Genomic DNA, 72089 nt, shown 5'->3' with positions numbered 1-72089 from the left:
TACATGTGTTGTTTCCTGAAACAACAGAGAGTAGGAGTTTAAAAAGTTAATATACATGTGTTTTTTCTTGAAACAACAGGAAGTAGAAGTCTAAAAAAGTCAATATACATATGTTGTTTCCTGAAACAACAGGATGTAGGGTTCTAAAAAAAAGTCCCAGTGGTTGGTGTGAAAAGTGCAAGATTTCTATTTTTCATTTTTGTATGGTTCTATCTCAGGCAGCATGGTGGAAGGGTACAGATTTTACACAATGTATGGCCCTGGGCAAAATTAAAAGTACTAACACATTACAATCACACAGAAACATTTATGGTGCATTTCCATAAACTGAGTTCACACCATTAAATGAGCGCCTACAGACTGTATTCAAGTAATTTGGCGCTTGTTTTTTAAGCTTCTGTACACAGTCTGATAAAAAATGCTGAGTGTTTTGCTCATTCATTGGGTGTTTACCCCTACAATATTATCCACATACTGTATGTCATAAATGGAGTTATGAATTATACAGATCAAAGGCTTGTGGCCTGGGATCACTGCCTGCAACCCCACTGTGCACATGTGATTGAAGCGGATTATCTGCTGGAGAGCAGACATGGAGGCTATATATAGTGGGGAAAAAAATATTTAGTCACTCACCAATTGTGCAAGTTCTCCCACTTAGGAGATTATGGGCGGGTACTTGGATGACGCTGGTGATGACATTCCTGCACCGCCCATAATCTCGCGCCTGCGCAATAACCTCACCAGCACTCGCTTGCACAATGCTCAGTCCCGCGATAGTGCCACTGGGCATGCGTGAGACCTCGGGAGCACTGCGTTACATGAGAGCGGCGGCATCATGTATGTAAATGAGAAATGGGGGATGGCGAACAGCGGCAGGAGGGGGAATAATGGACGCAATACAGCCCTCCCCCGTGACCATAAAACCACATTAGCCTACCAAAAGGTAAGACTTTATAAAGTGTTTATTTAGGTCTGAAAGGGGGGCTAATAGCAAGAGGAACCTTTCTAGAATGCAGCCCAGGAGCTGCAGAAGGGGAATCTTTTAGTTTAATTACGAAAATTCTGCTGACAGGTTCCCTTTAACAGGTAGCTGTCAATATTGCATATTGATTGTTGAAATTTGTCCAGTATGCAAGCCTCCACTGGCACATAAGTGTTAAACGCAGAGGCATCATTGCTTTCACCTTTTGGCAGCTATTCCATATGTACTGCATAGCTAGGACAAGGTCAAATATATTGTTTATTTGTATTAGAATTCTAGTGCGCAAAATCTATAGATGGCGTTGTTTGGAGATCTCCTTGGTCTTCATGGTGTTGTTTGGAGATCTCCTTAGTCTTCATGGTGTTGTTTGGAGATCTCCTTGGTCTTCATGGTGTTGTTTGGAGATCTCCTTAGTCTTCATGGTGTTGTTTGGAGATCTCCTTGGTCTTCATGGTGTTTGGAGATCTCCTTAGTCTTCATGGTGTTGTTTGGAGATCTCCTTGGTCTTCATGGTGTTGTTTGGAGATTTCCTTGGTCTTCATGGTGTTGTTTGGAGATCTCATTGGTCTTCATGGTGTTTGGAGATCTCCTTGGTCTTCATGGTGTTGTTTGGAGATCTCCTTGATCTTCATGGTTTTTGGAGATCTCCTTGATCTTGATGGTGTTGTTTGGAGATCTCCTTTTTTCTTCATGGTGTTTGGAGATCTCCTTGGTCTTCATGGTGTAGTTTGGAGATCTCTTTGGTCTTCATGGTGTTGTTTGGAGATCTCCTTGGTCTTCATGGTGTTGTTCGGAGATCTCCTTGATATTCATAGTGTTGATTGGAGATCTCCTTCATCTTGATGGTGTTGTTTGGAGATCTCCTTGGTCTTAATGGTGTTTGGAGATATCCTTGGTCTTCATAGTGTTGTTTGGAGATCTCCTTGATATTCATGGTGTTGATTGGAGATCTCCTTGATCTTGATGGTGTTGTTTGGAGATCTCCTTGGTCTTCATAGTGTTGTTTGGAGATCTCCTTGGTCTTCGTGGTGTTGTTTGGAGATCTCCTTGGTTTTCATAGTGTTGTTTGGAGATCTCCTTGGTCTTCATGGTGTTGTTTGGAGATCTCCTTTGTCTTCATTGTGTTGTTTGGATATCCCCTTGGTCTTCATGATGTTGTTTGGAGATCTCCTTGGTCTTAATGGTGTTGTTTGGAGATCTCCTTGGTCTTCATGGTGTTGTTTGGAGATCTCCTTGGTCTTCATGGTGTTGTTTGGAGATCTCCTTGGTCTTCATAGTGTTGTTTGGAGATCTCCTTGGTATTCATGGTGTTGTTTGGAGATCTCCTTGGTCTTAATGGTGTTGTTTGGAGATCTCCTTGGTCTTCATGGTGGTGTTTGGTTAGTGGTGCCTCTTGCAGAATCTGTAGAGTTTCAGAAAGGGTGTTTATATACTCACAGAACCCAGGACATTTAGATTGCACGCAGGCGGACTTTCTGTCACTAAGCATGGAATTTATGAAGGTAACTGCTTGCACCTGAAATTTTTGAGGACTTCATAGCAAAAGGAGTGAATATACTGTATATTCACATGGCAATTTTTATTTATTTTATCCCATAATATTTTGCCTATATTTTTAAGTTAGACTATTTAGTGCTGATGCATCACACACAAATCAGATTACAAAAATATTTAAACACAGGTTGTAATGTAACAAAATAGGTAAAATGCCAAGGGGGTGTGAATATTTTCACAAGGCATCTGTAACAATTATAAATACATATTAAATATACGAAAAATGTAATAAAAATAGAAAAAAAAAATCGCCCTCTGTCACTTATCCCCAGAGCAGGGGTCAGAGCCGAATCTCTCTATTCATTGATATGGGAGCTGCTTGTTTGTCTTCAGGACACCTACAAAGACGTGGAATCTGCATCTATCAGCTATTTATGTCGAATAGATAAGTTTCTCTCGTGAGACAACCGATTTAATTGTGATGTCAAAAAGATCCTTGGACTTTAGCACGTCTTATATTTCAGCTAAATCTCAAAAGTGAATTTTGCTTGATTTTTGGGGTCATTTCAGGAAAAGTCAAAACATTCAATTGTTTGCCCATCTCATGCAGGTTAATAATGGAAAACGTTGTTGCCTGACTTCTCTATCACTTCTTTCATTTTCCAGAACTGCTCTTTCTGAAGTTCCTGCTTGTGAGGCTGCAAGTTCAGAGCTCAGTGGATTTTCCCATTGAATTTTCTGAACCCAGTGATCTCAAACTATTTACTGTTCACTGTCTACACAATTTGGAAGATCACACGAGACAAAGAAGGTTCCTATAATATTGGGCAAACTTCCCCATAATGCCTTATATTCATCGTATCTCATGATGAAGTACAATCAACCTGGAAGGACTATCATAGCCAGTAAGCCAGTATAAAAGCCGAGGCAGGGAATGCAGCAGCCACTTTGTAGTGAGTCTGGATATTGTTTGGATGTCACAACTAAGGGCGGCTTTGCACGTTGCGACATTGCACGTGCGATGTCGATGGGGGTCAAATCGAAAGTGACGCACATCCGGCGTCGCAGTCGATATCGCAACGTGTAAATCCTTTTTGATACGATGAACGAGCGCAAAAGCGTCGTTATCGTATCATTGCTGCAGCCTCCGACATTTCCATAATGCCGCTGGAGCGACAGGTGCAATGTTGTTCCTCGCTCCTGCGGCAGCACACATCGCTGTGTGTGAAGCCGCAGGAGCGAGGAATATCACCTTACCTGCCTCCCGGCTGCAATGAGAAGGACGGAGGTGGGCGGGATGTTTACATCCTGCTCATCTCCGCCCCTCCACTTCAATTAGCCGCCTGCCGTGTGACGTCGCTGTGACGCCGCACGACCCGCCCCCTTAGGAAGGAGGTGGGTCGCCGGCCAGAGGGACGTCGCACGGCAGGTATGTGCGTGTGAAACTGCCATAGCGATAATAATCGCTACAGCAGCTTTCACTAGATATTGCATGTGCGACGGGGGCGGGACTATCGCTGCAGCATTGGTAATACATTGTTACCGATGTCGCAGCGTGCAAAGCCCGCCTAAAGCTTGCTTTACACGAGATGATGGATTGTGCGATAGCACAATCGATCGTACCCGCCCTCGTCGTTTTTGCGTCACGGGCAATTAGTTGCCCATGGCGCACAAACTCGATTACCCCCAGTCACACATACTTACCTTCCGGACGACCTCGCTGTGGGCGACAAACGTCCACTTCCTGGAGTGGGCGGGACGTTCGGCGTCACAGCGACGTCACACGGCAGGCGGCCAATAGAAGCGGAGCGGCGGAGATGAGCAAGATGTAAACATCCTGCCCACCTCCTTCCTTCCATTAAGCCGTCGGGTGCCGCGGGAGGCAGGTAAAGCTGCTGTTCATCGTTCCCGTGGTGTCACATGGAGCAACGTGTGATGCCACGTGAACGATGAACAACCTCCGCCATTTTAATTAAACAATTTAATGAAACCTAGCGACAAGTACACGACTCACAATTTGTGAGCGTTACTGCGTCGCTAGGAGGTGTCACACGAGACGACGTCGTGCGGTATGCCAGATGTGCGTCACGAAAACCGTGACCCCGACGACATATCGCATAATCTATCGCCTCGTGTAAAGCCCGCTTTAGCAATAGAGATAGGGTGAGAGAGACAGAAAACAAGTCAAAAACTATACAGATAGTGAGTGACAGCAGAGCACTGAAAAATGGAAAGAAGGTAGGATACACAAGGGATTGCAGTGTAACTGGTTTCTTTACTCAAAGCGTTGTTATGGTTGGCAACCCGTTGACGGCTGGTCTTGACCTCTGGTTCCCTTAGTCCCAGTGCCCGTGTAGTGACCTGGTGGCTGTCTTCGCCTGCACTTGTCTCTGGTTGGTGGCCCCGTGGCTTGGAGCGTCTGGAGGTCCCCTCCTGGTAGTCTCTCAGTCACAGTCCGTATGACAGGTAGCTTGAACCCTGTGTGGTCAGTTCCTCTGGTCCTGTTCCCCAGTTTTCCCGTTGCTACTGTGTCCCGAACTTCAAGGTCAGTGAGGTCCTGGATGGTCCCCTCACTGTGCAGATTTTATCAGGTCTGCCTGGAGCATTTGCCTGACCTACGATTCTGTACCCCGTTGGTGCAATGGTTCCGGGAGCACTCCACTGTACTCCACCGGCAACCACACGCCTGGGCCCTAAGGTCACCGTTACTCACTCCTGTCAGTGCGGACGTCCAACTCCTCTTACTTACAATCACTCTCACTGTCACTGACTGTGTGCCTGTCTGACCCTGCCCACCTGGTTGTCGTCTATTGAACTGGATTGGCTCCACCCCTGGGTGGCCATCCATTGGGTCCAACCCTAGTCTGTCACCAGTCGTTGGGAATGGGGAAAAACAGGGATTAAATCTTGTTTTGCTGCTAATGGCACTGGTCTTCTGGGTCCCTGGGGATAGGTCCTGCATCATTGACAGGATGCAGTACCTTGTAGCTCCCTGATGGCTTCAGGGGCACTACACTTCCTTTCCTGCGGCCCTGCAGCTGCTCACATGTGGTCCTGCTTCCTTCCCCTCCCAGGGCCTGTGCATGCTTAGGTCTCACGAGTGTGTGCTTAGGACATGAGCGTGCACACACCTGCCCTCCCCTTAAAGGGCCGGTGTGCCATTTCCTGGAAATGCCTATGGCTGAGAGGCACTAAGTAGTTAAGGCACCCTCCCATTAGTGGAGTTGCCTGCACAACACTGCTAGTTAGTTAGTTTTCCAGTCTGCTAGCTGGTTGTCAGGTCCCGTAGTTCCTGTATCCGTTACTATTACCTGCCTTCGCATACCTATCTATCTTGCCGTGCCCACCACACCTGTCCACGCCTGCCTGTCTGAGTGCTGTAGCTATCCTGCCTGTATCCTGCCTATACCTGAGTCCGTCTCCTGTCATGGGGCTCAGCTGCCACAGTCCTGGTCACTGCCCTGGGAGTGGTACCTGGCGTCCGTCTTTGTTAAGTCCCTCCCACTAAAGGGTAAGCATGGGCTCCCCCCATTTTCCAGTGGGTCTACTACTCCTGCTCACTGCCTCTTCACCGACCATTACAAAAAATAAGCACTGTGAATAAGCAGTGTGAATACTGGTAAAATGCACTAACCTCAGATGACTCTACAAGATTTAGGGGGAGATAACTAAGATGCAAAAAAAAGTCTTGTAGATCTGAAGAATCAGAATATACCTATTTCTAGATATATAATTGCAGCCGCAGCCTACTGGATAAATGTCTGCATAGGAGGTAATAAATTCATCTTGACCTCAGAGACAGATTTCATCCCAATTCATATTGAAATATGTTAATATCTGTAAAAAAAAAAAACCCCAGAGAATTCTAATAAACTAATCACAATGTAGGGAATACATTAGTAGATGCAATAGTAGTAAATGCAATAAATGGGGGATATATGATTAATCCCTTCACGACATATGATGTATAGTTACATCACATGTCATGTCCCGTCCTTTGATACAGGCTCGCACGCCGAGCCCGCATTTTTCTCTGCACATGATGGCTGATAGAGGCAGTTGATGGCTGATTCAAACAGCCGCGAGTGCATCAGAGATCTGTCCGGTAATATGTTAATAGAAATGTATGAAAAAAACAAAGGCTGTGCATTTAAGCATTGGACAGACATCTTTCTCAGCCAAGGGATAAAAGTGACAGTGAGATTTAACAAGCCCCGGCGGCTGTGGGGCATGTCATTTTCCGCTCCCATCAGCGTGACCGAAATGTGATCGTGGGGCACCGATAGGTTGTGTTGACAGCCGGGGGTCAACTGATAGACCTCTGTTTCTTTCATGGCGATTCTCATATTAAGTTGAGAAAGGGGTCTTCATTAAAACTAGGACCCCCTGGTGTTGACATGTAACTACCGCTATAAGGGAGATAGTCAGTCTGAATATTGTGTAGAAAAAGGCAGAGATCTGCATTTCCTGCTATATTAGTGTGCAGTCATCAAAGACTCTTGTCAGACAGTTACGCACCAGTGGAAAATTATAAAAATTGGGGTGTGCATGGGTCCTACAGTTATGGGAGATACATCTTTGGCACTGCGATCACGAGCCGAAGAACATGAATTAACTGTGAGACATGCCTATCAGCCCCAAATTAACAATGGCCAGATAGCTAACAATAGCCAAGCCTGTTTCCTATCTATGAACAGATAAAGTCATGATAGGAAAGATGACAGTGATATTTCTCGCCTGTGATCCCCTGGGGCGGAGATTTCCTGCAAGTTGAGGTTTCATAATTTCCTAGAAACTGAATTTGCATCACTTGTCCAACCCCAGAAAAGAAGTGACTGGTGTTAATAAAAGGTACGCACCACATTTTTTCCAATGCCAGGAGGAATACACTGCTGTATAGGGGATTGGTCCACGTTTTCTTAAGGATCACTTCCCTTTATATATCTGAGCCATTTCAGTGACACAGGTGTAGTTATTTTCTTTTATTAATACCTTTTATTTTATGTAAAATATCTATACTGTATGGTATACTTTTGTAAAAAATCTAATATGTAAAGCTCAGTGTATGTATGTGTGTATATATGTGTGTAAGTATGTCCGCTAAAGGAACCCGCACCGTCGCATTTACAATCACAAAATTTTGCACAAACGCCCCATGTGACCCAGGGAACGTCATAGACTATGTTTTGACAGGAAAATTTAACCCCGCGCTTTACAGTTATTTACCAAAATCCTGCCTCCATTTAACTGAATGGAGGTGGGAGCTACTGGCTATTAATAGCAACTGTCAGTGGTTGCTATAGGAACAAAATAAACTGTTACTATAAGAAGCTTATGTGTGAGATAATATGATGTCGGTGGTGAGACAGAGAGAGAGAGACAGAGACAGACAGAAAAAGACAAGACAGAGACACAGACAGAGACAGACGTGGAAAGAGACAGACAGAGACAGATGGGCAAAAAGACAGATGGGCAAAGAGACAGACGGCCAAAGAGACAGACCTGGAGAGAGACAGACCTGGAAAGAGACAGCCATGTATAGAGACAGCCGGGCAAAGAGACAGCCGGTCAAAAAGACAGACGGGCAAAGAGACAGATGGGCAAAGAGTCAGACGGGCAAAGAGTCAGACGGGCAAAGAGATAGATGGGCAAAGAGACAGTCCTGGAAAGGAGACAGTCCTGGAAAGAGACAGCCCTGAAAAGAGACAGCCCTGAAAAGAGACAGACAGGCAAAGAGACAGCCCTGGAAAGAGACAGCCCCGGAAAGAGACAGCCCTGAAAAGAGACAGATGGGCAAAGAGACAGCCCTGGAAAGAGACAGCCCTGGAAAGAGACAGCCGGGCAAAGAGACAGATGGGCAAGGAGACAGATGGGCAAAGAGACAGATGGGCAAGGAGACAGACGGGCAAAGAGATAGACGGGCAAAGAGACAGCCCTGGAAAGAGACAACCCTGGAAAGAGACAGACAGGCAAAAAGACAGACAGGCAAAGAGACAGACGAGCAAAGAGACAGACGGGCAAAGAGACAGATGGGCAAAGAGACAGATGGGCAAAGAGACAACCCTGGAAAAAGACAACCCTGGAAGGAGACAGACGGGCGAAGAGACAGCCAGGCAAAGAGACAGACGGGCAAAGAGACAGACGGGGCAAAGAGACAGACGGGCAAAGAGATAGACGGGAAAAGAGACAACCCTGGAAAGAGACAGACGGGCAAAGAGACAACCCTGGAGAGAGACAGACGGGCAAAGAGACAGCCCTGGAAAGAGATAAACGGGCAAAGAGACAGACGGGCAAAGAGACAGATGGGCAAAGAGATAGACGGGCAAAGAGACAGTCCTGGAAAGGAGACAGCCCTGAAAAGAGACAGCCCTGAAAAGAGACAGACGGGCAAAGAGACAGACCTGGAAAGAGACAGACCTGGAAAGAGACAGACCTGGAAAGAGACAGACAAAGACAGACGGGGAAAGAGACAGAAGGGGAAAGAGACAGAAGGGGAAAGAGACAGAAGGGGAAAGAGAGAGACAGACAGACACACACACAGAGATAGACACAGAGATAGAGAGAGACAGACACAGAGATGGAGACAGATAGACTGATACAAATACAGACAGAGAGCTAGAAACAGACAGAGACATAGACACAGACAGACAAAGAAAGACACAGACAGAGACAGACAGACAGCAACATACAGAGACTGGGAGAGAGACAGAGAGACAGTTACTATCCCGGGCAACGCCCAGGTACTACAGCTAGTATTATATAAAGCTGAGTGTAGGTATGTATGTATGTATGTGTGTGCATGTGTGTATGTATGTATATGTGTATATATGTATGTGTATGTATGTGCGTGTGTGTGTATGTGTATGTATGAGTGTATATATGTGTGTGTGTGTATGTCCGCTAAAGGAATCTGCAACGTCACATTTCCAATCACAAAATTTTGCACAGACACCTCATTTTACTCAGGGAACATCATAGACTATGTTTTGAGGAGAAAATGTAACCCCACGCTTTACAGTTTTCACCAAAAAACCTGCTTACATTAAAGTCAATGGAGCTGGGAGCAACAGGTTATTAATAGGAGCAGTGATTGGTTGCTATAGGCAACGAAGGACATTCTTAGTATAAGAAGCTTATGTGTGAGGTAATATGATATCGGAGGGGACACACAGAGACAGACATACACAGACTTAAGGTGGTGTCACAAATAGCGACGACGACAACGACGTCGCTGCTAAGTCACCATTTCTGTGACGTAGCAGCGATGTCCCGTCACTGTCGCTGTGTGTGACATCCAGCAACGACCTGGCCCCTGATGTGAGGTCGCCGCTCGTTGCTGAATGTCTTGCTTCATTTTTTGGACGTTGCTCTCCCGCTGTGTAGCACACATCGCTGTGTGTGACAGTGAGAGAGTGACGAACTGAAGCGAGCAGGAGCTGGCGTCTGGCAGCCTGCGGTAAGCTGTAACCACGGTAAACATCGGGTAACCAAGAAGCCCTGTCCTTGGTTACCCGATATTTACCTTAGTTACTAGCGTCCGCCGCTCTCACGCTGCCAGTGCCGGCTCCGTGCTCCCTGCCCACATAGCTTGAGTACACATCGGGTAATTAACCTGATGTGTACTCTGGCTAGGAGTGCAGGGAACAGGGAGCCGGCACTGGCAGTGTGAGAGCGGCGGACGCTAGTAACTAAGGTAAATATCGGGTAACCAAGAGAAGTGCTTTCCTTGGTTACCCGATATTTACCTTAGTTACACTTCCACGCGTCGCTGCTAGCTGGGGGCTGGTCACTGGTCACTGGTGAGATCTGCCTGTTTGACAGCTCACCAGCGACCATGTAACGACGCAGCAGCAATCCTGATAAGGTCAGATCACTGGTTGTGATCGCTGCTGCGTCGCTATGTGTGACACCACCTTTATACAGACACTGATACAGAGTCACACAGAGACAGAGATGCAAAGAGACAGACACACACAAAGAAAGAGACACAGACAGAGACACACAGAGACACACAGAGACTCACAGGGACAGACACACAGAGACACACACAGACACACACACAGACAGACACAGAGATAGACACATAGACACTGATACAAAGACAGACACACACAGAGACACACACAGACACACACACACAGAGATAGACACATAGACACTGATACAAAGACAGACACACACAGAGACAGACACACACAGACACACACACACAGACACACACACACACAGAGATAGACACTGATACAAAGACAGACACACACAGAGACAGACACACACAGACACACACACACAGACACACACACACACAGAGATAGACACATAGACACTGATACAAAGACAGACACACACAGAGACAGACACACACAGACACACACACACAGACACACACACACACAGAGATAGACACATAGACACTGATACAAAGACAGACACACACAGAGACAGACACACACAGACAGAGACAGACACACAGAGACATAGATGGAGACACACAGAGATAAAGACACAAAGAGACAGAGACACAAAGACAGAGAAACACAGACACACAAAGACATAGACACACAGAGACACACACAAAAAGACATAGACACACAGAGACAGAAACACACAGACAGACACACAGAGAGAGAGAGGGAGATGGACAGGGAGGGAGAGTGGGAGAGAGACAGAAAGACGCTTAGTTACTATCTTGGGCAATGCCGGGTACTACAGCTAGTATTTTATATTTTTATAAACAATGCCTACTTTTTTGGATTAGATATATAACATTTAATACCTTTCTTCCTGTCATGGAGTGTGTATGGATTTAACAGGGGATTCTAGGCTGACCCTAAAGGACACTTTACACACAGAGATAAATCTTTGGCAGATCTGTGGTTGCAGTGAAATTGTGGACAATCAGTGCCAGGTTTGTGGCCGTCTACAAATGGAACAATATGTCCATGATTTCACTGCAACCACAGATCTGCCAAAGATTTATCTCTGTGTGTAAAGTGGCCTTAAGACTGGTGCCCCTGTGCTGTCCCTTATCTCGAAGGTAGGCTCGAAGGTAGCCAGGTTCGAGCCTCCAGTGTGACCCTGTGCTGTCCCTTATCTCGAAGGTAAGCTCGATGGTAGCCAGGTTCGAGCCTCCAGTGTGACCCTGTCTGCTGTCTGAGCCCTGATGCTACTTTCCCCGACCCTGGGAGCGGGCTGGAAATCCAGTAACCAAAACCCCACAAATAGGCACAAAGGGTAAACGAAAACTTGCACACACTACACTTAAACACAAAGAGGGGACCATATGTGAACTGGGAATTAAGGCAAAAGGGGTGGGGAATTAACGCACAATTGGAAAATTCACACATCACACAGAACCACAACTTGTAGATTACCATATAACAGGACTGAAAATGAAATTGAAAACGCCAGAATTACATTTCTTTTTTGGCCACGCAATATTCCAATAAAATATAATAAGAGCCAATCAAAACATTATATCTACCCCAAAGTGTATCAGTAAAAACATCAGCTCAGGAGATGAAATATAAGTCATCACTTAGCCCCAGATCCTGAAAAATAAAAACGTTATGGTTTTCGGAAAAATGGCATCAAAAGCAAAAAAATAACAAAAAACAAAAGATTCAGATTTATTTTCACCAATTAAATTAAAAATAAACCTTTACATGTTTGGTATCTTTGTGCTCGTAATGATCTGGAAAATCATATTGCCAGGCCAGTTTTACCATGTGGTGAACATGCTAAATATAGACTCTGAAAGAGGGGAGCCAGCACGATCTGAAAATGGCATGCATCATATAAAAAGTGCAAATTCACAGATTTATTCCAACTGTACTGTAATATAAATGAGATTTTTAGCACATAATTGATCAATTCTTTGAGCCACCCCTGCCAACGTCACGGCAAATCTCAATAGGGGGGTCCTACTCTATATTCTGTATTTCATGTGCCATGCGGCCTCCTAGATAAAGTTAAAAGCAGAACCATAATGGAGCACACATACCTGTAACCTGTATATATAACCGCTTCTATGTTGCAAAAGAGGCAATTGTGGATAGAGACCAGCCCAGGTCCCAGCATGTGGAGCAAGCTCTACACATACCAGGACTATATCAGAACTGACCCTCCCAGTGCCAGACAGCAACCATTGATAAAGGCGGACCAGATCTAAGTATGGTGCTTAATTAGCATTGCCCGTGGAAAGGGGTGAGGCAACTGAATGTGTACAGCTACCAACAGGAGGAATATATTGCAAACCAAGATCAGGCGTGCATAGCATGGTGGTGACCAGCCACCAGACATTTGTAGCATAACTACAACCAAACAGAGAGAGAGGGGAGCCAGCACGATCTGAAAATGGCATGCATCATATAAAATTTTCTTTTTCTTTGTTTTGACCGTAGTTATGCTACAATTCTGGTGGCCGGTCACCACCATGCCATGCACGCCTGAATTTGGTTTGCAATGTATTCCTCCTGTTGGTAGCTGTTCAGATTCAGTTGCCTCACCCTTTCCACAGGCAATGCTAATTAAGCACCATTCTTGGATCTGGTCCGCCATTATCAATGGTTGCTGTCTGGCACTGGGAGGATCAGTTCTGATATAGTCCTGGTATGTGTAGGGCTTGCTCCACATGCTGGGACCTGGGCTGGTCTCTATCCACAATTGCCTTTTTTGCAACATAGAAGCGGTTATATACAGGTTACAGGTATGTGTGCTCTATTATGGTTCTGCTTTTAACTTTATCTAGGAGGCCGCATGGCACATGAAATACGTAATATAGGTTAGGACCCCCCTATTGAGATTTGCCGTGACGTTGGCAGGGGTGGCTCAAAAAATTGATCAATTATTTGCTAAAAATCTCATTTTTTTATTATAGTACAGTTGGAATAAATCTGTGAATTTTCACTTTTTATATGATGCATGCCAATTTCAGATCGTGCTGGCTCCTTTTTTTCTTTTTTTTTCTTTTTTCTTTTTTCTTTTTTTCTTTTTTTTTTCTTTTTTTTCTTTTTTTCTTCTTTTTTCTTTCTTTTTTTTCTTTTTTCTTCTTTTTTTCTTAAATATAGACTCTGAAAGACAGTTGTGGAATTGCACTTTTTTTGACATTTCCCCGCACTTGCATTTTTTTTCTTATTTTCCACTATAGTATTTGGTAAAATGAATGGTGACATACAAAAGTACAACTAAAAAGTTATGGCACTTGGAAGAAGGGGAAGAAAAGACTGAAGCGCACGAATGAAAAATGGCCATGGCAGAAAATCAAAACTGGACCTGGAGAGGGGGAGTAAAGCACAGTTTGTTTAAGATATAACAGTCAGGGAAGAGGCGGTTTCATGACACCAGAAAACCCCTTTAGTAAAGATCTATAAAATCAGTTATTCATTTGGAAATAATGAACATGCAGATTGGATATTGCTGGTTCTGCCTAGATGAAGTGAGAATGTATGGCATAGCATCATTGGTAGTAGTACCAGGCCATTATGACATCACATACACGTGTCATGGGTGTGTCACGGCTGACAGAAAGTCATGTGGTTTCTGGCCATAAAAGGTCACAGCATTTGGCTGCGCAGAATGCTCCCTGACTTTCTACTGTTCCTGCTGTTGGTATTCAGTGGCATACGTAACTTTCCTGATGGATTTTCATCTCTTTCCCTTTAGGACCCAGCGGAGCTCACCTTCCATCCAGATGCTGATTATCAGTATTCCCCTTGTGCTTAAATACTCCCTTCTTCTCTGGACTGGTGCTGGTGATATTATTCAGTTCATTCAAGCCTTGGTTGCAAGCAGGTAGCTTGTATTTATCTGTGGCATCGTTGCTGAACTTCTACCTGAGTCATCTGTTTATAAGTAATTCATGCTTGTCCCTCTGTGTGTCCTCCTTGTGTCTTCTTTAGAGTTTAGTGGGGTTGACGAAGAGCACATCCCATCTGTTCCCTATTTAGGGCCCAGCATTAGGGATACCTAAGGTCAGGTATATGGCTCGGCGCATAGGTGAGGAGCCTATCTAGAGTGGTGAGGGACCCCAGAGACCAGAAGTAGATTTGTTCAGGGGTCCCCATCTCTTTCTTACCTAGTCGCAGGGTTCTACTTCACGTCCCTTTCACCATTTGCTTGGTACTTGTTAGGGCCAGATGGACGGGCAGACCCAGGAGGTAGATCCACTGGGCCGAACACCTTACTGAAGGCAAGGAGTCCGGTAGCCGGAGCACTACAGGTAGCAGGACAGTCCGTGCAACAGAGTAGAATGGAGAAGTCCCTGGGACCACGGAGTCACTGATGGTAGTCCGGGTGACGGAGCTCAGGTTCGGAGGCCGAGGTGTTGTCAGGCAGAGTCCGGAACCGATGGAGCGAGAGGACGGGTCACCACAGGGATCAGAGATGGAACGGACTGATGGGATGGCAGATAGTCAGAGTTCGGGGTTCGGGAGTCGGCAGGACCGGATGGCGAGGCAGGAGCAGCTCTAGAAGAGAGATAGGTGAGTATATCACAGAGACACAAGGAGACCTGACTCCTAGCTTAGGAAACACGAAGAACAGGCCCCGCCCACTTGGACACTAAACCCCTTTATACCCTGTACCTGTGTGTTCAATTTCCTGTCAGTGGACGCTGGCCCTTTAAGAGAGGGTCAATGACCGCGCGCGCTCCCTAATGCGCATGCGCGAGGCCCGGGTGCCAGAAGCCAGGGCAGGGAGCGGTGAGCAGGACGCAGGAGAGCCGGGCTGGGGCTGAGTAGCCGACGGGCGCCGGGAGCGGGGACCAGGACGCCTGGGGACCGCAGGCAATGGAGGCTGGAGACCGGGGAGCGGCAGACGCCGGACAGAGGAGCCGGGGAGCGACGCAGGGAAGCCGGGGAGCGTGGCAGGTGAGCTGGGGAGCAGAGCAGGGGACCCGGGGAGCGTGACAGTACCCCCCCCCACGCCCCCCTCCCCACAACCGGGACAGGAAGGCACGGATCAGAGGAGTACCCACATTCTCCCGGGGTTCCCAGGACCTATCCTCAGGACCATACCCCGCCCAGTCCACCAGGAAGAACTGTCGGCCCCGTACGGTTTTCATGGCCACGATATCCCTTACCGCATAGATGTCATCATCGGCAATAGGAGGAGGAGCCGGACTGGCAGCAGAGGAGAAGGGACCAAGGACAACCGGCTTGAGCAGGGAGACGTGGAAGGAGTTGGGTATCCTCATCGTGGCCGGGAGCTGCAGCTTGTAGGAGACCTCATTGATCTTGCTGAGGACTTTAAACGGCCTGATGTAGCGAGGACCCAGCTTGTAGGATGGTAGTTTCAATCGGACGTACTTGGAAGCAAGCCAGACGAGATCTCCTGGAGAGAAACACGAAGGATCCAGACGCCTCTTGTCTGCGTGTCTCTTCATCCGCAGGGAAGCACGTCCAAGGGACGCCTTGACAGAGTCCCCAATTGTTGCAAAGTCACGGGCTACAGCATCAGCAGCAGGAACATTCGAGGAAGAGGATACAGGTAATGGGACGTAAGGCTGAAGTCCGTAAACGACATGGAAGGGAGAGCTGGAGGAGGACTCACTGACATGGTGGTTATGGGAGAATTGAGCCCAAGGAAGAAGCGTGGACCAGTCGTCATGATGGGCGTTGACGTAGTGACGTAAGAAGGAGGTCAAGATCTGATTGACCCATTCCACTTGGCCATACGACTGAGGATGGTAGGCTGAAGAAAAGTCCAGAGTCACTCCCAGATGTTTGCAGAGAGCCCTCCAGAAGCGGGAGGTGAACTGAGTTCCTCTGTCGGACACAATGTGTGATGGAAAGCCATGCAACCGGAAGATGTGTTGTATATAGGCGTCAGCGAGTTCCTGGGCAGAGGGCAGTCCAGCCATAGGGACGAAATGAGCCATTTTGGAGAACCGATCCACCACGACCCATATGACTGTGTGTCCGGAGGACAGTGGCAAGTCCGTAATAAAGTCCATCGCAATGTGTTGCCACGGAACTGAGGGTATAGGCAGAGGCAGAAGACGGCCATATGGCAGATGTTTGGGCGTCTTGTTCCTGGCACAAGAGGAGCAGGCTGAGACAAAAGAAGCGACATCCGTGCGAAGGGATGGCCACCAGTAATGACGTACAATCGTACTCCATGTTCTCTTCTGACCAGCATGACCGGCTGTTTTCGAGGCATGGCCCCAGTGCAACACTTTTTGCCTGTCAGTCTCAGAGACATAGGTCTTCCCGGGCGGTATCTGGGCCAGGGTGACAGGAGCCACCGGAATGATTTTACTAGGGCAGATGATGGGCTGGGAAGTCTCCTCCTCCTGCTCCATGGGCATGAATGACCTGGACAAGGCATCTGCGTGTACATTCTTGTCCGCGGGTCGGAAAAGGAGCTGGAAATCGAACCTGGCAAAGAACAAGGACCACCTGGCTTGCCGTGGGTTCAGTTGCTGAGCAGACCGCAGGTATTCCAGGTTCTTGTGGTCCGTGTAAATGATAACGGGGTACACTGCTCCCTCCAGAAGGTAGCGCCATTCCTCCAGAGCCAGTTTGACTGCCAATAGCTCGCGGTCACCGATGGTGTAGTTGCGTTCAGGCGCTGAGAAGCTCTTGGAGTAGAAACCGCAAGTAACCATCTTCCCGGAGGAGGACTTCTGCATGAGCACTGCTCCGGCTCCCGAGGAGGAGGCATCCACCTCCAAGGTGAACTGTCGGTTTAACTCCGGACGGTGGAGCACAGGGGAGGAAGCAAACGCCCGCTTCAGGGAGCCAAACGCGGCGTCGGCCGCAGGTGACCAGTCCTTTGGATTAGCCCCCTTCTTGGTCAAGGCGGAGAGAGGTGCAGTCAGAGCAGAGAAGTGAGGGATGAACTGACGGTAATAGTTTGCGAATCCCAGAAAGCGTTGGATTGCCTTCAGTCCAGAAGGAGGGGGCCAGTTGAGAATGGCAGAGACCTTCTCCGGATCCATCTGCAGGCCGGTATCGGAGATTACGTAACCCAGGAAGGGAAGAGAAGACTGCTCGAAGACACACTTCTCGTACTTGGCGTACAGACGATTCTCCCTCAGTCGTTGTAGTACCAGCTGCACGTTCTCTCTGTGGGTCTGGAGGTCCGGAGAAAAGACCAGGATGTCATCAAGATACACCACCACACAGACGTAGAGAAGGTCTCGGAACACGTCGTTCACCAATTCTTGAAAGACTGCTGGTGCGTTACACAGGCCGAAGGGCATCACACAGTATTCATAGTGCCCATCGCGAGTATTGAACGCGGTCTTCCATTCGTCCCCTGAGCGGATGCGGACCAGGTTGTAGGCACCCCGAAGATCCAACTTGGTGAACACACGAGCTCCTCTAAGCCGATCAAACAATTCGGGGATGAGCGGCAGGGGGTATTTATTTTTCACGGTGATTTGGTTCAATCCCCGGTAGTCTATGCATGGGCGTAGGTCGCCCTCTTTCTTCTTGACGAAGAAGAAGCCTGCTCCAGCAGGAGAGGAGGATCTCCGAATGAATCCCCTTGCCAGGTTCTCTGTGATGTAGGTAGACATGGCCCTTGTTTCGGCAGGAGACAGCGGATATATCCGTCCTCGAGGTGGTGTAGTTCCCGGGAGCAGGTCGATGGCACAATCGTAAGGACGATGTGGCGGAAGTACCTCTGATTCCTTTTTGTCAAAGACGTCCGCGAAGGACCAATAGGCCGAGGGCAGTCCCGGTAGGGACTCTGGAACCGGAGGTCGTCGGATGGGTTGTATGGTCTTCAGACAGTTCTCGTGGCAAGAGGAGCCCCATCGGGTGATTTCACCAGTGCCCCAGCTGACTGACGGTTCGTGTGTCCGTAGCCAGGGGAGTCCCAGCAGGATTTGATGGGACATGTGTGGGAGGACGTAGAGAGCGATGTTCTCGGTGTGCAGGGCACCGATACGCAGTTCCACCGGCTTGGTGATCCACGAGATGGTGTCAGAGAGGGGTCTCCCATCCACAGAGACAATCACGAGGGGTTTGTCGAGTGGAGTAACAGGCACTGGTACATGTCCACCGTGGCCTGCTGGATGAAATTGCTGCTGCCCCGGAATCGAGGTACGCCTCAGCCGTGAACCGCGTCTCTCCCGTTGTCACTTGAACAGTCCACGTAACCGGGTCTGAGAGAGTCCCAGCACCTAGGGTGGCCTCTCCTACCAACCCTAGGCTTTGGAGTTTCCCGGCCTCTCTGGACAGGAGCGTAGAAGGTGTGTGCCCTCTCCGCAGTAGAAGCAGAGGCCCTTGGCGAGCCGTTCTGCTCGGCGTTGTTCAGACTGCCGCAAACGGTCGATCTGCATGGGCTCGTGGACGGAGACACCAGATGCCGTTGACTGAAGAACGGCGGGCTTCTGCGGAGGAGAGGAATGCCGTATCGGACGTCTCTCACGGGACACTTCCTTGAATCGTTCCTGAAAGCGAATGTCCACTCGAGTTGCTAGGGCAATCAGGGCATCCAGGGTGGACGGCACGTCACGACCAGCCAGCTCATCTTTGATACGACCCGAGAGACCCTCCCAGAAGGCGGCGGTTAGAGCCTCATTGTTCCACCCGAGTTCCGAAGCCAAGGTGCGAAAACGGATGGCATATTCACCGTCAGAGTCACCTGACGTAACCGGAGGAGAGATGAGGCAGACGCGGCGGCGCGTCCGGGCTCGTCAAAGGTGCCACGAAATGCCTGCAGGAACTCCTGGATGTTAGTGGTCACAGGGTCCTCCTTCTCCCACAAGGGGTTCATCCACGCCAGTGCCTCACCCTCCAGATGGGACATCATGAACGCGACCTTGGCTTGGTCGGAGGCAAACAAATGCGGCAGCTGCTTGAAATGGAGGGAGCATTGGTTTATGAATCCCCTGCAGGTCTTGGGATCTCCGGCGTACCGGGGTGGTGAGACCAAACGAAGCCTGGAAGCATCCGAGGAGGCAGCCACGGGAGCTGGGACCGTGGATTGTCCAGTGGAAGCTCGAGATGCCGAAGATGTAACCGACGCTTGTAGCGTGTTCAGGCGGGCGTCCACAGAAGACATAAAGTTCAGCATGCGGGTCTGGGTCTCACGCTGGCGTTGGAGTTCCTCCTGCAAGGCCGCTAGTGCTTCGGCAGGATCCATGGCCTGTTCTTACTGTTAGGGCCAGATGGACGGGCAGACCCAGGAGGTAGATCCACTGGGCCGAACACCTTACTGAAGGCAAGGAGTCCGGTAGCCGGAGCACTACAGGTAGCAGGACAGTCCGTGCAACAGAGTAGAATGGAGAAGTCCCTGGGACCACGGAGTCACTGATGGTAGTCCGGGTGACGGAGCTCAGGTTCGGAGGCCGAGGTGTTGTCAGGCAGAGTCCGGAACCGATGGAGCGAGAGGACGGGTCACCACAGGGATCAGAGATGGAACGGACTGACGGGATGGCAGATAGTCAGCGTTCGGGGTTCGGGAGTCGGCAGGACCGGATGGCGAGGCAGGAGCAGCTCTAGAAGAGAGATAGGTGAGTATATCACAGAGACACAAGGAGACCTGACTCCTAGCTTAGGAAACACGAAGAACAGGCCCCGCCCACTTGGACACTAAACCCCTTTATACCCTGTACCTGTGTGTTCAATTTCCTGTCAGTGGACGCTGGCCCTTTAAGAGAGGGTCAATGACCGCGCGCGCGCCCTAATGCGCATGCGCGAGGCCCGGGTGCCAGAAGCCAGGGCAGGGAGCGGTGAGCAGGACGCAGGAGAGCCGGGCTGGGGCTGAGTAGCCGACGGGCGCCGGGAGCGGGGACCAGGACGCCTGGGGACCGCAGGCAATGGAGGCTGGAGACCGGGGAGCGGCGGACGCCGGACAGAGGAGCCGGGGAGCGACGCAGGGAAGCCGGGGAGCGTGGCAGGTGAGCCGGGGAGCAGAGCAGGGGACCCGGGGAGCGTGACAGTACTTACCCGTACCTAGCATGACAACAAGACTATAAACAGTCTGGTGATTATTTGATGGCTCTATTGTCGGAAACCTCCTGAAAACTCTTGGATTGGCGAAACGTGTCAAGTGGACAGTGTGTTTAGATTTTAATGATATGTGGTGGTTCAATAATTGAATGTGTACACTGAAGGCACATGTTCTTCTTGCAATTATAGTAGTTACTAATTAAGGGTGGCGTCACACGCTAGGATATATCGGGCGATATGTCGTCGGGGTCGTATAATCGCTCGTGCGATCGCACGATAGATCGTACCATGTGACGCTGGCATAATACAAGAAAGTAACTTGACCCTGTAGAACAATTAATATCCTGGTAAATTATATTGATCACTGAACTCCACAGTGACCTTTTTAACGCACTTATTTACAGTATTTTTCAGTTTATGAGACGCACCCCAAATTTAGAGGAGAAAAAAATGGTGTCCGTCTTACAGTCTGGTAGTGTCTTACCGGGGGATGGCAGCGGTGAAGGAGCAGGGTCTCAGGAGGCAGGGGTGGTGGTGGAGCAGGTCCATGCTGCGGGTGGTGGGGGCGGCGGGTGTCCCAGATGCTGTGAGATAGGCAACTTCTAGAAACTGTTGGCGGAGCATTTTTCAAAGAAATGGCGCACGGAGTCAGCGCGCTTACAGATTGAGTTATCAGCTCAATGAAAAGCCAAGATCTCATCTGCGCCCACGCCACCTCCGGTCGCTATTTTCCTTAAGTCTACTGCTGGGAGATCAATGGGCCGGAGACTGCATGCGCAGATAAGATCTTGAGCTGGGTGCCATTATTTCAACCCTGCACCGCCGACATTTTCAGGATGCCCCAGCCTCACAGCCCATCGCCACACCGGCCCCAGCACAGCCCGCAACCGCACAGGCCCCAGCACAGCCCGCAACTGGCTAGGCCCCAGCACAGCCCGCCGCTGTACAGGCCCCAGCACAGCCCGCCGCCGTATAGGCCCCAGCACAGCCCGCCGCCGCACAGGCCCCAGCACAGCCCGCCGCCACACAGGCTCAATCACAGCCCACCACCGCCCAGGCCCAAGCACAGCCGGTCACCGCACAGGCCCCAGCACAGCCCGCAACTGGCTAGGCCCCAGCACAGCCTGCCGCCGTACAGGCCCCAGCACAGCCCGCCGCCGCACAGGCCCCAGCACAGCCCGCCGCCACACAGGCTCAATCACAGCCCACCACCGCCCAGGCCCCAGCACAGCCGGCCACCGCACAGGCCCTAGCACAGCCCGCCACCACACCGGCCCCAGCACAGGCCCCAGCACAGCCCGCCGCCGCACAGGCCCAAGCACATCAGCTGCCTCCTGGACCTCTCTCCACCACCTCCTGGTAAGGTGCATTTGGATTTTAAGAGGCACCCCTCATTCTCCTCCCAATTTTTTAGGAGGAAAAGTGCATCTTATAATCCGGAAAATACGGTAGTTCTCTTTTATTAATTGAAGAATAAAAGTTGTTTTTTTTTTACATACAGGAATTCAGTCCGTGACTTGGAAAGTCAGTAAAAGTTACCAGTTACCCCATAGGGATAACTAAATGGCATCAATAACTGTCATTGGACAGATGCTACATCCCCACATGAGCTTGATACAAAGAGCTCACAATCTATATCCTTCATCTCCAAAGCTCCATCCTACCACAAAATGAAGAATTCCAAGGAAACGTTTTACCCTCTGGAAATTCCTCATCCGTGAAGCCCGAAGAGAAATGGATGAGATTACGGAATCTTGGAGAATAAAAAAAGAACTCGGGGAATTATATATTACTCTCTCCTCCGAAAATGCAAAATCATTAAACTGTTCATGCGGTAAGATGAGTCAAAGAAGTGTACGTCAATGGGGCGTAAAAGAGGGCGATTTTCTAGACAAATGGGCCCAAATGAAGTATAACAGTGTTTTACAATATAACACCCTGAAATTGGGCTGTAATATGTATCTGTCCGCAATTACAACTCAGGCAATTACTCCTCATGAGAAAAGACGCGTGGGCTGCGAAAATATGCGATAATATTACAAAGTTACTATTAGTTCCCGTCCTAAGACGTAAATCCACTCCTGACTACAAATGATTAACCTCTTGTTGTCGTGTGACATACAAGTACACGTTGGGTGTGGAACGGGCTGTGGAGTTGAGCCTGCACCATACATGGCAGGTGCCTACTGTGTTATACAGCTGGCACCTAACTGCAACATGAGCGGAAATAGCTCTGATGGCTATTGTTTAACCACTTAATTGCAGCCATCAATCTCACAGCACATGACATGACTGTACCAGCGCCCATTAGGCGACAACGGGATCCAATGGAATCTGGGGGCCTACTAAAACTTCCCATTTCTAACATTCATATTGTGAGGAACTGGAAGGAAATTAAAGACTATTTGGCCAATGGATGTAGAGAAAACTTTTTCCAGCACTGAGCGCTGATTGCATTTGTCTTATTGTTGTGTTTGATTAGGAATTTGCTTGCTCTCAGTTTGAGCGTCTCAGGGGCCCCTATTAAGCCATTGTTCTCCCAGTAACAGAATGTCAACCCCATCCTGTCTCCATGGACTCTAATATATTCAGGCCTACAGTAGGATGCACTGTCCTGAATCTGGTGGGGGGGTTGTGCGACTTTGTTCATTTCTGAAGGGTGCTTCCCCAATATACAACTTTTCAGACTGGGCTTCTGGAACCTTCTGCATACTTTGAGCTATGTGTATAAGATGTTTATGGAGTGGGAGTGAGCACTTCTACCCATCCAGGTGGCTGATCCCAGGAGAGGGAGCAATAAGCCACATGTTTAGTGAGTGAGTTGGTGCTGTGATATGGAGAGGTGAGGATCTGTTGCTGTGGCTGTCGGGGGGAGACCACTAAGGGGTCTTCAGGATCACAGAGTCGGAGTCCAAATCAAATCTGCGCAGATGTACTGTATGTATGAGCAAAAATGACCACACAAAGACGCGTCTCTATCCAGGAGAAGCTCAAAGTTCTTCTAACCCGTATATTATAAAATACACACAGTTATTCAGTTCAACATTGTCCCTGATTGGTCAGAGATAAACAGCAGAGTCCATATAGTACGTCATCAGCCTGCTACTGGCTTCCTAATACTAGTTCAAACCAGCTACTCAAAACTTCATTGTACATTTTGCCTTCATTATCTTTTTTGTTAACACCTTGCTGACCATACATCTTAGCTGGTGAGAATCAACGGATTATTAATTCTCTCAGTATATTATGAATACTTGCATTGTTCACCCTAGTATAATTTGTTTCAATTACACATTCCAAAGGTGCAGCCTAGTATGTACATCAGCATTTGAACAACAATCATACAAACACAGATGATCTTATTATATGGACAATTGATTCATAGCCTGGACCTTCACATGGCCAGGTTCCGGTGCCCATGGATGGACTATAGAGATTGGAGCTGGAAACACATGCTACGGTTATGATATCCATCTTCTGGATCTGAGGAACTATCATAAGGATTAATAACTAATAACTAATTAACAACTAATAACTAATAGGATTAATAACATAACTATCATAAGGATTCTTGTTGCCGGATTGAGCTGGATTCATGCACTAAGGTCGTGATATCTGTCGTCTGGATATGAGGGACCATCCTAAAGCCTGTTGTTGTTGGATGGAGCTTGATATGTTGCGGGCGGGGGCCGCTGCCGCTTCTTCTCGGGGGCCTGTGTGGCGCCCCTGACCTGGTAGGCGCCACTGAGTACTGCACTCAGGCTGAGTAAGTACAAAACAGGTAATCCCAAAGGCTGACTAGGGTGTGGACACACAGACACATAGTAACCAGGTCTCATACATTTACCTTTGAAGGGACCCCTGGGAGACCCAGGAGGGGGCGTGTCCTCCATCTCCACTCAAGGGGTGTGGTAGAGAAGCTGGTTGCTAGATGGTGGAGGCAGGCACAGTGGGGAGGAAGTAGTGAGCCAGTCTGAAGTGGAGAGCGCAGTGTGCAGTCGCAGAAGGAAGACGTGCCGCTCGTCACTAGTCAGACCCTGCAGGTGTAGTGGCTGCTGGCGAGGGAGAATGGCTACCCAGTAGTTCCGCCTGAAAACCACCTAGACAGTAGCAAGAGGTGGCTGAGTAAGGAGACTACCGGTAGACCAGGCCCGCACGGTGAAACAGGTTCCCAGAGCAGGAACCCATCTACTCGGCCTGCTAAACCTGCTGGTGAGGGTACTACATGTACTTTACCAAACCACACAGAACCAGCAGCATCAACAGCAACGAGGTGGCGCATAAGGAGGATCGAGCCTGGAGCCATCTTATCCTTGGTCCACGCTGTCAGCAAACGGGTCAGAAATGGGAGAACGGCAGTAGCAACTTCCCTGGGTGATACCGAAAGACTCCAAGTCGGGGTCACCTCAAAACAAGAAGGGCTAGGAAGGTGAGTCAGCAGTCACCACTATATCAGCCGAAGGGATGCCTGGTTCCACCTGATTCATCATAGCATTGACTGGGTTGTCTCACGTTACCATCAGAAAAGTGAGTAAAAACCCTGAAAGACATTGCTGCCTGTGTGTGAGTTCTTCTGCGACCTGTGGTACTACACACTTATACCGAGCCCTGGGTCCAGTCTCATTCTCGGGTTCCTGGGAGGCCACAACAACTGACTGCATCTACCATCCACCCCAGGCACTCCCTAAACTGCAGTGGCAGTCACCCCTGACCGCAATTACCGAGAGTGGCATCACGATTCACATTGAAGTTAACCTGACCTACCTGATGCCGGAAGATTCCCGGCACGTGGAGTCCCCGAAGACTCTGAGACGACCTGAAGGTAATGGGGCTTCACACCTGCTCGGATCCGGGTTTGCTGCTGCGGCTCGAGTGGTGACCGGACCCAGGCTCGCACGGCCACTCGTCCTCACAACCATCGGAAAGGGGATATTTACAGAGGAGGTGTTGTGTCTGTGATGCCACCCGTGGGTTGCGGTGAAGGATGGTGGCACCACCGCTGCCTGGTGATGGAGCAGGACAGCAAGATGGCATCCCCTTCACGGGTAGGGGAGGTGTAGTCCTGGGGCCCTAGGATGGAACACGGGGGTGATGGCTACTGGAGGTGGCGCGCCGGGCTGGACCAGGGGACAATGGTGTACTCATAGTTCAGTAATTTCACACAAGTCCAGTAGTAAACCAAGGTGTCATTGGCCGGCTGCCTTTGGAGGGTGCATTCGGGTCCCGCACCCAGATTGGTGGACAGGTGTCCCTTCCTCCTGCACTTTCTATTTTCCTTTCCTTTTTGGACGACTTCACTTGGAACGGAGAAGTCCACTCCTAGTTCTGTTTGGGTTGGGAGCTGTGGCCCGCGAAAGCTGACCCTTGGGATTTCAGTGGGTTCTGACTGACACCCTATCCCCCATGTTGGGTTTCTGTTTCGCTCTATCTGGGCAGTTAGTGGGACAAAGTCTTAAACCTTGACCCCAGCTGGTTAATTGGAGAGGGGCTTGCAACCTTCCTCGCCCTAGGGTACAGGCACCCCGACTGTGCACGGCCTCCAGACCGGATTCCCGCTGTCGGCACCGGCGGGCTACAACCCTGCCCCGGTCCACTTTAGATCTCCCGCGACTGGATCTCCGTCGCCTGTGGCCCTGTTCACTGTCTGCCACCTAGCCTGGTAGTCCAAGGGCTACGACCCCTGACTCCACTTCAGCTCTCCACTCTCACTACTACTGTCAGAACTGATCTACTGTGTTTCTGCCCCTGACAGCTCAGGACCCCTAGGTGGGCGTTCTCATCCGCCTGATTCCACTCACTGGTGTGTCCCTATTATCACGAGGGGGTGGCTAGGTTTTAATGGCTGAATGTTATGTCTAGGTGTGGGTTTTGAAGGGTAGCAAGGAGGATTAACTCTTTTGTGACTACCTGGTTTTGCCAGGCCGTCACAGATACATACACTACGCTTGGGATATGCTGTGCGCCGCCGCGAGCCAACCACTGCAGCAGTGACAATGTACCAGCAGGGCAGGTGACCTAGTGCCTCACAACACCCATGCTGCAGGGCAGAGTCCCCATGACTCCACAGGTCACACCGCCCCACCGACGCAAAACCACCACCACGGCGGCCACCACACAGCACCAGCACTCTGTGGAAGGAGCTGTACATTCCCCTTCCTCAAGCTCAAGTGTGTGAACTGGGAGCAAAAAATATCAATACCCCTTCTTGCAGTCTCCTGCTCATTAAAAACGCCTGTGCCAAATGGGAGGAGTGCTGACGTGATGGTGGGCTTCATACAGTCTGATCAGAATGTTAAACTAAAGGACCTCATGTTCTAGTATCTAATTTTTCCCTAGAGGCTTTAGATCAAAGTATGATTTTGGGAGGTTCGATTCATGTCTTTTTCTTCCAGGTGTGTCAAAAATAAATAAAATAATAATAAAAAATACATTTTTAGTAGCCCCAGTAAAAGTCCGATCTATGAAAATATAAAATCATTCAATCCAATGGTAAACACATTGAAGAGGAAAAAAATACACCAACATTTGTTATTATTAAACCTCCTTAAAAAAAAACAATAGAAATGTTGTACGTACCCCCAAATTTTATCAATGAAAAAAAGTCAACTTACTACACAATAAACAAACTCCTATAGAGGTCCATTGTTTTCAGTAAATTACATGGTAAAGTGAACGGTGTTATTCGAGACCTCAACTCTTCATACAAAAAATAATTTAAATTTTTTATTGTTTTCCCATAGAATACAGTGTATAGGAATCCCAGAGAACGTTGTCTCATACCGGAGATTATGCAGATAAATAGTATTTGTATCAATTTATATTAGAGCTTTTATTGTTTTGCAAAGAAAGATAAAAATCAGCTTGGAGCTTTTCTGATTTTTCGGCGCCTGTTCTCATCTCTGTTACCAGACAATGCAATTACTCTAATTTAGGGAAACAATTTCAGGCTTCACAGATTCTGGAAAAAAAGGTGCATGTGAGAAGTAAAGACTGCTCTTACACATACAGTGTTAGGGATCTAAGTAATGTGGCATTTTCCAAAAGCTCGGGTGATATATACATATATAAAGTGACTCACAACATTCCGATCCGATGCACTGCGGACTGTTCATTTGTGCAGTGTTAGTAGGAAAGGTCGGGGCACAGAGGGCACCGCAGAAATGGGTTTTCTGTGATAATGGAGAAGAATAATTCCCTTTTCATATCCAAGTCCAGAGAATGGAAATGGAATTTAAAGTGGGTCCCCGAGAAAGGAGTAAATCCATGGGTGGGTAAGGAACGACATATCTGCACCAAAAACTGTGACATCTACTAATACGTCTGCATCTTAATGGCTCCATACAAGAGATGGGCGAGCACTGCTCGGGATTCGATCAAGTATCATGGGTGCTCAAGTGTGAAGCCCCACAGGTGTTGTGTCGGTGCATTACCTTCAGGGACTCCACGTGGGATGGTCTGGTCACAGGTAGGGAACCTTCTCTTTAGGATTTTCGTGACGCCACTCTCGGTATTGCGGTCAGGGGACCGCCACTGCAGGTTAAGGGACGCCTTGGGTTGGTAGGTGCAGTTAGATGGTGTGGCCCCCCAAGAGTAGGGCTGGCCCCAGGGCCCGTTTTGAGTGGGTGGAACCACAAGGCGCAGAATGACTCAAACACAGTCCAGACAGTCTTTCAGGGTTTTTACTCACAGATGGTAGGGTGAAGAACCCGGGCGTAACTGGGATGAACCAGGCTGGAACTAGGTATCCTTCCGGCTGGCTGATGAGGGTGACTACCAACTCGCCTTCCTAGCCCTGTGTGTTTTGGGGTGACCCCTACTTGAAGCCCTGCTGGGGTCGCCCAGGGAAGTTGCTGCTCCCCTCGTTTCGGCCCGTTTGCTTGTAGCCTGGACCAGGCCACTCCGGCTGCTTGCCTCCTGTGAACTATGGGCCCTCTCTTCGCTACGTGGCTCCGGACTCTGTGTGTGGTGGTGAGGGCGTGAAGTACCCCCACCTGCAGGTTGAGCAGGACAATTGAATTGTCCCCTACTCTGAGAACCTGCACTCGTACGGGCCTGGTACCTCCCTGGCAGTCCCCTTACTCAGCCACCCCTTTGCTCTCTCTAGCCTTGCGTGGTTTTCGGGTAGCACTACCAGGTGACCGGTCTCCCCCGTTGGTAGTCACTGTGCGGACGCTGTCAGTATTGTGTCAGCTTCCAGGGTCTGCTCCACACGTCTCTTCTCCCTGAGCTGCACTCCAGACTGGCTCACTACTCCCTCCCCACTGTGCCTGCCTACGCCACCTAGCAACCAGGCTCTCTACTACATGCCTTGAGTGGACATGGAGGCTACACCCCCTCCTGAATTCCCCAGGGGTCCCTATCAAAGGTAGATGTGTGAGACCTGATTACTATGCGCCTGTGTAGTCACACCTCGGTCAGCCTTCTGAATTATCTGTGTTGCACTGCCCGCAGCATGGGTGCAGTACTCAGTGGTGCCTGACCAGGTCAGGGGCGCCACACAAGCGCCATGCTGGAGTCCATGTTTTGCCGCTGTTTTTCTGCCACTAAACATGTGAGGATTGTGTACCACCCCCATGTCAGCAGCCGAGCTGCTCGGATCCGGATCCACGGTGGCTCGAGGGGTGTCCGGATCCGGGGGTCTCGCGGCCACTCGAATGAAGGGGGGTACTTACAGGTGGTATGGTATATTGAGAGTTTGTGATGCCAGCCGTGGTGTGTGGTAAGATGGAGCACCACCGCTGCGGCTGGGAGTACCCTGTGGCGATGGAGTGAGCAGCCAGGTGTTTAACCCCTCCATGGGTAGGGGGATGCCCCGGGACTCGGTGGTGGTGACAGGGAGGTGCCATTGGGGAGGTAGGGGTCACTTGTGTACTCACTCAATCCAATAACACTGACACCGACAACTGTAGTAAACCAAAGTTCTGGACACCGCTGCCGCTGAGGGGGAGCACGTTTGGGTCCTGTTTCTGTTGGTGTTGCCTGTTGATCTGTGACCTTTTCCCGTGGAACCTTGTTTTTTTCTGGTTGGCCCCTGTAGCCTAAAACTAGTCGAGTCCCGCTCCCCAGTGTGGCTAACTGAGGGAGCTTGCTCTCAGGGTTCACGCTTGGGATTTCTTGGACCGTATTTGTAAAAAGTCCTATCCCTCTCGTTGCGCTAGTATCCCGAATTTGGAGCGGATAGAGAGCGGATCTTGAAGGCTCCGTTCTCGTCAGGCGAATTGCCAGGTTGCCTGAAGCTACTCCCTGACCTAGGGTCCACGTACCCCGTCGTGCTAGGGTCCCAGCCCGGTGATGGGACAAGGCCGCCGGCTGTCCTCCACGACAATGCCGTGCCCCTTGTCATGATCCCCTGCAACCAGGGGTCCAGCTCCTACCAGGCCCAGACCATCGTCTGTTACCTAGTAGTTCCAAGGAGCCCAGCTCCTGACCTCCTCTCACTTTCACCTCCAACTCTACTCTCTTCTTCTCTGACTGACTCCTGACACTCCTGACCTCGCCTTAACGAACCCCCCAAGTGGGCGACCCTATTCCACTCAGGCGTGTGTCTGGTGCGTGTGGTGCAGAGTGTTCCTAGGATTATGATTAGCTGGTTTTGGCAACACCATTAGTTAGGGACCCGTAATCAAGGAGGAGGTGGATACTGCACAGGAGGGCAGGTTGTGCAATACCCTGTAACGACCTGATAGGCCAGGGCGTCACAATTGCTTGCCAATGACGGTAATGCTGCAGCCATGTTGGCTACTGGCATTACTGTAATTGGCTGGCCGCATTGCATTATTGGGTCTATATAAGACCCGATGAGTCAAAGCTCAGCACACTCTACTCTGGAACAGTGTAAGGGCACTGTGCGCACACTGCATTTTTGCATGAATTGCTGCAGAAAATGTTCATAACCTTTCTGCAGTCCTTCCCCAGCAAAATCTATGGTAAAAAAAAAAAAAAATGGTGTGCGCACACTGCGTTTTTTTCCCCCTACAGGTTTTGCTGCAGAATTTCTGCAGCAAAAAGAATGAGCATGTCACTTCTTTTCTGTAGGTGCCTGCAGATTTTCCCATAGATAATGGTAAAAAACTGCAGGTACCAACCCGCGGAAAAATCGCGACAAAACCGCGGGTGCGGTATTCTGCCAGAGGGTTCGGATTTTTGTCAATTTTCTAGTGCGCTTATAGCCTTAGGGATAGCTGCTGGAGGTTTGGGATAGGTTTGGATTAGAGGCTTATAGAGAGGGATTATTGCCTTACAGTCCTTGCTGCTGCACCCTAAAACCAAAAGTCCTTTTCAAAACTACATCTATTATATTCTCTATTCATACTGCAGTCTGCTGCATTTCTGTATATGGATAGCTGCTGGAGGAGGGATAGGTTTGGATGAGAGGCATATAGACAGGGATTATTGCCTTACAGTCCAGTCAAGGTGTGCGGTAAGTGACGGCAAAGTGGATGTGCTGCTCATGGTACTCACAAAGGCTGAGGCGGTGGACCACTTGAATGTCCTTCTGCAGCAGCACAAGGGACACACATACATGAGATCTCTCTTCCTGTCCCACGTTGCAGGAGGGCACAGGATACTAATCTTGAAGCCAGAAGAGTTTAGACAGGTGGTCGGTTGCATGGCAGATAATGCTTCCAGTATGCTTACCAGCACCACACAGTCTTTCACATTGTCCAGTCTTCACTGGCCAGAGTCTGGAAGAAGACAATGGTTTGGAACGGCAGTTTGTGTCTCAAGAGGTAGATGATGAGGAATCACCGTTGCCAACAAGTAATGTTGTTTAGGCCGGTTTCACTAATCCGGCTTTTCGCCGGTTTGCCGGATCCGGCGCTCTCCCGTACAGACAATACAGTACAGTGACAGCGCTGTAACGTCCGGGTCACATGCGCCGGTCACATGACAGCACGTGACCGGCGCTTGTTGCGCTGTTGTGTCGCCCTGGGCAAGCCAGGGGACACAGGTCACACACCACCACACCCCACACTCCAGGTAGGCACATCACAGCTAACCACAAATCCTTGTTGCCTTCCTCCAGAAGTCTGATGATGCACACCAGGGGGTGGGCCAGGCGGTTGGCTCCGCCCACCAAGGAGCTCACAGCTCTGGAGGCAGGAAGAAACCAGTCAGTCTAGTCAGGGAGGAGGAAGTGGAAGGAGTGAAGGAGTAGTCTAGACAGGGCTACAGTAAACAACTAAGTGAAAGCGAAGGAAGGAAAGTAGTAAAGGAGGAAGAAGCAAGTAAAGTGACGGAAGAGAAAGACAGCCTGAAGGGTCCAGCTTTGTGAGGGCCAGAACAGCAAGGTCAGCAACGGCGGTGACTGTCTGGAGGGGGACCGTTTGGAAGTTCCTGGAAGGACCCCCGTTGGCTGTGTGCCCGGTGGTCTGGAGCAGTGTTCCGAAGGACAGTCAGCACCAGGGCAGGGGCCTCTCGGACCCCGGCAAGGCTAGGAGTCGCCAGATTTGCCAAATCCGTCAGTGACGGGGACGCAGATCCCCCAACAACCAAGTCCCGATTGAAGGCAACAGCCCAACCCGTATTGGAGAGACACCGCCACCGCCACGGCACCAGTTTCTCAGGGCCAGCGCCTGCGGGCAAAGTGTAGAGCTCCTCCGGCCCAGATTGCAGTCGGGGAGCGGGTAACCGGAGGGAATCCACCGCTACCATCAGTCAACACAGGTGCAAGGAAGAGGGACATCACCGTCACCTACCGGGAGTGCAGGTGCAGCCGTCTGTGGGACCGTCCTACCAGCCGTTGGTTTACCGTACAAACTGTGTCCGTGTGTCAGGCTGAGTGAGTACCATAGTGCCGCAAGGCACAGCGCTGCCCCCGCGTCCCTGCGCCCTCCAGGCCCTACACTTTACATCTCATCACCGGGCCCCGGGATCACCAACCCCTACCCACGGAGGGGCAACACAACACCTGGCTGCTCCGCATCACCATCCCCGGGACCCCCATACTGAGCAGCGGTGGTGCAATCACCACAACCGTGGGTGGCGTCACGAACTATAACAATCCCCACACCCAACAACCCCCTTTCACTCACGGGCGAGGAGTGTCGCTCGAGAAACCCCGGGATCCGGCCCACCGCTCGAGCCACCACTGAGCAGCTGCCGGACCCGAGCAGAAGGGGTGAGCGCGGTGTGCTGACACCCTCCTCCCCGCCCGCGACAACTTGGCGTCACGAACAGGATCTTACCGCTCTGCCGTCAGGTAGAGGTGCGCCTTGTTACCGCCGGAGGCATCCGGCAGAAAAATTTCAGAAGCCGCCATCTTTGGCGCGAAAAGTTCCCGCTCGAGCGTCTTCTCGAGCAGTAGAAGCGCGAAGGCCAAAACTCCGCCCCGAGAGAGGAGGGGCCGGAAAGAGCTAAGGGGGACGCGATGGCGGCTGGACGCATGTAGCTGCGGCTATAAAAGCAGGGACGCCAGGACCTTGCGAAAATACCGTTCCTGGAAGCAAACAGTGAAGACACCATGTGGATGCCGTCCCGCGACACCGTACCCCCCGCGCCTGGAACCGCGGCGTGGGTGGAGATCCGGACCGCGCAGCTCTATCAACGGCTGCAGGTGAAGATGCAGCTCCTCATGGAGGAGTGGGAGGCCGACATGGCGGACGTTGTAGCCACCGTGCGGAGACGCGAGGAGGAGGCGGAGAAAGGGAGGGTGAGTGACCCACGTCCCGATGCCCTTGCAGGGCCGGTCATCGCGGCTGTGGGGCCCGGTCCAAGCCCTCTCCCCCCGTTGCCTCCTTCGCCACCCGTCTCGGAGGCCGTGACTCCGCCACTAGGCCCGCTACCACCGCCACCGGTAGCGATACCCAGCCCGTCCGCCCCAGCGGACCGACCTGTAGCCGGAGCCCGTAACAAACTGGAGGCATTACCTTGGAAGGCCCCAAAGATTGTGCCAGAGACAGTCCCCGAGCAGTTTCCCGAGCCGGAGCCGACGACCCGCTCCGAGCCGAAGGCCCGGCTGCGGAAAGCCCCTGTGCCCATCCCCCACACCTCGGCTGAGGTGGCGCCGGGTTGTTGCTGCAAGGCAGCGCCCAAGGCCATGACACCGCGGGATACGCTACCCACTTTCCTGACAGTGGGTAACGTGCTGGATGTCCCGCGGGGCTCAACCCGTGCGCCGGAGCAGGTAGCAGCGCCATACTGGGACAGGGAGCCGACAAAGCTGGGCCTGGAGATCGCGGAGAGGGAGAGAAGGAAAGCCGAGCTGGTGGCCCGAGCCATTCGGGAAAAAGAAAACCTGCGGCAAGCGACCTTCCGTGTCCGGGGCCCGTTCTACGAGGGGCAGATGAGGCGATTTGATATCCGCCGGGGCTACGGATTCATATACGAACCGGGCCTGGAGGCCGAGGTGTTTGTGGCCCGGCGGGACGTGAATGCCCATCTGCCCGAGGAGCATCCTGGCCGCAATCTTATACCGGGGGACATGGTGCGTTACACCCGGCACTGCGGAGAGAGGGGGTGGTTTGCCCTGGATGTAAAGCTGAAGGGCAGCCCGGAGAGCAAGGTGAGCTCTGCATCCCCTCCCTCGGATGAAGCAGCAAAAGGACCGGAGTAGGGCAGCGGATGCCCGTTGCACCGTCCCCGTTGGGACCATCACTGAAGTTGTTGTTTGTTTGAAAAAGTTTAAAAAGTTTGAAATGATAAGTGAAATTACCGAAGAAGTCACCTGATTTGTTTGTTGATTTGCCTTGTGATTGAACCGTCAGGAGCCGGCACCGTTGTCCCCGTGGGGACCGTTTAAAGTTTAAAATGCATGGGAACTATCCATGGACAAGCCCGTGAACTAGCAGGGCACCACAAACGTTAAGTGGCTTGTAAATATGTTGGGTACCGTTACCGTTTCCGCAATGCTGCCTCCGGAGAGGCAGGTTGGAGGGAGGGCCCTGAGCGGAGCAGGCTAGGGCCCAGCCACCAAAGGAACCGGTGGCCACCCTCTGGAGGGGAAGGACAGATCCCACTCGGGTGACTTGTGCTGGACTGTGGGTCAAGGGGTGCTGCCTGGGTTTTAGGGGCAGCATCAGGGCCAGGTTGCTTGGGTGGGAGAGAGCGGAAACCGTGACCGTATACCGTTGCAACGTTTAAGTAAATGTGCCTCCCGTCTTGGGAAGAGTTTTGATTAAAAATGTATTTATGTTTGCTTAACCCTGTTATCCCCTTTTTACAGAAAAATAAAACCGGTGTAGGACGGCAGCCCGCGGACGGTCTGCATTTTGCTAAGGGGGAATGTGTCGCCCTGGGCAAGCCAGGGGACACAGGTCACACACCACCACACCCCACACTCCAGGTAGGCACATCACAGCTAACCACAAATCCTTGTTGCCTTCCTCCAGAAGTCTGATGATGCACACCAGGGGGTGGGCCAGGCGGTTGGCTCCGCCCACCAAGGAGCTCACAGCTCTGGAGGCAGGAAGAAACCAGTCAGTGTAGTCAGGGAGGAGGAAGTGGAAGGAGTGAAGGAGTAGTCTAGACAGGGCTACAGTAAACAACTAAGTGAAAGCGAAGGAAGGAAAGTAGTAAAGGAGGAAGAAGCAAGTAAAGTGACGGAAGAGAAAGACAGCCTGAAGGGTCCAGCTTTGTGAGGGCCAGAACAGCAAGGTCAGCAACGGCGGTGACTGTCTGGAGGGGGACCGTTTGGAAGTTCCTGGAAGGACCCCGTTGGCTGTGTGCCCGGTGGTCTGGAGCAGTGTTCCGAAGGACAGTCAGCACCAGGGCAGGGGCCTCTCGGACCCCGGCAAGGCTAGGAGTCGCCAGATTTGCCAAATCCGTCAGTGACGGGGACGCAGATCCCCCAACAACCAAGTCCCGATTGAAGGCAACAGCCCAACCCGTATTGGAGAGACACCGCCACGGCACCAGTTTCTCAGGGCCAGCGCCTGCGGGCAAAGTGTAGAGCTCCTACGGCCCAGATTGCAGTCGGGGAGCGGGTAACCGGAGGGAATCCACCGCTACCATCAGTCAACACAGGTGCAAGGAAGAGGGACATCACCGTCACCTACCGGGAGTGCAGGTGCAGCCGTCTGTGGGACCGTCCTACCAGCCGTTGGTTTACCGTACAAACTGTGTCCGTGTGTCAGGCTGAGTGAGTACCATAGTGCCGCAAGGCACAGCGCTGCCCCCGCGTCCCTGCGCCCTCCAGGCCCTACACTTTACATCTCATCACCGGGCCCCGGGATCACCAACCCCTACCCACGGAGGGGCAACACAACACCTGGCTGCTCCGCATCACCATCCCCGGGACCCCCATACTGAGCAGCGGTGGTGCAATCACCACAACCGTGGGTGGCGTCACGAACTATAACAATCCCCACACCCAACAACCCCCTTTCACTCACGGGCGAGGAGTGTCGCTCGAGAAACCCCGGGATCCGGCCCACCGCTCGAGCCACCACTGAGCAGCTGCCGGACCCGAGCAGAAGGGGTGAGCGCGGTGTGCTGACACCCTCCTCCCCGCCCGCGACACTGTCAATGTACTGTAGTCACTGTATGGGAGAGCGCCGGATCCGGCAAACCGGCGAAAAGCCGGATGTGTGAAACCGGCCTAAGTCAACAAGTCCAGAGGAGGACCAGAGTGTGGAAGTGGAAGGTAGAAGTCAAGGTGGTGGATGATGAAGTCACTCACCAAACCTGGGAAGGTGGCATGCAGAGCGAGGAGAGCAGTGCAGAGGGGGAGGGCTCTGCAGAACTGCGACAGGCAGGAAGAGGTAGTTGAGTGGTCAGAGGGAGTAGGAGGGCAACTATTCCCAAGAGCACTCACACATGCAAGTTTCCAGGCCAAGGGTTAACAAATAATTTTGGTTCCTAATTGACCTAAAACTTGAAAGGTTTATTCTGATTTAATGTTAGATAGTGAGAAAAACATGCAGATGTGTATTTATAGAAAGTGGATGGAAATTTCTGGTTTCAACTGTGACCTCAGATGGGCACTAGTTAATGGCATGCAGTTTTGGTTCCAATAATTATGGTATCTCCGAGGTCACAGGTGATTATATTAATGCCATATTTTCTATCATGATTTTAGCTTTTCATAGCTAGGAAAAATGGCCTATACAACTTCACCATTGGGTCAAAATTAATTTGGGGCTGATGTGCAGATTATTCATGTATGTAAGAACATGCATGTAATTCCCCTTGGGAATACGATGCTGAAAATGTGTCTCCCATAATTGGATTTTAGCTCCAAAAAGTCTTCTTGTAGCTCTTTGAAAGGCAGGAAAAGTTTTCATTTGTTGCTTCTCAGACCCCGGTATTTACAGAGCCCAGACTTTTTGTCTGCTTTCCACCACCAGATGTGCCCATTCAATTACCTGCACACACCAGGGGGTCGTAGCTGAGCAAGAGTCAGATGGTAGAGTCCTAGCTCTTGTTTCTTTTCCAAATGATAAGCCATGTTCTAATAAATTGGTCCTCTTACATTATGAAATAAACATACAGTATGCCCACAGGGGCATGATAACATGGAAAGAGGGACGACTAATCTGAGGAAACAATGACCTAACGACTAGTCAAGGCCGTAATTAGCAAAGGAAAAGCGGAGGTTATACAGCCTTTTATAAAAACAATCAGTTAAAAGAATGGCATTATAAAGGGCTTGTTAGGAAGGGAATTTAGTCGTAAGATGTGAATGCTGCAGGGTTGGAGGGCATAGGGGACATGACAGGTTCCCTTTAAACTGCAGCTTGCTTTGCAGGTTGAATCAGGTGAAGTTTTATAGCATTAATAACATTAGTAGCCGGTTCTCAGCACAAGCTCTGCTGTACCACATTTAGCTATTAGAGTTTTGTTCTGGAGTTTGCAGTGCTATCCCTGAACTTACACAGAGATAACGGGGCATTTGATCAAGCACACAGCCCGGGACAGTGAGAGCCCTGATTATGAGAACTGCTCTGAAAACAGTTGATGCTCTGGGCAAAATTTAAAACAGCATCTTGTTAGGACCTTAGAGGGAAGTGGCCGACATGTTAGGAGTTATCTTATCTCCTTAAATGTAACTACTGCGCATTCCTAGCCAGGTTCTGGGCAGGCTCCAAATATAGAGAAGAAAATCCAGCACCCGTAGTCCGATCTTCAATTTATATAAAACATCCTATTATTGGAAACATGTTAAAATATACATATATAGATAGAAAATCCTTACGCGTTTCAGGTTATAGTGACCCTTACTCATAGTAAGAGTAAGGCCGGTTTCGCCTATCCGGCTTTTTGCCGGTTTGACGGATGCGGCCCACGCCAGTACAGTATGATACTGTACAGTGGCAGCGCCGCAACTTTCGGGTCACATGACAGCATGTGATCGGCGTTTGTTGCGCTGCCAGTATACTGTATCATACTGTACTGGCGTGTGCCGCATCCATCAAACCGGCGAAAAGCTGGATAGGCGAAACCGGCCTAAGGGTCACTATGACCTGAAACGTGTAAGGATTTTCTATCTATACATGTATATTTTAACATATTGCCAATAAAAAGATGTTTTATTTAAATTGAAGATCGGACTATGGGTGCTGGATTTTCTTTTCTATATTTGGATTTACCTGTGGAGGTGGGCCGCCCTTTTTCTTCCGTGCACCCTTATGGAAGAGTCGTATGGTAAATGGCACGCTGAACCTTCTGCTTAGTGTGATTGCCAATGTATGTAAAGCGCTGTGGAATTAATAGCTCTATATAAATGAATAAAATTATTATTATTTAATTTCTTATGGCCAAGCTCCATGGAAATCAGCTGTTCACTATGAAAGATAAAAGCTCTCACTGTAGAAGAATGAAATGATAAGAAAAAGCAAGTCAATTTTAAACTTGCTTATTTTCATACTTGCAAATTTAAGCAATTTAATAACTTGAAAATACCCTTTTAATAAAAGACATGAACAGTAGACCTATCCCTCATGTTTCAGTTCCTGACGGTCAGTACAATAGCTGTGTGGACATTCTTTCTTATTGCTCAGTATTCCCACGCTCCCTACCCATTATCTCAGCCCCCATCTTCCCTGACTGTATGAACATGCCCTATGTTGATATTACCGATACAGACATATCTCTGTCACATAAAATAGAAAAGAAAAACATTAAATTGAAAAATAAAAGCAGAGAATAAAAGAGCAGCATCATTAATTCTGATTCTTCAGTAAATATATATTTCATCTGTAATCTGCTCTAGCGGCTTCATTCACAATCCAGTACTGATGCGGGTGACAGACTTTTCTCTCCAAGAAATGACTGTGAAATGAAGATGCGGCCGTCACTTCATGAAGTGTTTCTGCGAATCACTTGTCAGCCTAATGGTAACATCATCACTTAACTTTTATGTATGACTAGTAATACGCTTGTTACACTGAGCCGTCTGAAGGATTATGGGCACAAAGAATTAGAATGATCGAGTCACAATTATTAAAAAGTTCTTTAACTCATTCCAGCGACAGGAAGTTTTTACTTTTACACTTTTGTATTTTCCTCCCCTTCTTCCAAAGACATGACCATTTTTTAATTTTCCCATCGGCATAGTCATTAAAGGGCTGGATTTTGTGCAATACAAGCTGTAGTTTTGACTGACCCGCTCTCCTCCTCCACGTGGGTCCTTCCTGCTTCCTCCTCCCAGGGCCTGTGAGCTTGGTACAGGTCCTCCAGGAGTGCTCTTAGGGTGTGCGCACGCCCCAATGCCCTTTATTTAATGGGCCAGCACGTCATAACCTGAAAGTGCCTCTCAGCCTATTGCTGAATGGAACTGGGTAGTTAAGGCACTCTCCCACTAGGGAAGGTGCCTGATCAACGTGTTCGGTTAGTTAGTGGTTCTGTGCCCTAGCCAGGTAGTTGTCAGGTCCCCTTGCCTGCTTTGCTTCCATTATAGTGTATAGTGTCCTTGACTGTCTCCCCATCCCATTGATACCCTCTGTCTGTCCATTTCGGTCGTGACACCAGCCTCAGCTACCCTGGAGATCTTTGCTATACTAGAGACTGTGTTGGTCTATCCCAGCCGTGCCACCAGTCTCAGCTACCCCGGAGGTCTTTTCTATACTAGAGACTGTGTCTGTCCACTCTGGCTGTGCCATCAGCCTCAGCTACCCTGAAGACCCTTGCTATAATAGAGACTCTCTCTGTCGACCCTGGGCTGTGCCACCAGCCTCAGTCACCTCGGAGGCCCTTGCTATCCTAGAGATTGGGTCCACCCACCCCAGCCGAGCCACCTGCCTCTGCTGCCACGGTGGTCCTGTAGTACGTGTAACTCTGTCCATCCATATTGGCTGTACTGTCACCCTCAGCCATCCTGGATGCATCTGCTACTCCGGGGTGCGGTTGATTTTAACTTTTTAGTTTGTGTAACATCTTTTAAAACTTTTTTTATTGTCCCTTTATTTTTTAGTCTATAGTAAAAATCATGACATAATATGAAGCCCAGCCTGTGGCATCAAAAAGGCATTGATGGGTGCTTCAGCAGGACCTCACCCTGGAATTAAGTTGTGGGCAGGTGGCTTTAGGTGCCAGAACAGATGTCCCATTAGAGATTCACAATGGCATATAAGTGGCAAAACAACAGTGCTCAAAGCTAATAGAGACAGGTGCTGGCAGTATAGCACCGCTGGAATTTGCCCTGTCTGACAAAGGCTCAGAAGTGATCAAATCTGAAAGAGACAGCTGCCGGCAGTATAACATCGCTGGCACTTGTCCTGTCTGACAAGAACTAAGAATAGATCAAAGCTAATAGAGGCATCTGCCGGCAGTATAACACTGCTGACACTTGCCCTGTCTGACAAGGGCTCAAGGGTGCTTTACACGAGACGATGGATGGTACGATGCATCGTCGGGGTCACGGTTTTCGTGACGCACATCCGGCATCATACACAACGTCGTCTCGTGTGAAACCTCTGAGCGACGCAGTATCGCTCACAAATCGTGAGTCGTGTACTCGTCGCTCAGTTCCATAATATCGTTTATTTTTACTTGTGCCGGTTGTTCATCGGTCCCATGGCAGCACACGTCACTCCGTGTGACACCACGGGAGCGATGAACTCTGCTTACCTGCGTCCCACGGCTCCCGCCGGCTATGCGGAAGGAAGGAGGTGGGCGGGATGTCTACATCCCGCTCATCTCCGCCCCTCCGCTTCTATTGGCCGGCAGCTGTGTGACGTCGCTGTGACGCCAAACGTCCCTCCCACTTCAGGAAGTGGACGCTTGCCGCCCACAGCGAGGTCGCTCAGGAGGTAAATGCGTGTGACGGGGGTTTCACGACTTTGTGCGACACAGGCCCGATTTTCCCGTGACGCACAAACGACGGGGGCGAGTACAATCGATCGTGAAATCGCACGATCGGTCGTCCCGTGTAAAGCAGGCTTAAGAAGTGTTCAACACTAATAGAGGCACCTGCTGGCAGTATAGTACAGCTGGCATTTTCCCTGTCTGATAAGATCTAAAAAGTGATTAAAGTTAACAGAGGCAGCTGCTGGCAGTATAACATCGCTGGCACTTGTCCTGTCTGACAAGAACTAAGAAATGATCAAAGCTAGTAGAGGCATCTGCCAGCAGTATAACACCGCTAGCACTTGTCCTGTCTGACAAGAACTAAGAAGTAATCAAAGCTAATAGAGGCATCTGCCGGCAGTATAACACCGCTGGCACTTGTCCTGTCTTACAAGAACTAAGAAGTAATCAAAGCTAATAGAGGCATCTGCCGGCAGTATAACACCGCTGGCACTTGTCCTGTCTGACAAGAACTAAGAAGTAATCAAAGCTAATAGAGGCATCTGCCGGCAGTATAACACCGCTGGCACGTGTCCTGTCTGACAAGAACTAAGAAGTAATCAAAGCTAATAGAGGCATCTGCCGGCAGTATAACACCGCTGGCACGTGTCCTGTCTGACAAGAACTAAGAAGTAATCAAAGCTAATAAAGGCAGCTATCAGCAGTTTAACATATGTGTGAGGTAATATGATTTCAGTACAGACAAGAGACAGACACAAACAGAGATAGACACACAGCGACACACACAGAGACTCAGAGACAGACACAAACAGAGACACAGAGACAGACACAGAGACAGAGACAAAAAGACACAGACACACAGAGACAAACACAGAGAAAGACAAACACAAAGAGACACACAGAGACAGACACAGAGACAAAAACACACAGAGACAGACACAGACACACAGAGTCACAGACACACAGAGACAGACAGACACATAAAGACAGAGACACACACAGACAGAACCACAAATTGACAGACACAGAGACACAAAGAGACAGACACACAGAGACAGACGCAGAGAGAGATAGAGGCAGACAGAGAGGGAGACAGACAGAGTGGGAGAGTGGGAGAGAGACAGAGAGACACTTAGTTACTATCCCGGGCAATGTCGGGTACTACGGCTAGTATGAAATAAAATTCAAACAAGTGGAACTTTAAGTTAGAATTTGGCGCAAAAGAAAAAAAACAAAGACTGGAGAAAAGCAGATGCAATAGTGAATCGAGACCTCGTGTTAATTGGACGTATTGTGCCTGTATGTGGTATAGGAGGCGATGATGTAGATCCTTTGCAGATATTTCGCTCCCGTCAATCATCAGCTTTAACACTTTCCAGGTACATTATACAAAGTAGGATAAGTGAAAATCACAATATCACAGCGCTCACATTGCACTCGTCTCCAGCTGCCGCCAGTGTAATTATCCGCGCAGCGAAACTTCATGGCAAGAAAAGGGAGACAATGTGTTCGCAGGAGAAGCGCGCGCGGCTCACCCCGACGCCAAACAATACGTCCTAATATAGTTGTAAATTAAACACCTAAAGCAAAATCAATAATATCATTACAGCCCGAGAACTGCAATAAGCTCCGGCCCGAAAAGAAAGCCGCAGCAGCATTGCTGGATTCATCTTACTCTCCGCGAAATTATCCCATCTGCTCTCCTCATAGAGTTCACTAACGAGTAATTAAAAACGCACATTCACATCAGGGAAACTGGGGATAAGAGCTGCAAAGAAGCAATAAAAACTATTGTATAAAGATACAAACTGCAACTGACGTCTGTATGTAACATGCGGGGTATATAGTAATGGATGAAGATGGTGCTGCATTCACAGCTGCACCCAGGTTATACCAGCACCAGCTGTACATATATACTGTAATTATATACAGATGATGCCCAGGTTATACCAGCTGTACATATATACTGTAATTATATACAGGAGATGTCCAGGTTATACCAGCTGTACATATATAATTATATACAGGAGATGTCCAGGTTATACCAGCTGTACATATATAATTATATACAGGAGATGTCCAGGTTATACCAGATTTACATATATAATTATATACAGGAGATGCCCGGGTTATACCAGCTGTAGATATATAATTATATACAGGAGATGCCCGGCTTATACCAGCTGTACATATATAATTATATACAGGAGATGCCCAGGTTATACCAGATTTACATATATAATTATATACAGGAGATGCCCGGGTTATACCAGCTGTACATATATAATAATATACAGGAGATGCCCAGGTTATACCAGCTGTACATATATAATTATATACAGGAGATACCCAGGTTATACTGGCTGTACATATATAATTATATACAGGAGATGCCCGGCTTATACCAGCTGTACATATATAATTATATACAGGAGATGCCCAGGTTATACCGACTGTACATATATAATTATATACAGGAGATGCCCAGGTTATACCGGCTGTACATATATACTGTAATTATATACAGGAGATGCCCAGGTTATACCAGATTTACATATATAATTATATACAGGAGATGCCCGGGTTATACCAGCTGTACATATATAATTATATACAGGAGATGCCCGGCTTATACCAGCTGTACATATATAATTATATACAGGAGATGCCCAGGTTATACCGGCTGTACATATATAATTATATACAGGAGATGCCCAGGTTATACCAGCTGTACATATATAATTATATACAGGAGATACCCAGGTTATACCAGCTGTACATATATAATTATATACAGGAGATGCCCGGGTTATACCAGCTGTAGATATATAATTATATACAGGAGATGCCCGGGTTATACCAGCTGTACATATATAATTATATACAGATAATACCCAGGTTATACCAGCTGTACATATATAATTATATACAGGAGATACCCAGGTTATACCAGCTGTACATATATAATTATATACAGGAGATACCCAGGTTATACCAGCTGTACATATATACAGTCATATGAAAAAGTTTGGGCAACTCTATTAATGGGGTTTTTGCAGCAGCTATTTCCGTTTCATATATCTAATAACTGATGGACTGAGTAATATTTCTGGATTGAAATGAGGTTTTTGTACTAACAGAAAATGTGCAATCTGCATTTGAACAAAATTTGACCGGTGCAAAAGTATGGGCACCTCAACATAAAAGTGACATTACTATTTTGTAGATCCTCCTTTTGCAAAAATCATAGCTTCTTGTCGCTTCCTGCAGCTTTTAATGAGTTCCTGGATCCTGGATGAAGGTAGATTTGACCATTCCTGTTTACAAAACAATTCCAGTTCAGGTAAGTTTGATGGTCGCCGAGCATGGACAGCCGCTTCACATCATCCCACAGATGTTCAATGATATTCAGGTCTGGGGACTGGGATGGCCATTCCAGAACATTGTAATTGTTCCTCTGCATGAATGCCTGAGTAGATTTGGAGCAGTGTTTTGGATCATTGTCTTGCTGAAATATCCATCCCCTACGTAACTTCAACTTCGTCACTGATTCTTGCACATTATTGTCAAGAATCTGCTGATACTGAGTTGAATCCATGCGACCCTCAACTTTAACAAGATTCCCGGTGCCGGCATTGGCCACACAGCCCCAAAGCATGATGGAACCTCCACCAAATTTTACTGTGGGTAGCAAGTGCTTTTCTTGGAATGCCGTGTTTTTTGCCTCCATGCAAAACGCCTTTTTGTATGACCAAACAACTCAATCTTTGTTTCATCAGTCCACAGGACCTTCTTCCAAAATGTAACTGGCTTGTCCAAATGTGCTTTTGCATACCTCAGGCGACTCTGTTTGTGGCGTGCTTGCAGAAACGGCTTCTTTCGCATCACTCTCCCATACAGCTTCTCCTTGTGCAACGTGCGCTGTATTGTTGACCGATGCACATTGACACCATCTGCAGCAAGATGATGCTGCAGGTCTTTGGAGGTGGTCTGTGGATTGTCCTTGACTGTTCTCACCATTTTTCTTCTCTGCCTTTCTGATATTTTTCTTGGCCTGCCACTTCTGGGCTTAACAAGAACTGTACCTGTGTTCTTCCATTTCCTTACTATGTTCCTCACAGTGGAAACTGACAGTTTAAATCTCTGAGACAACTTTTTGTACCTTCCTCTGAACAACTATGTTGAATAATCTTTGTTTTCAGATCATTTGAGAGTTGTTTTGAGGAGCCCATGATGCCACTCTTTATAGGAGATTCACATAGGAGAACAACTTGCAAGTGGCCACCTTAAATACCTTTTCTCATGATTGGATACACCTGCCTATGAAGTTCAAAGCTCAATGAGGTTACAAAACCAATTTAGTGCTTTAGTAAGTCATTAAAAAGTAGATAGGAGTGTTCAAATCAAGAAATTGATAAGGGAGATACTTTTGCACCGGTCAAATTTTGTTTAAATGCGGATTGCACATTTTCTGTTAGTACAATAAACCTCATTTCAATCCAGAAATATTACTCAGTCCATCAGTTATTAGATATATGAAACTGAAATAGCTGCTGCAAAAACCCAAATTGTTATAAAGAAAAAAGGTTAACATTAATAGGGGTGCCCAAACTTTTTCATATAACTGTAATTATGCCCAGGTTATACCAGCTGTACATCTGTCGCGCCCCTGAGGCTTCCGTCGCCACAGAGATATTCCACCTCAGCCAGAGGTGTGATGTCCCATCCTGGGTAAGAATGAGGTCATATGCCGGTCCACAGACCAAAACTTGCACACACCAATTGGTAGGCATACACTGGGTCAGGGATAGTGTCAGCCACCCCCATAGATGTATTCATGGGGCCATAAGTCCCATTCCTGGTCCCCAATAGTGTGGGTCCTAGTCAGTGGGTGTGTGGGAGGAGTCAGAAAGTGTGAGTAGAAAAGGGAACCAGGAACAAGTTCAGTCTAGTCTGTCAGAAGGAGCAGAGGAGTGAGGAGTCTGTGAGAGGGAGGAGGAGAGGGAGGTAGTTACCTCAGGAGAGTGAAGGAGAGAAAGTGACAGAAGGAAGTTCCTGGTGGAGATCCTGGGGTCTAGTTAGGCCCAGGTGACACCTAAAGAAGGCAAGAAAGGATTCCAGGGCCACGGAAGAGCATATTGGCTCGTGGCCTGTTCCACAGGAAGATCGGGTGGAGGGATCTGGCTGCATTCGGGGACGGTCCCCAGACAGAGGGAAGAAAGACAGTTCCTCATAAAGTAACACCGAAGGCCGAGGGTGGTTGCAAGCGCCCAGGGCCACAGCCTGCCACAGATCCCCTGTGAGGAGGGCAAGATACAACTGCGGTTAGCCCTCTTTGTTCAGGCCCTGTGGTGGAGGCCGAGACCAGTTCAACTAATAGAGTCGAGGCTGAGAAGACAGTCAGGAGAGAGACACAGGAGGGGTGCACCGCTATTGACCTCTGAACTACCCGGGATCGGCGGAGGCACTGGACAGTGGATCCCAGCATACCGTGGGCAACCGGTTGTCTGCAGCAATTGAAACAATGAGTAAAAGACCTAAACTGCAAGCCCTGTGTCGTCTAATTCATTCTGCACCTCGTCCACAAACACCATAGACTTTAGCAAGCACCAAAGGTTGCCCCGGGGTACCCGCTCTACCTGTGGAGAGCAAGAACCACCTTAGCTGCCATAATATCAGCCCCGGAGGTCCCTTCCAGCAGCTGCGGCTCCATAGCTGCAAATTACCACAGGTGGCGTCACGAATCTTATATAAACATTATCACCATCTCCCCCAATACCGCCGCCTTTTAATTGACTCCACGAGGCTCACGGAATCGGGCCCCGCCATCGCTGACTACCCCGGACTAGTCCAGCCCGACACCGAGTCACCTAAGGTCCTGGGGTGGGCGAGTCACATATATATATATATATATATATATACAGGAGATGCCCAGGTTATACCAGCTGCACATATATAATTATATACAGGAGATGCCCAGGTTATACCAGCTGCACATATATAATTATATACAGGAGATGCCCACGTTATACCAGCTGTACATATATAATTATATACAGGAGATGCCCAGGTTATACCAGCTGTACATATATAATTATACACAGGAGATGCCCAGGTTATACCAGCTGTACATATATAATTATATACAGGAGATGCCCAGGTTATACCAGCTGTACATATATAATTATATACAGGAGATGCCCAGGTTATACCAGCTGTACATATATAATTATATACAGGAGATGCCCAGGTTATACCAGCTGTACATATATAATTATATACAGGAGATGCCCAGGTTATACCGGCTGTACATATATAATTATATACAGGAGATGCCCAGGTTATACCAGCTGTACATATATAATTATATACAGGAGATACCCAGGTTATACCAGCTGTACATATATAATTATATACAGGAGATGCCCAGGTTATACCAGCTGTACATATATAATTATATACAGGAGATGCCCAGGTTATACCGGCTGTACATATATAATTATATACAGGAGATGCCCAGGTTATACCAGCTGTACATATATAATTATATACAGGAGATGCCCAGGTTATACCAGCTGTACATATATAATTATATACAGGAGATGCCCAGGTTATACCAGCTGTACATATATAATTATATACAGGAGATGCCCAGGTTATACCAGCTGTACATATATAATTATATACAGGAGATGCCCAGGTTATACCGGCTGTACATATATAATTATATACAGGAGATGCCCAGGTTATACCAGCTGTACATATATAATTATATACAGGAGATGCCCAGGTTATACCAGCTGTACATATATAATTATATACAGGAGATGCCCGGGTTATACCAGCTGTACATATATAATTATATACAGAAGATGCCCAGGTTATACCAGCTGTACATATATAATTATATACAGGAGATGCCCAGGTTATACCAGCTGTACATATATAATTATATACAGGAGATGCCCAGGTCATACCAGCTGTACATATATAATTATATACAGAAGATGCCCAGGTTATAGCAGCTGTACATATATAATTATATACAGGAGATGCCCAGGTCATACCAGCTGTACATATATAATTATATACAGAAGATGCCCAGGTTATACCAGCTGTACATATATAATTATATACAGGAGATGCCCAGGTTATACCAGCTGTACATATATAATTATATACAGGAGATGCCCGGGTTATAGCAGCTGTACATATATAATTATATACAGGAGATGCCCAGGTCATACCAGCTGTACATATATAATTATATACAGAAGATGCCCAGGTTATACCAGCTGTACATATATAATTATATACAGGAGATGCCCAGGTTATAGCAGCTGTACATATATAATTATATACAGGAGATGCCCAGGTTATACCAGCTGTACATATATAATTATATACAGGAGATGCCCGGGTTATAGCAGCTGTACATATATAATTATATACAGGAGATGCCCAGGTCATACCAGCTGTACATATATAATTATATACAGAAGATGCCCAGGTTATACCAGCTGTACATATATAATTATATACAGGAGATGCCCAGGTTATACCAGCTGTACATATATAATTATATACAGGAGATGCCCAGGTTATACCGGCAGTACATATATAATTATATACAGGAGATGCCCAGGTTATACCAGCTGTACATATATAATTATATACAGGAGATGCCCAGGTTATACCAGCTGTACATATATAATTATATACAGGAGATGCCCAGGTTATAGCAGCTGTACATATATAATTATATACAGGAGATGCCCAGGTTATACCAGCTGTACATATATAATTATATACAGGAGATGCCCAGGTTATACCAGCTGTACATATATAATTATATACAGGAGATGCCCGGGTTATAGCAGCTGTACATATATAATTATATACAGGAGATGCCCAGGTTATAGCAGCTGTACATATATAATTATATACAGGAGATGCCCAGGTTATACCAGCTGTACATATATAATTATATACAGGAGATGCCCAGGTTATACCAGCTGTACATATATAATTATATACAGGAGATGTCCAGGTTATACCGGCTGTACATATATAATTATATACAGGAGAGGCCCGGGTTATACCAGCTGTACATATATAATTATATACAGGAGATGTCCAGGTTATACCGGCTGTACATATATAATTATATACAGGAGAGGCCCGGGTTATACCAGCTGTACATATATAATTATATACAGGAGATGCTCAGGTTATACCAGCTGTAGATATATAATTATATACAGGAGATGCCCGGGTTATACCAGCTGTACATATATAATTATATACAGGAGATGCTCAGGTTATACCAGCTATACATATATAATTATATACAGGAGATACCCAGGTTATACCAGCTGTACATATATAATTATATACAGGAGATGCCCAGGTTATAACGGCTGTACATATATAATTATTTACAGGAGAGGCCCGGGTTATACCGGCTGTACATATATAATTATATACAGGAGAGGCCCGGGTTATACCAGCTGTACATATATAATTATATACAGGAGATGCCCGGGTTATACCGGCTGTACATATATAATTATATACAGGAGAGGCCCAGATGTATATACATTATGTATCTGCGATCGCTTTATCTGACGATCACTTTAGTTAAACATCTCTGAGTGTCTATTTCCTACCAATTACATATTAAAGATATCACTTTCGATGATGACAGTCACATCACGAGCGCGGATTGTCGGAGGACGGCGACGTGTCACCGCGGTGTAATCACAACCTCAATTAACATTAGGCACCTGTATTCTCATTATGGAGCTAATAGAGACGCACTGACACCGCATCTTCATTAAGTGATTTTCCCAATTACCTTTCACAGAACATCACGATTGTTGATCGGGGAAACTTCTCCTGAAAAAGAAGCAATTCAGAATTTTAATTAGAACGTAGTAAGAATTCACGATCCAAGTAATAATTAATAGTTCTATAAAGTAAATGTGATAATTGGTTATAGTTATATTACCGCCATCACTCAATCATGTGCAGCATATGCTCACCTCTGGACGCCGTTCTCTAGTTTATAAATAGAATAAAGCAACATAAAACGTAGGATCAGTGAACAGTATACGGCAGGTGCGGAGGAAGAAGGGTTAATGGTTTATTATTATCAATTAACAAAATGTAAAGTGAATGAAGAAAAGAGAAAAGAAAATCCCACCAGTATTCAGTGACCGCCCGTCTCCTCCGTCCTCAGTATTCAGTGACCGCCCGTCTCCTCTGTCCTCAGTATTCAGTGACGTCAGTCTCCTCCATCCTCTGTATTCAGTGACCGTCCATCTCCTCCGTCCTCAGTATTCAGTGACCGCCCGTCTCTTCCGTTCTCAGTATTCAGTGATCGCCCGTCTCCTCCGTCCTCAGTATTCAGTGACCGCCCGTCTCCTCCATCCTCAGTATTCAATCATTGTCCATCTCCTCCATCCTCAGTATTCAGTGACCGCCCGTCTCTTCCGTCCTCAGTATTCAGTGACCGCCCGTCTCTTCCGTCCTCAGTATTCAGTGATCGCCCGTCTCCTCCGTCCTCAGTATTCAGTGACCATCCATCTCCTCCATCCTCAGTATTCGGTCACCGCTCATCTCCTCCGTCCTCAGTATTCAGTGACTGCCTGTCTCCTCCATCCTCAATATTCAGTGACCATCCATCTCCTCCATCCTCAGTATTCGGTCACCGCCCCGTCTCCTCCGTCCTCAGTATTCAGTGACCGCACGTCTCCTCAGTATTCAGTGACGGTCCGTCTCCTCCATCCTCAGTATTCAGTGATCGCCCATCACATCCATCACCTCTTCTCGTCACTTGTACACAGTTTATGAAGGATTTCAGCATTAAGTTGGAGCCCTTACTCCCGATCTTCTGTGTATGAGGCTTGTGCAGATCCTTTTGTCTCTTTATCCCAGACAGATGGGCTCGGAAAGGAAGGAGCTCTATTTGACTTTTCGAAGAATCTTTAGTGGCTGCTGCCATGTCTCATTTGGAGAGCCCATGATGTGCCTAAACAGTAGAATCTCCCCATAAGTGAGCCCCATTTTGGAAACTAGACTCCTCAAGGAACTTTTCTAGATGTATATTCAGCACCTTGAACCTCCAGGTGTTTCCCAGTTTGGCTGTGAAAATAATAAAAATGTTCTTTGAGCTCAAATTTATTTATTTTCACAAGGGTAACAGAAGAAAATGGACCCCAAGATTTGTTGTGCAATTTCTTCTGAGTAGGCCGATACCCAACATGTGCTGGAAAAATACTGTTTGGGCGCACAGCAGGACTTGGAAGGGAAGGAGCGCCATTTCACTTTTCCAATGCAAAATTGTCTGGAATCGTTTGCAGATGCCATGTTGTGTTTGGAGAGCCCTGAGGTGTACAAACAGTGGTAACCCTAAACAAGTAACCCCATTTTGGAAACTAGACCCATGAAGGAACTTATCTAGATGTCTAGTGAGCACATTGAACTTCTGGGTGCTTCACAGAATTTTATAACGTTGAGCAATGAAAATAAAAAAATCACATTTTCTCCACAAAATTGTTTTTTGAGCTCAAGTTTTTTTTATTTTCACAAGGGTAACAGGACAAAATGGATGCCATGATTTGTTGTTCAATTTCTCCTGAGTATGACGATACCCCATATATGTTGGAAAACTACTATTTGGGTGCACAGCAGGGCTCAGAAGGGAAGGAGCGCTATTTGACTTTTCGATTGCAAAATTAGCTGGAATTGTTACGGACACCATGCTGCGTTTGAAGGCCCCTGATGTGCTTAAATAGTGGAAACCCCCACAAGTGACCCCATTTTGGAAACTAGATCCCTAAAGGAACATTTCCAGATGTATGGTGGGCAGCTTGAATCCCCATGTGCTTCACAAAAACTGTATACATACAGGGGTGTACTAACATACTAATGGGGCCGACTAGCAAGGGGAGCAATGCCCTTGGGACTAGTCCCTACGCTCATTAGCATACGAAAAAAGATCTTTAGAAATACTTTTTCTAAAGATCTCTTTATCTATGCTACTAGATACAGGGACAGTTAGGCAGGGATTAGTAATATGCACCTAGGACTGCTTGTGGTTCTCACTGCAATTGTTTATTTAGAATTCATAGGCTCGGTAGTCCGGTACACAAACATGTCCCCAGCTGCCCCCCTGGCTGGGCACATCATGCAGAGTCCTGAGGTTATGAACTGGACCTGGCCAGATCCATGTAGCAACCGGAGGTGTGGAAATCTGGCCTCAAACATTTTGGAGGTTTGTCAGAACTAAACTTTTTTTAGTAATTACACCAGTGCTCTCCCTGGAGACGTTAAAGGGGTTCCTCAACATTTCATCATCGGGAGCACAGTGCTCTTCTTCTTCTGAGCTTCTTGCTTGCCAGGGGCGGTGCGCTTCTGAAGATTGACAGTTCAGATCTGTGGCATGGTTTCTCTTAATTTACTCCGCTCTGGTAGGCATTGGATGAGTTGTTTCCACTGCTCCCAGCCGTGCAAGAGTTAATCCTTTTGGAGCAGTGTACGACTCTTCTGAGAGTCAGGTTGCTGATTACCATCCACAGCTGGTCTCTCCCTATTTAAGGCCTCTTTCACACATCCGGGAAAATCATGCACGTTTTTCACGGACGTGGCGAAGGTGCGTATTATCCTTTGTGTGCCGTGTTTATGTTACACGTGTGTTCTCCGTGTGTTATCCGTGATAACACACGGAAAACGGTAACTTTTTGCTCACCTGCCCCTGGCGTTGCTGTCGTGGTGCTGATCTGCGGTCTCCCGCCCTGCTGAATCCCCGCTGCTGCTGCTTCCGGCCCGCAGTGGAGTGAATATGCAATGAGCATAATGAGCGGGGGTCGGAAGCAAGTGACAGCAGAGGCACAGACAGCAGTGCTGGAGAATGTGAGCATAGAATTTATTTTTATTTCACAGGCACGTGTGTTTTCTCCGGTGTGTGTCACATGGATCACATCCATGCGGTCCGTGTGACACGACAGAAAAACGAACATGTCTATGTGTGGCGCAGAAGGGCACATGTATGCTCCACACGTACACACGGTCCATGGCAAAACACTCATGTGTGCACAGACCCACTGATTTAAATGGGTCTATGTGTGCCCGTGTCTCCGGCATGTGAGGAAACGGACCAAACACGTACCGGAGACATGGACACGTGAAAGAGGCCTAAAGCTGAGAAGTTTGTAAGAAGATCCCTGAAGATGGTATCTGTTTGTGCTTGCCATCCACAGCTGGTCTCTCCCTATTTAAGGTTGAGGAGTTTGTAAGGAGATCACCGAAGAAAATATCTGTTCGTGCTTTTGCGAAACTCCGGTTTGCTTTGCAATCCTCTTTTGGTGACCTGTTGCTTGTGTGGAGAGTAAGTGTCCCTTGGTGGGTCTTACTTCCTCTCTCTTATTTTATTTCCTTTTGTGCCTTTATTGTCTTCCGTTAGTGGTTTTTTGCAACATTAGCAAGTTTCTGTTTTACCCCCTGTCCTTGTCTTTTTAGAGAGGGGAAGTTAGGTCAGGGTCCAGTGAGGAGACAGGGACACACTGGGGGCCCAGACGTCACTACCCTTAAGAGTACCTGAGGGTCAGCGCAGGGATCCCAGTCTAAGGGCCAGTTCAGGTCCCCCCTGCAATCCAGTCTACCCATGACACATGCCCTTGGTCCTCCATAGTTGTCACATCAGCCCATTAATTTGCAGCACATACAGCAAGGAGCAAGGAGGCTCCTAGACTCCCAAAAGAGTTAAAATATCTCTGTGGTATTGTTAAATCCTTCTGGACAGCAGTGCTGTAGAGAAGGGTTCTTTATGAGGTTCTGTCATCAGACTGAAAGCCAACATCAGCCTCAGGAGTCTGGACCTTGACAACTTTTTGCAGGATAAAACCTTCCAAAGTTTGGCGAGTATAAGTTACAGTAGGCTTCCTCCTTCACCATTTCTTTCATTCAATGTTATTTTCCAGCAATTTTCCCACATCATTTTTCAAACACAAATTGGGGAAAAGGAAAAGAGATCAGCACAGAGCTTTGTAAGTGGTTGTAGGGCTCTGACGCCACAGACCTGAAAATCTCCTGTCTGTAAGATGTACTGTTTAAAGTTGATATAATGGTGTAATGTGTGTATGCGGCCACTAGGTGGCCACAATGTGTAAAACCGCTTCCCTGGTACCTTCTGGGTAGAAAAGGGTTAGTGTGGGAGGAGTTGAGATAGAAAAAGGGTGAGAATCCAGGAAGTGAAAGGAGAGTCCCTGTGGGAAAGGAACAGACTGCATCTGTGGGAGACGTGATGGAGGAGAACCCCATTAATATCAATTTTGCAGACCCTCTGGGTCAAATCCTGATGCCGGACAAGTGGTGACCTGGTGAGGAGCGGCTGATTGAACCACATCCCAAAGTGTTGGTTAAGTCCATTCGGCATGGATGGTTGCCACTCCCTGGCAGATAGCCAACAAACCCCCTAAGTAAGTGGTAGGTCAATGGGCTACAAGGAGGGAGAGGGGTCACCACCTCACACTCACCTGTGGCCGATCCCTGAGCTCCCTAACATCCCTAGACAGGTCCATTCCATCTAGGCCCTAGCTGATACAGGGCTAGCCCTGATAAGTTAGCAGGCCAAACATACACTAGTCTTCCTACTAATATAAAGACAATACAATGAAGAAGGGGGCACAAACAAGGGAGATGAATGCAATAAAAGAACTCTAATTCTTCTTCTGAGAGGGACTCCATTAAATCCCCTGGAAAGATAACCACAGCTTTCTCCAGAGACTACTCCTTCACAGGTCCAGCATAGAATGAACTATAGCTGGCATAAGCTAGCATAAGGAATGGGTTTATATAGCGGAAGGAAGTAGCAGCAGCTCAGATTACTACTACATGGTAATCACAGCTGGATAGAAGAGGAACCTTAATACCTTCAGCATGCAACAAAAGAACTCCAATTCTTCTCCTGAAAGGGACTCATTTTAATCACCTGGAAAAATAACCACAGCTTTCTCCAGAGACTACTCCTTCACAGGTCAGCATAGAATGAACTATAGCCGGCATAATCTAGCATAAGGAATGGATTTATAAAGCGAAAGGGAGTGGCTGCACCTGAGACTACTACTACATGGCAATCACAGCTGGATAGAAAGGGAACCTTAACCCCTTCAGCCCCCGGGCACTTTCTGTTTTTGCGTCTTTGTTTTTTGCTCCTTTTCTTCCGAGAGCCATAACTTTTTTATTTTTCTGTCAATCTTGCCATATGAGAGCTTGTTTTTTGCAGGACGAGTTGTACTTTTAAATGAAACCATAGGTTTTACAATATATAGTGTATTGGAAAACAGCAAAAAAATTCCAAGTGTGGAAAAACTGCAAAAAAAAGTGTGATCGCACAATAGTTTTTGGGATGTTTTATTCACCGTGTTCACTATATGGTAAAACTGATGTATCTATGTGATGCCTCAGGTCGGTGCGAGTTTGTAGACACCAAACATGTATAGGTTTAATTGTATCTAAGGGGTTAAAAACAATTCCCAAGTTTGTCCAATAAAAGTGGCGCATGTTTTGCGCCATTTTCCGAAACACGTAGCGTTCTCATTAATCGGGATCTATGGCTCAGTGATGGCTTATTTTTTGCGTCTTGAGCTAACATTTTTAATGATACTATTTTTGTACAGATCGCCTGTTATTGCATTTTGCGTAAAACATGCGGCGACCAAAAAACGTAATTTTGGCGTTTGGAATTTTTTTGCCACTACGCCGTTTACCAATCAGATTAATTGATTTTATATTTTGATAGATCGGGCATTTCTGAACGTGGCGATACTAAATATGTGTATATTTATTTATTTTTTAACCCTTTAATTTTCAATGGGGTGAAAGGGGGGTGATTTGAACTTTTAGGTTTTTGGTTTTTTTTTTATTTTTTAAAACTTTTTTTCCTTTTTTTTATTTTACTAGTCCCCCTAGGGGGCTATAGCGATCAGCAATCCGATCGCTCTTATCTATCTGCTGATCACAGCTATACAGCTGTAAACAGCAGATACAGTCACTTCCTGTTTCATTTGGCTCCGGGCCGGGTGAAAATGAAAGTGAAACTTCATAGCTGCAGGCGTCATCACATAACCCTGTGCTACCATGGCAACCACCGAAAGTCACGTGATCATGAAGGATTTCATCACCAAAGGTGTCAATTTATTCTGTATATCAAACCCATTACAGCCATGTCTTCACTTTTTATACTACAAAATTTTGCTGACAGGTTCTTTATAAAGAGGGCCTGTCACCATGTTAAAAGTGTCCAGATTTTAGTCTTATTTTAGAAGCAGTAGGAACATCTAATGTGTTCTGAAGCAGGGTTAGAAGCTGAGCCTGTAACATACCCAACAGATGCTAGTTGAGCTCCAATAACTACTAATAACCCCTTAAATGCATATGTGGTCTTTGGCCTCCTTTCCCCCCTGTAATGGAATTGTGAGTTGTCATTGTATTGCCAAGACAGCCACAGTATCACAGAGTATGAAATTACTAAATAGGGACACCTATACTGGCCCATCCCTTATCTCGGTGGTAGGCTTGATGGTAGTGAGGTCTGAGTCCTCTTCATGACCCTGACTCCTGTGCGAGCCCTGTTCTTACTCCCCCTTTTGCCCAACCTTGGGGTGGCCTGGACACACAGTAACAAACCCAACAAAGTAACACGGACAGGGGAAAAGAAGAAAATGTGTACACACGGCACACGGGGTAGAGACACAATACAAGTACAGGAGGGAATAAAGTATAAGGAAGGAAATAAATGCACAAAAGGGAAACTTCCACACCACTCAAACAGCAAGTTACAGGTCTCCAAGAATAGAATCGCCACAAAGACCGGAATCACAGGAGCATAAGCTGAAGGTATCATTAGCAGCAACAAACAGATTCCCAAACCTTAATAGGGAGGAGACAACTGAATAGGAATTAGCCCCCTGAGTCTCAAGGAGCCGCACACCACTCCACAGGAATTAACTCATGCAGGACTGGAAATCAGTGGAAAAGACTCAGCCGACGCCCGGAGGCGGAGGCTGAGTAACTGGGAGAGCAACTGGGAGAGATCAGGATGCCGGTCAGACTGTGCAATGGGAATAGAGTCTGACAACGCTGCGAATGTGGGCCAGAACACCGCATGATACAGAAGCCTACTAAACGTCTCTGCTGTGACCTATGAATGTGTGTCAGACCAGAGTATTTATATATATATATATATATATATATATATATATATACTGTAATAATGTTGTATTATAGTACATAGAACACACAGAGATAACCAAATCTTTTGAAATTCATATTCGCTAAGTTCAGAAAAGTTTCCCAAAAATGTATTTAAATTTGTCGCAAATTGCAAGTACTCTAATTGCTATGAAAAAAACAGTATAACGCGCTGATGTCTCCTAGGATTGTATCCAATCTCTTTCAATCTCTTTAATGCAAACACAGCCTTAGTATTGTCAAAGTGACCTCAACATAAAAATGTACAGCATCCCAGTAGTAATCAACAGCCTAATTAATAACACAGCACACTAACAGACCTTTCATGTTTTTTAATTAAAATGGTCCAAAAGTTAACCCTCTTAGTCATTCGTAATCTGGCAAATTGTTTTCTGCAAAACACAAACTCAAACTTATGGTGTCGATGCCAGAAGTAACATTATCCTGCTGTGAAGAGTGAAGTGACACTGTGATGGTGGAATATGGGGAGTTGTGTATAATTTTGTGTAGGTTCGTATTTTGGGTGTGCTGCTCTGTCAATTCTGTATGCCTTGTATGTACATTATCCTGTTTGTTGTTAATCACCCCCTGCTGGGCTTTTGTCACTAACTCTGGGGGAGGGGGCCTGGTATCCACCTAAACTCTCTGTTTTACCTGGAGATTAATCAGTCTGGCTGGGAACTACAAGAGAAGCAGGAAGATTCATCCTCTGGGGGAGAAGCTGTGGCTACAGGCAGAACCCCATTGAGCTGTTGAAACACCCCAATTTCCCAGGAAAAGGACTGCTGGAGGATTGTGACTGATGTATCCTCTGTGGGAGAAGCTGAGGCTTCCCAAAGAGACCTGGACATTTATCCCTTACTGGACTGTATCCGTGTTCCTGGATTATTTTACCCTCTGTGTGGTGGATTATTTGTATTAAACTTCTGGATTGCATGGAATAAAGTAATTTTGGATTGCTCACTCATCACTCGCTCTGTTGATTGTGTGATATCAGAGAAGGACCCCATGACAGCCACATATTCCATTATGCCCTCTGCTTCTTTCTGTCTAAAGTATGCTTCTATAGGCAAAGGAGGGCAAGTATAAGCTAGGTAGGTAGGTGCAGAAATAGAAAGGTAACTATGTCAGATACCAGCAGAATAGGTGTGACATGTAAACTGGTGTGCAAAACCAGACAGGCTCAGTTAAATCTTGACTTTTTTCCTTATTTGTTTAACAAAATTCAATTTGTTAACAAAAGTGATATAAGAAAAAAATGTTAAGTAGCCAAATTATCCAGCACTTGCAACAATATGCAGTATTGGTATGACATGTAGAAATGTAACATTTGACTAGTAAAAAAGATGTGCAAAAAATGTGTTTGTTACTTGCACACTTTGTAAAACAGGTAGTCTCAGTTAAATATCTAAATTTGGGGAATTCATTTTAGTTTATTTTAAAAACAATTATTCCCCCAATCATAAAGTGGATTACTCAAAAAATCTCAAATGCAAAAAGAAGTGTCACTTATAAGAAGCAAGCACACCTTCTCTGTCACTGATCATTTAAAATATTATTATTTAATCTTAAAAATATTGTACTGCTTTGCTTCTGCTTTCTATTGCATTAAGAATGCAGAAAATAAGTGTAATTATAATTCAAATACCAGGAAAGGAGCCAAGTCTACCATGTCTCCCATCAATCACACTGAGTCCGCATGTGCTGCCGCAACATATTCTGCTTCTGTTGATGACAGCGTTACTATAGATTGTTTATTACTAGTCGAATTAATTGGTCCGCTTGAGAGAGAGAAAAGATGGCCACTGGTAGATTTCCTGTCAGTTGGATCTCCAGCCCAATCTGCATCAACGTATCCAGGTAAAGTGCATTTATCACTTGTAGTTTCAGTTTAACGTTGCTAGTTCCTTTCAAATAATGTATTACTCTCTTCATGGCATTCCAATCCCTTTTATTTGGCTTCAACACTTTTCTGCTCAGAATTCCTTCAGCTGCTGCGATGTCTGGCCTTGTAACAGTCGCTAGATACAGTAATTTTCCCATTGCTGTTCTGTACTCTTCATTATATGGTAAAACATTTTGCTCGCTATTCATCTCTTTAAGATAATTGGTTTCCATTGGAGACTTTACTGTTTTTGCCTCCTTCAATCCAAATGCTTCGATTATGTTTTGAATCATGTGATTTTCATTAAGAAACTTCCATCTAATTCTCTTTATATCTGTATTCCTAGGTAGAGTTGAGCGCGGTTCGCGGTTCGTGGTTCTTCAGTTCTAGGCTCGAGTGATTTTGGGGGTTGTTCGAGATCGAACTAGAACTCGAGCTTTTTGCAAAAGCTCGATAGTTCTAGATACGTTCGAGAACGGTTCTAGCAGCAAAAAGCAGGGCTTTTTACAGCTACAGTGTGCAGGAGCCATCGCTGGCAGCCTGCCAGAAGCTTGTAACCAAGATAAACATCGGGTATCCAAGCAAAGCGCTTTGGTTAGTAACCCGATGTTTATCCTAGTTACGTGCAGGAAGCAGACACTTCCCCGCTCAGCTCACGCCGCCCCCTCCTGCCCGCGGCATGTACACACGTACACACACACACACACACACACTCACATACACACACACACACATGGTCCCACTCGGCTTACCTGTGGTGATGAAGTCCCGCCATCCCGACCTCAGCGCTGTCACTGTCCTCCATGGCCGCCGCTTGTCACATCACCTCTCGCTTCCGACCCGAGACTGACTAGCGGTGACGTCACGGGCCTCTCGCGATACTTGGTGTGAAGACGCCGGTCATTGAACTCAGTGACAGGTGCTGTCAGTGTGCTGGAGATCAGCGCAGGTAATGTACCTCGCTGACAGCAGCACTTGTCATTGTCATCCCCTGCAGTGACCTGGGCTGACCCATTGATGTTAGCTCAGGTCACTGCATTGCTCTCCCAGCCAATGGGGAACATTCTGCTCTTCATTGACTGGGACAGTGTGGATCGTCATGGCAACCCCTTGGATTACAGCAGACCTGGATTTGTTTTTCATTCTAATAAATTGGTTAAAGAGGGAATGTTTTGGGGAGTGTTTTTTCAAATAAAAATGTGTTTGTCGTCTATTTTTTTTATTACTGACTGGGTTGGTGATGTCGGGTATCTGATAGACGCCTGACCTCACCAACCCCAGGGCTTGATGCCAGGTGACATTACACATCTGGTATTAACCCCATATATTACCCCGTTTGCCACCGCACCAGGGCGCGGGATGAGCTGGGGCAAAGCACCAGGATTGGCGCATCTAATGGATGCGCCACTTCTGGGGCGGCTGCGGCCTGCTATTTTTAGGCTGGGGAGAGTCCAATAACCATGGACCTCCCTAGTCTGAGAATATCAGGCCCCAGCTGTCTGCTTTACCTTGGCTGGTGATCCAATTTTGGGGAACCCCTACGTGTTTTTTTTTTTTAAATTATTTATTTAATTTAAAATAACAGCGTGGGGTGCCCTCAGTTTTGGATTACCAGCCAGGGTGAGGTTGCCAGCTGTGGTCTGCAGGCTGCAGCCGTCTGCTTTACCCTAGCTGGCTACAAAACTAGGGGGAACCCTACGTCATTTTTTTTTTCATTTTTTTGGCTAAATAAAAAGCTAAGCACCCCTTAGTGCCACATGAAAGGCACCAAAGGGTGCTCCACTTTTTCTCCACTTTTTCTCCATTTTTTCTCCACTTTTTCTCCACTTTTTCTCCACTTTTTCTACATTTTGTCTCCACTTTTTCTACATTTTTTTCTACATTTTTTCTCCACTTTTTCTCCACTTTTTCTTCACTTTTTCTCCACTTTTTCTTCACTTTTTCTCCACTTTTTCTCCATTTTTTTCTCCACTTTTTCTCCACCTTTTCTCCATTTTTTCTCCACTTTTTCTCCACTTTTTCTCCACTTTTTCCTCCACTTTTTCTCCACTTTTTCTCCACTTTTTCTCCATTTTTTCTCCACTTTTTCTCCACTTTTTCTCCACTTTTTCTCCATTTTTTTCTCCACTTTTTCTCCACTTTTTCTCCACTTTTTCTCCACTTTTTCTCAATTTTTTCTCCATTTTTTCTCCATTTTTTCTCCACTTTTTCTCCACTTTTTCTCCACTTTTTCTCCACTTTTTCTTCACTTTTTCTCCACTTTTTCTCCATTTTTTTCTCCACTTTTTCTCCACTTTTTCTCCATTTTTTCTCCACTTTTTCTCCACTTTTTCTCCACTTTTTCCTCCACTTTTTCTCCACTTTTTCTCCACTTTTTCTCCATTTTTTCTCCACTTTTTCTCCACTTTTTCTCCACTTTTTCTCCATTTTTTTCTCCACTTTTTCTCCACTTTTTCTCCACTTTTTCTCCATTTTTTCTCCATTTTTTCTCCATTTTTTCTCCACTTTTTCTCCACTTTTTCTCCATTTTTACTCCACTTTTTCTCCACTTTTTCTCCACTTTTTCTCCACTTTTTTCTCCACTTTTTCTCCACTTTTTCTCCATTTTTTCTCCACTTTTTCTCCACTTTTTCTCCACTTTTTCTCCACTTTTTCCTCCACTTTTTCTCCACTTTTTCTCCACTTTTTCTCCACTTTTTCTCCATTTTTTTCTCCACTTTTTCTCCACTTTTTCTCCACTTTTTCTCCATTTTTTCTCCATTTTTTCTCCACTTTTTCTCCACTTTTTATCCATTTTTTCTCCACTTTTTCTCCACTTTTTCTCCACTTTTTCTCCATTTTTTCTCCACTTTTTCTCCATTTTTTTCTCCACTTTTTCTCCACTTTTTCTACATTTTTTTCTCCATTTTTTCTACATTTTTTCTCCACTTTTTCTCCACTTTTTCTTCACTTTTTCTCCACTTTTTATCCATTTTTTCCTCCACTTTTTCTCCACTTTTTCTCCACTTTTTCTCCATTTTTTCTCCACTTTTTCTCCACTTTTTCCTCCATTTTTTCTCCACTTTTTCTCCATTTTTTCTCCACTTTTTCTCCACTTTTTCTCCACTTTTTCTCCATTTTTTTCTCCACTTTTTCTCCATTTTTTCTCCATTTTTTTCTCCACTTTTTCTCCATTTTTTCTCCATTTTTTTCTCCACTTTTTCTCCATTTTTTTCTCCACTTTTTCTCCATTTTTTCTCCATTTTTTTCTCCACTTTTTCTCCACTTTTTCTCCACTTTTTCTACATTTTTTTCTCCATTTTTTCTCCACTTTTTCTCCATTTTTACTCCACTTTTTCTCCACTTTTTCTCCATTTTTTTCTCCACTTTTACTCCACTTTTTCTCCACTTTTTCTCCACTTTTTCTCCACTTTTTCTCCACTGTTTCTCCACTTTTTCTCCACTTTTTCTCCACTTTTTCTACATTTTTTTCTCTACTTTTTCTCCACTTTTTCTACATTTTTTTCTCCACTTTTTTCTCCATTTTTTCTCCACTTTTTCTCCACTTTTTCTCCATTTTTTCTCCACTTTTTCTCCACTTTTTCTACATTTTTTTCTCCACTTTTTCTCCACTTTTTCTCCACTTTTTCTACATTTTTTTCTCCACTTTTTCTCCACTTTTTCTCCACTTTTTCTACATATTTTTCTGCACTTTTTCTCCATTTTTTTCTCCACTTTTTCTCCACTTTTTCTACATTTTTTTCTCCACTTTTTCTCCACTTTTTCTCCACTTTTTCTACATTTTTTTCTCCACTTTTTTCTCCACTTTTTCTCCACTTTTTCTCCATTTTTTCTCCACTTTTTCTCCACTTTTTCTACATTTTTTTCTCCACTTTTTCTCCACTTTTTCTCCACTTTTTCTACATTTTTTTCTCCACTTTTTCTCCACTTTTTCTACATTTTTTTCTCCACTTTTTCTCCACTTTTTCTCCATTTTTTTCTCCACTTTTTCTCCACTTTTTCTACATTTTTTTCTCCACTTTTTCTCCACTTTTTCTACATATTTTTCTGCACTTTTTCTCCATTTTTTTCTCCACTTTTTCTCCACTTTTTCTACATTTTTTTCTCCACTTTTTCTCCACTTTTTCTCCACTTTTTCTACATTTTTTTCTCCACTTTTTTCTCCACTTTTTCTCCATTTTTACTCCACTTTTTCTCCACTTTTTCTCCACTTTTTCTCCATTTTTTTCTCCACTTTTTCTCCATTTTTTTCTCCACTTTTTCTCCACTTTTTCTCCATTTTTCTCTCCATTTTTTCTCCACTTTTTCTCCACTTTTTCTCCACTTTTTCTCCATTTTTTTCTCCACTTTTTCTCCACTTTTTCTACATTTTTTTCTCCACTTTTTCTCCACTTTTTCTCCATTTTTTTCTCCACTTTTTCTCCACTTTTTCTACATTTTTTTCTCCACTTTTTCTCCACTTTTTCTCCACTTTTTCTACATTTTTTTCTCCACTTTTTTCTCCACTTTTTCTCCATTTTTACTCCACTTTTTCTCCACTTTTTCTCCATTTTTTTCTCCACTTTTTCTCCCCTTTTTCTCCATTTTTTTCTCCACTTTTTCTCCACTTTTTCTCCATTTTTTTCTCCATTTTTTCTCCACTTTTTCTCCACTTTTTCTCCACTTTTTCTCCATTTTTTTCTCCACTTTTTCTCCACTTTTTCTCCATTTTTTTCTCCACTTTGTCTCCACTTTTTCTCCATTTTTTTCTCCATTTTTTCTCCACTTTTTCTCCACTTTTTCTCCACTTTTTCTCCATTTTTTTCTCCACTTTTTCTCCACTTTTTCTCCACTTTTTCTCCACTTTTTTCTCCACTTTTTCTCCACTTTTTCTCCACTTTTTCTCCACTTTTTTCTCCACTTTTTCTCCACTTTTTCTCCACTTTTTCTCCACTTTTACTCCACTTTTTCTCCACTTTTTTCTCCACTTTTTCTCCATTTTTTATCCACTTTTTCTCCACTTTTTCTCCACTTTTTCTCCACTTTTTCTCCACTTTTTCTCCATTTTTACTCCACTTTTTCTCCACTTTTTTCTCCACTTTTTCTCCATTTTTTCTCCACTTTTTCTCCACTTTTTCTCCATTTTTTTTCTCCACTTTTTATCCATTTTTTTCTCCACTTTTTCTCCACTTTTTCTCCATTTTTACTCCACTTTTTCTCCACTTTTTCTCCACTTTTTCTCCACTTTTTCTCCGTTCTTTTTCTATGGTCAGTCTACCCATTAGCTCTGCCATGCATACTGTAGCTCTACACCTACTGCACATGTTACTTTATGATTGACATCTCTTTCGTACCAGAGCTGTCTAAGTCTACTCTGACCCCATATTTGTCATTACTATATTGTCCTTGTACTGTATTTTGACATTTGTATCATGTGTTTCATTTCTTGCTGTGTTGCAATTTTTTTGCTGCATCCCAATTGTACCTCTACATTGTTCGAGTTTATGTTATTGTTCTCTCACTCTTATGTGATACTGATTATTGTCATTTTTCATGATTACAAGCAGATAAGTCCAATCTGACGAAGGCTCAGGCCGAAACGTCATTTGTAACTTGTTTTGGACATATATGCTTATGAAAAAATTTTTTTCTTAATACGGACCAATAAAGAGTGATTTTGCATTACTATCCGTTGTGACTTACTGACTTAGTCTGGGAGATTTAGAGTGCCGAGGTTACTCACTAATTTAATCTATTATTACCTCTGAGCACCTATATACCAGTGAGCAGAGTTTCCTCTACAGTAGTTCTCCTGATTAGGCATGCCCTTACCTCATGAGCAGGGCATTGCAGCTTTGGTAGCAACCATTACGACATGGACTCTGCTGCTGTGGACCCGGGGAGAGTGAGTGCAGATTCATTGCACCCACACTCCTCACATGAAGGGTCCGCACTCCTAGAAAATGGGGGATACGTTCCCTGAGTGTCTCCCCCCCATATTCTAGACGGTCCAGAGTCGTCGTGGGACCCCTTTATTTTTTTTCTTACAATAAATTGGTGAAAGAGGAAATGTTTTGGGGACTGTTTTTTCAAATAAATTTCTTTTGTCGATTTTTTTTTTTTTTGTTAGTACTGACAGTTTATGATGTTGGGTATCTAATAGACACCATGACATCACAAACTGCTGGGCTTGATCTCAGGTGACTTTACAGCTAGTATCAACCCGATTTATTACCCCGTTTGCCACTGCACCAGGGCACGGGATGAGCTGGGGTGAAGCGCCAGGATTGGCGCATCTAGTGGATGCGCCACGTCTGGGGTGCCTGCGGCCTGCTATTTTTAGGCTGTGAAGGCCCAATAACTATGGACCTTCCCACCCTGAGAATACCAGACCACAGCTGTCCGCTTTACCTTGGCTGGTGATCCAATTTGGGGGGACCCTACTTTTATTGTGTAATTATTAATATTTATAAAATAATTATAAAAAAGAGCCTGAGGGGACCTCCACATTGGATCCCCAACCACGGTAAAGCTGCCAGCTGTGGTTTTCAGGCTACAGCCGTCTGCTTTACCCTAGCTGGCTATCAAAAATGGGGGGACCCAACGTCATTTTTTTTTTTAACTATTTTTTAAATAGAAAAAATTAATGGGCTTCCCTGTATTTTGATTGCCAACCAAGGTAACGGCAGGCAGATGGGGGTGGCAACCCATAGCTGTCTGCTTTGAATCAAAAATACCGCGGAGCGCTACGTCATTTTTTTAAAGATTTATTTTTACAGCACTGTGATGTCCAGCAATCAAAATACAGGGAAGCCCATTTTATTTTTAGTTATTTAAATAAATAATTAAAAAAAATATATATGGGCTCCCGCTGCATTTTTTGTATTGCTAGCTAAGGGTAATCCAAGCAGCTACTGGCTGCTAACCCCCACTGCTTGGTGTTACCTTCACTGGCAATGGAAAATCCAGGGAAGTATTTTTTATTTTTTTTGCCAAAAAACTACAAAAAAAGGACGTGAGCTTCGCCATATTTTTGTATGCTAGCCAGGTACAGCAGGCAGGTGCTGGAAGAGTTGGATACAGCGCCAGAAGATGGCGCTTCTATGAAAGTGCCATTTTCTGAGGCGGCTGCAGACTGCAATTCGCAGCAGTGGGGCCCAGAAAGCTCAGGCCAACCTGTGCTGCGGATTCCAATCCCCAGCTGCCTAGTTGTACCTGGCTGGACACAAAAATGGGGCGAAGCCTACGTCATTTGTTTTCTAATTATTTCATAAAATTCATGAAATAATAAAAAAAGGGGTTCCTTTTATTTTTGGTTCCCAGCCGGGTACAAATAGGCAACTGGGGGTTGGGGGCAGCCATACCTGCCTGCTGTACCTGGCTAGCATACAAAAATATGGCGAAGCCCACATAATTTTTTCAGGGGGCAAAAAACGTCTGCATACAGTCCTGGATGGAGTATGCTGAGCCTTGTAGTTCTGCAGATGCTGTCTGTCTGTATGGAGAAGAGCAGACAGCAGCTGCAGAACTACAAGGCTCAGCATACTCCATCCAGGACTGTATGCAGAAGTTTTTTGCCCACCAAAAAAATGACGTGGGCTTCGCCATATTTTTGTATGCTAACCAGGTACAGCAGGCAGCCACGGGCTGCCTCCAACCCCCGGTTGCCTATTTGTACCCGGCTGGGAACCAAAAATATAGGGAAGCCCATTTTTTTTTAATTATTTCACTTATTTCATGAAATAATTAAAAAACAAATGACGTGGGCTTCGCCCCATTTTTGTGTCCAGCCGGGTACAACTAGGCAGCTGGGGATTGGAATCTGCAGCACAGGTTAGCCCGAGGTTTCTGGGCGCCTCTGCTGCGGATTTCAGTCCGCAGCCGTCCCAGAAAATGGCGCTCTCATAGAAGCGCCATCATCTGGCGCTGTATCCAACTCTTCCAACAGCCCTGGAGCCGGGTGGCTTGTTGGGTAATCATGAGTTAATACTGGCTTTGTTTTACTAGCCAGTATTAAGCCAGAGATTCTTAATGTCAGGCACGTTTGACCCGGCCATTAAGAATCTCCAATAAAGGGTTAAAAAAAAGACACCACACAGAGAAAAAATACTTTAATAGAAATAAATACACAGACACATTAGAGACTCCATCTTTATTACCCCCTGTCAGCCCTCCACGATCCTGCTCTTCTGTCTTCTTTCTTTCTATTGTAGTAGTAGTGACGATTGTAGTGAGGATGAGGTTCACCAGCTCATCACTTGGGGCTGGGGAACCTCATCCTCAGTACAATCCTCACTAGTGTAGTAGTAGTGACGATTGTAGTGAGGATGAGGTTCACCAGCCCATCACTTGGGGCTGAGGAACCTCATCCTCAGTACAATCCTCACTAGTGTAGTAGTAGTGACGATTGTAGTGAGAATGAGGTTCACCAGCCCATCACTTGGGGCTGGGGAACCTCATCCTCAGTACAATCCTCACTACAATCGGGAAGCAGCGTGCAGCCTTCACTCCGTGAGTGATCAGTGCTGGCTGTCAGCGGTAACGCTGACAGACGCGTTACCATAGCAACGGTGCTCTCGGAGCTGCGGTTAGCGGTGACGTCACCGCTAACTGTGTTGCTATGGCAACGATGATCTCCGTTAATGACCGGCTGTGTCAGCCGGTCCCTAACGGAACTGGGAGTCGACCGTGTGCTAGAGCATGTCGCCGGTACACGGCGATACATATATGTGCACCGTGTACCGGAGAGATGCACTCGCAGGTCCTACATGACGCGTCATAGTCATGTGACCAGTCTGTAGCCAATGAGATAATAGCCACGTGACTGGTCACATGGCTATTTTGACGTCACGACAGGTCCTGCATCTCTGCTGGCAGTGCCGGTCACGGGAGGATTCAGCGATCATCGGATGGAATAGCGGCAGGAGACAGAGTGCAGAAGGGATCGCGAGGACCGGTAAGTGTTATGGCAATGTTTATTAACTGTTTGTGTACATTTATCATGCATTTTTATGTGTTTGTGATTGCCTCCCATTATAGCCTATTGGTTCTAGTTCGGTTCGTCGAACGTTCGACGAACCGAACTCGAACGGGACCCCCGTTCGGCGAACCGACCTCGAGCCGAACCGCGACCGGTTCGCTCATCTCTATTCCTAGGTACTGTTTTACATTTCCCAAGTCTTTGGTCTCGAAATGTTGATTCAGAATTTTTTGTTTGTCCTCTTTATCCCTTTCTTTTTCAAAACAAACTAAAATATCATCAACATACAGTACAGGCCAAAAGTTTGGACACACCTTCTTATTCAAAGAGTTTTCTTTATTTTCATGACTCTGAAAATTGTAGATTCACATTGAAGGCATCAAAACTATGAATTAACACATGTGGAATTAAATACTTAAAAAAGTGTGAAACAACTGATAATAGGTTTTATATTCTAAGTTATTCAAAGTAGCCACCTTTTGCTTTGATTACTGCTTTGCACACTCTTGTCATTCTCTTGATGAGCTTCAAGAGGTAGTCACCGGAAATGGTCTTCCAACAGTCTTGAAGGAGTTCCCAGAGATGCTTAGCACTTGTTGGCACTTTTGCCTTCACTCTGCGGTCCAGCTCACCCCAAACCATCTCGATTGGGTTCAGGTCTGGTGACTGTGGAGGCCAGGTCATCTGGCGTAGCACCCCATCAATCTCCTTCTTAGTCAAATAGCCCTTACACAGCCTGGAGGTGTGTTTAGGGTCATTGTCCTGTTGAAAAATAAAGGATGGTCCAACTAAACGCAAACCGGATAGCATAGCATGCCGCTGCAAGATGCTGTGGTAGGCATGCTGGTTTAGTATGCCTTCAATTTTGAATAAATCCCCAATAGTGTAACCAGCAAAGCACCCCCACACCATCACAGCTCCTCCTCCATGTTTCACGGTGGCATGTAGAGTCCATCCGTTCACCTTTTCTGTGTCGCACTAAGACACGGAGGTTGGATCCAAAAATCTCAAATTTGGACTCATCAGACCAAAGCACAGATTTCCACTGGTCTAATGTCCATTCCTTGTGTTCTTTAGCCCAAACAAATATCTTCTGCTTGTTGCCTGTCCTTAGCAGTGGTTTCCTAGCAGCTACAGTTAGGTCCAGAAATATTTGGACAGTGACACAAGTTTTGTTATTTTAGCTGTTTACAGAAACATGTTCAGAAATACAATTATATATATAATATGGGCTGAAAGTGCACACTCCCAGCTGCAATATGAGAGTTTTCACATCCAAATCGGAGAAAGGGTTTAGGAATCATAGCTCTGTAATGCATAGCCTCCTCTTTTTCAAGGGACCAAAAGTAATTGGACAAGGGACTCTAAGGGCTGCAATTAACTCTGAAGGCGTCTCCCTCGTTAACCTGTAATCAATGAAGTAGTTAAAAGGTCTGGGGTTGATTACAGATGTGTGGTTTTGCATTTGGAAGCTGTTGCTGTGACCAGACAACATGCGGTCTAAGGAACTCTCAATTGAGGTGAAGCAGAACATCCTGAGGCTGAAAAAAAAGAAAAAATCCATCAGAGAGATAGCAGACATGCTTGGAGTAGCAAAATCAACAGTCGGGTACATTCTGAGAAAAAAGGAATTGACTGGTGAGCTTGGGAACTCAAAAAGGCCTGGGCGTCCACGGATGACAACAGTGGTGGATGATCGCCGCATACTTTCTTTGGTGAAGAAGAACCCGTTCACAACATCAACTGAAGTCCAGAACACTCTCAGTGAAGTAGGTGTATCTGTCTCTAAGTCAACAGTAAAGAGAAGACTCCATGAAAGTAAATACAAAGGGTTCACATCTAGATGCAAACCATTCATCAATTCCAAAAATAGACAGGCCAGAGTTACATTTGCTGAAAAACACCTCATGAAGCCAGCTCAGTTCTGGAAAAGTATTCTATGGACAGATGAGACAAAGATCAACCTGTACCAGAATGATGGGAAGAAAAAAGTTTGGAGAAGAAAGGGAACGGCACATGATCCAAGGCACACCACATCTTCTGTAAAACATGGTGGAGGCAACGTGATGGCATGGGCATGCATGGCTTTCAATGGCACTGGGTCACTTGTGTTTATTGATGACATAACAGCAGACAAGAGTAGCTGGATGAATTCTGAAGTGTACCGGGATATACTTTCAGCCCAGATTCAGCCAAATGCCGCAAAGTTGATCGGACGGCGCTTCATAGTACAGATGGACAATGACCCCAAGCATACAGCCAAAGCTACCCAGGAGTTCATGAGTGCAAAAAAGTGGAACATTCTGCAATGGCTAAGTCAATCATCAGATCTTAACCCAATTGAGCATGCATTTCACTTGCTCAAATCCAGCATTAAGACGGAAAGACCCACAAACAAGCAAGACCTGAAGGCTGCGGCTGTAAAGGCCTGGCAAAGCATTAAGAAGGAGGAAACCCAGCGTTTGGTGATGTCCATGGGTTCCAGACTTAAGGCAGTGATTGCCTCCAAAGGATTCGCAACAAAATATTGAAAATAAAAATATTTTGTTTGGGTTTGGTTTATTTGTCCAATTACTTTTGACCTCCTAAAATGTGGAGTGTTTGTAAAGAAATGTGTACAATTCCTACAATTTCTATCAGATATTTTTGTTCAAACCTTCAAATTAAACGTTACAATCTGCACTTGAATTCTGTTGTAGAGCTTTCATTTCAAATCCAATGTGGTGGCATGTAGAGCCCAACTCGCGAAAATTGTGTCACTGTCCAAATATTTCTGGACCTAACTGTATTTTACCATGAAGGCCTGCTGCACAAAGTCTCCTCTTAACAGTTGTTCTAGAGATGTGTCTGCTGCTAGAACTCTGTGTGGCACTGACCTGGTCTCTTATCTGAGCTGCTGTTAACCTGCAATTTCTGAGGCTGGTGACTCGGATAAACTTATCCTCCGCAGCAGAGGAGACTCTTGGTCTTCCTTTCCTGGGGCGGTCCTCTTGTGACTTTCTTTGTAGCATTTGATGGTTTTTGCCACTGCACTTGGGGACACTTTCAAGTTTTCCCAATTTTTTGGACTGACTGGCCTTCATTTCTTAAAGTAATGATGGCCACTCGTTTTTCTTTACTTAGCTGGTTTTTTCTTGCCATAATACAAATTCTAACAGTCTATTCAGTAGGACTATCAGCTGTGTATCCACCAGACTTCTGCACAACACAATTGATGGTACCAACCCCATTTATAAGGCAAGAAATTCCACTTATTAAATCTGACAGGGTACACCTGTGAAGTGAAAACCATTTCCGGTGACTACCTCTTGAAGCTCATCAAGAGAATGCCAAGAGTGTGCAAAGCAGTAATCAAAGCAAAAGGTTTTAAATCATATATACTTTTCTGTAGTTTACAAACCATGTTCGGCTTACTTTTATCTTTGAATCCTGGAGTTTATTCCATGTAAATATCTTCTGTTAAATCTTCATTCAAAAAATGCTGTCTTTACGTCCAGATGCTTCAACTCCATTTGTTTCATTGCTGCAACTGCAAACAAAGTTCTTATTGTAGTATGTTTGACAACTGGAGAAAATGTTTCATCATAGTCTTCTCCATATTTTTGAGAATAACCTTTAGCTACGAGTCTTGCTCAGTATCGTTCAGCCGTGCCATCTGTTTGGTATTTTACTTTGAAAACCCATTTACATTCTATAGCTTTTCTTCCTTCTGGTAATTCTGTCAGTGTCCATGTCTTTGAGCCATGCATGGATTTTATTTCTGTTTCTGTTGCCTTTTTTCCATTTATTAGCTTCTTCTTCAGGAAGTCGAGCTATGTCTTTCCAAGAGGTAGGCTCATAAATTTTGCTTGTACTTGCCTTGTATGAAAAACGTATTGGTGGTTTTCCTTTGTTTTCTCTTATTGAACGTCTTGGTTCTGTGTCTGTTTGTATTTGTATCCCTTCACTTTCAGTATTCTGTTTATTATCAATTTCAACTTCTTTTTCATCAGATGTTCTTTCAGCTATATCACTGCTGTTTTCTCATTTTTTGTTTCCAGTGAAATCATAGTGTCTTCATTTAGATCCTTTGTCAATTCTTTCTTTTGTAGCTCCATTATACTTTCAGGATGTCTGTGTCCTAGACGTCTATGCCACATGTGAATACAATTCTTGTGATCATGTGTGTACACAACTTCATCTGTTCTTTTAATGTGTCTAGATGATATAATTGTTCATCTGCCTTGACATTGGTTATTATGTTATTTCCCCCTAGGATTGTACATTCATCATCTTTGAATTTGACAGTAAAGGGGGCTTTACACACTGCGATATCGGTAATGTTTTATCATCGGGGTCACATTGTTAGTGTTGCACATCCGGCGTCATTAACGATATTGCAGTGTGTGACACTGACCAGCGTCCTTAACCGACCTCAAA

Source organism: Anomaloglossus baeobatrachus, chromosome 3 (assembly GCF_048569485.1).
Source record: "Anomaloglossus baeobatrachus isolate aAnoBae1 chromosome 3, aAnoBae1.hap1, whole genome shotgun sequence".
Taxonomy (NCBI): Eukaryota; Metazoa; Chordata; class Amphibia; order Anura; family Aromobatidae; genus Anomaloglossus; species Anomaloglossus baeobatrachus.
Note: the sequence above shows the minus strand (reverse complement) of the source record.